General features: G+C 33.3%; 4 protein-coding genes, 2 long non-coding RNA genes and 2 other non-coding genes across 8 annotated transcripts; 4 read left to right on the top strand and 4 right to left on the bottom strand.

Annotated features, from left to right (window-relative positions):
• Window positions 1-3,178: 3,178 nt before the first annotated feature.
• Window positions 3,179-6,764, top strand: LOC140880583 (uncharacterized). The gene is made up of 3 exons (XR_012149680.1): window positions 3,179-4,429; window positions 5,888-6,066; window positions 6,496-6,764. It is a non-coding gene; the product is annotated as an uncharacterized lncRNA (long non-coding RNA).
• LOC140885663 (small nucleolar RNA SNORD96 family) lies at window positions 4,140-4,230 on the top strand. Its single transcript, XR_012151082.1, has one exon. It is a non-coding gene; the product is annotated as a small nucleolar RNA SNORD96 family (small nucleolar RNA).
• LOC140885662 (small nucleolar RNA SNORD96 family) lies at window positions 5,288-5,377 on the top strand. Its single transcript, XR_012151081.1, has one exon. It is a non-coding gene; the product is annotated as a small nucleolar RNA SNORD96 family (small nucleolar RNA).
• A 5,100-nt stretch (window positions 6,765-11,864) lies between the features above and the next one.
• Window positions 11,865-15,422, bottom strand: LOC140883471 (zinc transporter ZTP29-like). The gene is made up of 12 exons (XM_073289952.1): window positions 15,058-15,422; window positions 14,886-14,944; window positions 14,698-14,790; window positions 14,525-14,605; window positions 14,337-14,424; window positions 14,011-14,066; window positions 13,736-13,792; window positions 13,464-13,504; window positions 13,203-13,270; window positions 13,045-13,101; window positions 12,835-12,952; window positions 11,865-12,119 (listed from the first exon to the last, which is right to left on the bottom strand). The coding sequence occupies exons 1-12, from the start codon at window positions 15,128-15,130 to the stop codon at window positions 12,074-12,076; spliced, it is 837 nt and encodes a 278-aa protein (XP_073146053.1). The 5' UTR covers window positions 15,131-15,422; the 3' UTR covers window positions 11,865-12,073.
• A 3,249-nt stretch (window positions 15,423-18,671) lies between these two features.
• LOC140885484 (serine/threonine-protein kinase Nek6) lies at window positions 18,672-23,254 on the bottom strand. Its single transcript, XM_073292472.1, has 13 exons — window positions 22,717-23,254; window positions 22,534-22,600; window positions 21,084-21,149; window positions 20,944-20,990; window positions 20,812-20,857; window positions 20,656-20,736; window positions 20,525-20,567; window positions 20,401-20,450; window positions 20,171-20,252; window positions 20,042-20,091; window positions 19,887-19,960; window positions 19,746-19,797; window positions 18,672-19,656 (listed from the first exon to the last, which is right to left on the bottom strand). Exons 1-13 carry the CDS (start codon window positions 22,833-22,835, stop codon window positions 18,796-18,798), a joined length of 1,638 nt encoding a protein of 545 aa, XP_073148573.1. The 5' UTR covers window positions 22,836-23,254; the 3' UTR covers window positions 18,672-18,795.
• Window positions 23,255-43,646: 20,392 nt separating this feature from the next.
• LOC140880356 (uncharacterized) lies at window positions 43,647-49,270 on the top strand. Its single transcript, XM_073284716.1, has 7 exons — window positions 43,647-45,156; window positions 45,279-45,468; window positions 46,678-46,781; window positions 46,904-47,006; window positions 47,096-47,400; window positions 47,933-48,238; window positions 48,614-49,270. The coding sequence occupies exons 1-7, from the start codon at window positions 43,828-43,830 to the stop codon at window positions 48,956-48,958; spliced, it is 2,682 nt and encodes an 893-aa protein (XP_073140817.1). The 5' UTR covers window positions 43,647-43,827; the 3' UTR covers window positions 48,959-49,270.
• A 2,695-nt stretch (window positions 49,271-51,965) lies between these two features.
• Window positions 51,966-52,756, bottom strand: LOC140877274 (uncharacterized). The gene is made up of 3 exons (XR_012149265.1): window positions 52,684-52,756; window positions 52,585-52,608; window positions 51,966-52,040 (listed from the first exon to the last, which is right to left on the bottom strand). It is a non-coding gene; the product is annotated as an uncharacterized lncRNA (long non-coding RNA).
• A 6,539-nt stretch (window positions 52,757-59,295) lies between these two features.
• On the bottom strand, window positions 59,296-60,631 carry LOC140882919 (uncharacterized). Its single transcript, XM_073289182.1, has one exon. It carries the CDS (start codon window positions 60,506-60,508, stop codon window positions 59,396-59,398), a length of 1,113 nt encoding a protein of 370 aa, XP_073145283.1. The 5' UTR covers window positions 60,509-60,631; the 3' UTR covers window positions 59,296-59,395.
• Between the last annotated feature and the right edge of the window lie 11,458 nt (window positions 60,632-72,089).

The following is a 72,089-nucleotide window of genomic DNA, read 5'->3' as shown; positions in this document are numbered from 1 at the left end:
ACCCAACCTTATGCCATGGCAACTCCGAGCCGTGGTTACCCAGGAAGGTAAGCCGAAGTCTGAGGTGAGCCGAGATCCGAGGTAATCCGAGGTTCGAGGTGAGCCGAGATCCCAGGTCCGAGGTACACCTATATGAGTATGTGGTGTCCCCCCAACTGCACTGACTTGGATCTCATCCAAGTCGAGCTGAATCGAGGTCCGCGGTGGCCCTCCATCTGATATACTATATATCATTTAATATTTTCGGTTTCAAAATTTCATTGTTTATGATAATTTTTGTATTAAAAAATAAGTTCTTTTTAAAATGCATAAATTTTAGCTTTTTTGCTTCTGCTTCTGCTTCTGCTTCTGCTTCTATTTTAAAAAATTACTTTTTCAACATTTATCCAAACGCTAAAACCACTTATTTTTTTAAAAAATAAAAACATTTAAAAAAATGGATTTATTTAAATGTTTTTTAAGTCAATTACTTTTATATCAAAACTGACCCTTGGTAAAAACTCATCTTTTATATATATATATATATATATATATATTAGTATTTCAACGGTGCGATGTATGAGATATTATTTTATAAAATTAGAAGGATGTCACTCGTGTGATACATATATACTATAATGAAATTATTGAAAGAAGATATTAATGTCGGTAACATCATTTTAACTGAAAAACATGAACTACATTGTTGACATTCTATTCCTCAAATCCAGATTTTCTGTTTAAATATCTACAATATAAATTATTGAAACTAATTATATTCAATTGTAAAAAGGTACAACTATAATGATAATTCACTTTAAGTTAAAAGTTTCTATATCAACAATATAAATTATTTAAACTAATTATATTCAATTGTAGAAAGGTACAACTATAATGATAATTCACTTTAAGTTAAAAGTTTCTATATCAGGTAAACAAAATATTATTGATATTTAATATTAATTTATTTAAATACATTGACTAAGGTGACATTTTCATAGCTTAATGGAATATTTTCTCTTAATCATTGAAGCCAAGACATAAATTTTTATGACTCGACTACATTAATATTTACATGACTCAACCCTAGAAACTAATATATATAGAAATATACCAAATTTTACGTGAAACACTCGTGCTAAAAAAAATAAATTAATGGAAGTGATAGAACAAATTTGAATTTTCCAAATCACGTTTCCCAACTCATGTCATTATAACAAAAATATAATCGAAATTTATTATACCATAATAGAAATTTAATATACGATTTGATGATACCACAAATTTATCTCGGGTTCGGTCTGGTAGAGTGAAACTTCGAACCTTGCACAATATGGGTCGGATTGGGTCGGGTTCGGTCTGATGACCCCTCCGATGCCTAAGTCAGTGCTTGAAAGATAAAGAGCGTGATAAAACGAGAATAAAAGTGAGTGAATATGTGAACAAAAGTGAATGTGTAAAACTATAAGAAATACCTGTTATTTATAGGGGCTCAAAGGGTAAGTTATCTTGTTGAAGTAGAGTTAATGTTAGGGCAAAATTCTATCCAAATTAGGAGACTAGATTAAGTAAAACTTAGTTACCATGAAGACTAGGACTCTTGAGCCGACTTAATAGTGTGATTATAATCTCGGATTTCCTGGGATTCTCCTTATTTATTACAAGTTCTCAAACGTTTCTAATCTTCTAAACGCCTCGTATTGGGCCCGAGTCGGGCACCTACCATGCCCAAACAGGGTTCGGCCCAGTGGGCCTCCGTAGTTGGGGGTTGGACTCATACCATTGCTTCTTTCCTTGATTGCGCTATTCCAACTTGAGTTTCTCATAAAATAAGGTTTAATGGGCTTCGGGGCACCTTTCCAAGAATATGAGTAATTGGATTTGAATCGGACCAGACCCATATATTTCTGGGGGCATCACGATTATTTAAATTCCATATGTCAATTGAGAATAAAATTTGGGATAATTGAATACACTATCCCTGTGAAATACCGAGATTGATAAAAATTCTCTGTGCAAATAGAATTATTTATTAGCTCTTTCTAAATCTTAAGCACATACATCCATTTTTCAAATTTTGATCACGCAACCTCTTGTCTGTATGTGTTTTCAGAGATATGTGTGCTCAAAATTTATAACACAAGGAGTTAATTGTCACATGATTTTTGGCAATCTTTTGATTTCACGTATTGTATGCATTTTTAATGGATGCGTAAAATTAATCAAGACATGACTAAAAAAATCGTTATCATTTTACATTAATATAGGCCCAAATAAAAACATTATCTTGCACAAAAAGAGGTAAAATGATATGGCCCAAAAAATCAAATCCAAATTAAAATGAAGTGGCCCAAAAACTTAACCCTAGAATGAATCCAGTTTATAAATGGGTGTGATCCCCCTTTTCCGTTTCTTTCAAAGTGGAAGCGCTAGCCGCTCGTCTTTCTTTTATATTTCTCTGTTCGACAATCAATATCATGATTTTCAGACTGAGAAATAGCGATTTCATCTTGGATTTGGATTTTTTTTCGGATTTCCGAAACGAATCAATGTATCCTTGGATGAACACTTACTTGTTTACATATTTTTAGTTTTTTTCGGATTTTTTTTGTTTTTTTCGGTTTGTCGATACAATATCAGTGTATTAGTTTGGAACAAAGCTGTTATGTTTTTGAGTTTTTGGATTTTTTCGGTTTTCTTAAGCATTTATAAGGTTAACTGACAAAGATCTACGAAGGAAAAAACAATATTATCGTTGATTTGGATTTTTTTTTGGAATTCCGAAACCAAATCGGTGTATTTATCGATTAATCATTTTTTCTTCGAAACAAAAATCTGTGATTTTTTCTCTCTAAAGTTTTTGGACTTTTTCCTAGTACATAAACATGTATAAATCGTTTATATATGTTTTTAGTTAGATAATAAGTCTGATTGGAATATATTTACCCAATCATCAGTCCGATGATTTTCAGTTAATTGTTTTTAGCTGTTTTTTATGTATTGGTTTTTTTTTTGACAGACTATAAGTATTGTTTTTTTTTTGACAGACTAATGTATTGGTTTTTTTTTTGACAGACTTATGTATTGGTTTTCAGTTTACATAATCACATCACTTTAATATTTTTAGGCATATTTGCTGATTTCGAACCCTGAAACATTTTTTGAATGATTTGTCTATACTTCTGGGATCAAGTTTATTTTGGGTCTTCTCATGGGCAGGGTACGGAAGCTGCATTTATATTGTATATGCGTGTACTGGAAACTCGGATCCAGCTTTTTTTATTTGGAATCCGAGATAATTTGGTTGAAAATTTTCGTTTTTTGAATAAAGATCTTGATTTTGATTTTTAATGTATGTATATGTTTTTTAATCATTCAAGTTTTGATTTTTGAATATCAGTTTCCTGTTCGTGATAATCAAGGTCGTCAGAATTGGCCAAGGAATTCCGTTGTTAGCATTTATCTGTTGTCAAATTTTTGGACAATGGATTTTCGTTTTTGTCCCTTTTTCGTTTTCGGGGACTTCTTTTGTTGCTTAACTTTTCTTTCTGGTAGATTTTTACAGATTTTTCTTCGTACGTTTTTCTTTCACCTACTAAGCCTCTGATTCCAGATGTTAGTCAGGTGTCTGCCATTTTCCATGGTAGGATGCTGTTACATATCTGGAAAATCAAAGATAGAGAAGAGGGATTATGGATGAGTTTCTCATCTGTTACTCTGCATTCTCTTGGAGGTGTCCATCGTTGCCCGATAATTTGTCCTCATATTATTTGAGCTACATCTGGGCTCCATATTACTAGTAATGTCTAACAATCAGTAGCTTAAAAATTGTTCGATGTTTGTCTTTGCTCAATCATCAAATTTGTTTGATAAAAAAAATAATTCCTCTGTTTCTCTCGATGATTGTCACAAAATTGAGGCGATCTCTATTAAATGTTCGTACAACTCAAGTGACTACAAAATCATCGTAAACTAAGCCCTCTCTTTGTTGAGATCTATTTAAGTTTTCCGAAGATTGGTGGGTGTTCTCATATCCTATCGCCTTGTGTAGCAGGTTCTGCTGTTATCACTTGGGATTGGCCATGTGAAATACATTTTTTCCTTCAGTTTTTTTTTTCCAAATTTTGAAGTATGATATGAATATTTCTGATCAAAATTGGTGGTCTGTGAAGAAATTTTTGAAAAATAACACCATCTTTCGGGACTGAATGGCTTTTTGTGCCTTGCTGATATTCTGCAATTCTGAGGCCCCTTATTTCATTTTTCATGGATCAAAATTTCATGTTTGCAACTTATTGATGTTCTAGTGCTGTTTAAATTTTTGAGCAGCACTTTAACATAGGCCATATTTACTACCATGTTAGGCTAACTTTTCATTCAAGTCTCTTATTGTGCTTACTCGCGAGTAGAGAGTATCAATGTTGGCTCATATGATGGACACAAAATTGAGGTGAGCTTTATCCAATGTTCATACGACTCAAGTGATTTGAAAATCATCATATAATAAGCCACGTCTTTGTTGAGTTTTCCGAAGATTGGTGTGTGTTCTCATATTCCATTGCCATGTGTAGCAGGTTCTGCAATTATCGATTTGGCTTGCCATGAGAAATACATTTTTGTTCTTTTTTTCCTATTATTTCTAGTAATTTCTCAATCACTTGTGTTTTTCTGGGTATTGCTGTGTAATTGGTGATTGGTAGCCAGTGAAGGTTTTGAAGAATAACCCCATCTTTTGGGACTGAATTTATTTTGTTTGCGATGAAATTTTCACTGTTTACAAAAAGGCTTGAATTAGAAAATAGTGCTTATTGACGGTCTAGTGCTGTTAAACTTTTTGAGCAGCACTTAACATAATCATAAGCTATATTTACTACCTTGTTAGGGCCAACTTGTCTTTCAATTCTCTTGGTTTGGTTACTCGAACGAAGAGGCTTAACATTGTTGGTTATATGATGCATTAATGTTAAATAATCTGTCATTACTTTGATTTTTATGGAGTTTTGATTTGTTAGATTCTCCATAGGCGCGTGCCCAAGTCATTTTATTCTGTTTGCTCTTTGATTGACATAAAATTGAGGTGAGTTTCATCCGATGCTTGTATGACTTAAGTGATCAGAAAATCTACGTAAATTAAGCCCTCTCTTTTTTGTGTTTTCTTAAGATTGTGGTTGTTCGTATATCCCTATCACCAAGTGTGGCATGTTCTGCTTTTATCTACTTGGGTAGCCATTTAAATACATTTTTTTTGTCAATTATTTATGAGTTACATCTCAAACTCGTGTTTTTTTGGATATTGTTTTGTGTTTGGGGGCCTGTGATGAAATTTTTGAATAAGAACACCATCTTTCGGGACTGAATGGCTTTTGGGCCTTGCTGATATTCTGCAATTCTGAGGCCAATGATTGTTTTTTCAACTATGAAATTTACCTTTTCCCAAAAGTTTTGATCGAGGAAGTATATATTGACCGTCTAGTTCTGTTAAACTTTGATTTTATGCAATTTTTATTTAGATAGATTTAGATTTAGATTAGATTCACCAGACATAGGCAGGTGTCTACTGCTGTCCTGGTTGCATAGACCTTTGAATGTCGTGCTGTTGTTAAACTTTGATTTTTATGCAATTTTTATTTAGATAGATTTAGATTTAGATTTGATTCACCAGACATAGGCAGGTGTCTACTGCTGTCCTGGTTGCATAGACCGTTGAATGTCTGGCATAGAAATACAGTGTTCATCGTTGCTTGATAATCAAAATATCAATGATTTATTGAGCTCCATCTGAACACCACAATTCAGTTTGTCATAATCATATCATAACCGAAAGTAAATGGATAACCATTGATGTGACTGGTGGATATTTGCTTTGGTGAAATTGAAGCATTTTGTCTCTTGTTTATCGGTCTGATAGGTTGGGTTGCATTTGGTAGAACTTTTTCAAGAAAGCTTAATAGACTGGTGGATATTTGCTTTGGTCACGATCTGAGTTATAAAATCGTAACGAACGAATTACGGTTGAGGACCTCTCTGATGATGGATGAGAGTTCTATCATCCCACGGTTTTGCTGGCACTGGAATTATTTGATCATGGTAAGAATTTACCTGTTCTGTTAACATTGTTCGTTTTTTCATTGTTGAATTTACACAAAACACAACATTGATCTGTTTGTGTACCAGTCAGCTAAAACTTGCACAATATTTTGACTAAAAATTCATTGTTTTTCTCGACGATGAACACAAATTGAGGTGAGCTTAATCCAGTGTTCGCAAGACTCAAGTGATTCAAAAATCGCCGTAAAATAAGCCCCCCCTCTCTTTGTTGAGATCTCATTGAGTTTTCCAAAGATTGGTGTGCGTTCTCATATCCTATCGCCTTGAGTAGCAGATTCTGCTGTTATCTCTTGGGATTGGCCATGCGAAATACATATTTGATTTTATCTTTAGATATTTAATTAACTCGTTAATTTTGCATAGTCTCGTTTAGAATCTAATCAAAGCATAACGAATGAAACACGACAGGTCCATGTTTTTGCTGACAGAAGAAGTATTTGATCTGGGTGAAGGCTTCTATAAGCTTTGGCGTTTCAAGAAAAAGTCCTAAAATTATGTGACAAATTCTTGCATCTCCTGTCGTGCTAGCTATCGAAGACTCACTTTTACATGTTTGATTTTCTATCTATACGCTATTTGTTGTATTATTTATTTTAAACAGTCATATGCTATTATTCAATATCTAGAATTGTCTTTACTTTATCATCTCATTTCAAAATGAAAGTTAATTTTCCTTGCCTGCTATTTCTTAGATTAAATCCTTTTGCGTAATTAGGTATCCTTCAATTTGAGGGAAATGGTTATACAAAGCGACACATTATTATATTTATATGAATTTACCGTCATTGCGTTCAAATTCGTGATTTTATATCAAGTACTTATTTTTCCATCGGATTAAAAATTTTTCATAATAAGTAAACAAAAATTGAATGTCGTCGTACGTGTTGAATGCCAGGTAGAAAAAATTTTTGGTTGAAAATTTGAAATATACATTTATCTATATACATATGTGTGTTTGTGCATAGTTGTCAATTATATATTAGTGGGTTCCTAAAAAAATTAATGATAACATATAAAATGGTAAATAATGCTTAATGATAACGTAGTAATGTACCAATATACTGCTTAAAACTTTTAAATTTGATTGAATATTATCACTAATATTCAATTTCAGTTAATTTATTGTGTTATATATATCATATATGTGTATAATTTTCGTAGGTATTATATACTATATTATATTAGTTTCGGTTCAATTTTGAATCATTTAATTTTTTGTGTACATATGCGAAAATTTATTAAATGTTATATATTATAATGAACCAATTTTCGGTTCAAATTTTGAAATTGATTAGATGTTATCAGTAACTTTTAATTTCAATTAATTTTTTTTTGTCCATATGTAAAAATTTCTACAAATCATATATTTAGTATATTAATTTTGGGTTTAAATATTTAAATTTGATCTGATGATATTAATAATTTTTAATTTCTTATAATTTTGTATATTTGTAAATTTTGATAAAAACTATCTATGATACTGTATCTATTTTCGATTCAAAAATTTAAAGTTGTTCGTATATTATCGCTACATTTTTAATTTTAGTTAAATTTTTGTGTCTATATTATATATATATATGTCAAAAATTTCATAAATGCTATATATGATATTGTACCAATGTTCAAATTTGAAATTTTATAGGATATTCTCAATACTTTTTAATTTCATTTAATTTTTTTTTGTTTTGTGTATAAGTGAAAATTTCGTAAACGTTGTATTACAATGCACCAAATTTCTGTTTTAAAATTATAAAATTTTATATGATGATATCACTACTTCCTAATTTCGATTAATTTTTTGTGTTATATATATGTAAAATTTTTCATAAATGATATATATATGATAATATATCAATTTTTATCTGAAATTTGATAGGATATAACTGTTTTTCGATTTCAGTTATTTTTTTTTTTTTGATCAATGAATATGTTAATATTTGTATAAATGCTATAAATGATACTTTAAGTTTTTGCTTAACATATCTAATGTAATGGTTCGACTCACCTCAAAATATATTAATTTATGTTATGATTTTAAGTGTTGTGTTACTTTTATATATTTAGTTATCACTACTCTTTATGATATTAAATAAATATAAATCTCTGGGGTTGACCTTGTTGCTACCTCCTTCAAGTCTCTGCTTACTCGTGTACATCCCTCGATTTAACCTCGCATGAGCCAATGAGCCTCTGACTCATGTGGGATGGGATCCTTTTCGAGGTCAACTTGATTAAAAAAATATAAATGTTTTTTTTATAATATTACCGTTTCTAACATTTAAAAGAGTAACGTTTTGAATGTTTGGTATATTGACTATTCGTAAATTGATATTAAATGTATATTAATTATAAACTTGATTTAAACTTTTTAAACATATTCTAAAAAATAATTTAAAATTTTAATTTATTAAAATACGAATATATCGTGTATCGGACATATGAAATACTAGTAATATTTAATACAAGAGATTTTAATTTTAACAAAAAAACTCATACGATACAATCTGTAACACCCGAAAATTTTAATACGTAAATTCGCATGCATAATTAGGGAAAATAATTATTTAAAAATTTATATTTGGGTTAAATGACATTTATGTGTTATTATGTGAATTATATGCATGCTTTAAATTTATTTTATCATTTAACCCGCAGTTATGGTATTTTTGGATTTTTGAGAATATTTATTATTTTGATCGCGTAGACGGGACCGTGGACGGACGAGATACCAAAATTCTTAGCCAAAAATATTTTATGAGTTTATGAGCCTTAAAATCTTATTTTAAGGTATTTTGTCAAGAAAATTTTAGTATTTAATTATATATTTATTTAAGAGTTGATTTTTAGCCAAAATAAGTCATTTTAATGACTTTTATTAATTTTTAAAAATACTATAAATTAGTATTTCGGGATTTTTGATTAGTTATCAGATTAGTAGGTATTTTTAAGAGTTTAAAATCTTATATTTATGTTATATTATCTACCTAATTATTTTATACTAGTTATTATCCTAAATTATTCCTAGTTACAAAAATTTAAAACAAAAACCTACCCTACCCTAACCCCACTCAGCCGACAACTCCCATCTCCTCCCACCCCCATTCTCACGTTCAGCAGAAAGCAATCTTCATAGCCGATCCTTCATAGATTCTTGGAGTCTTTGGTTCGTTCGTCGTCCCGGAGCGCCGTACACGCGATTATTGTCTCGTTTCTCAATCTATATTCGTTTAAGGCATGTTTATTCTTTCGTTTGAACACCATATAAGCTATTAACCATTCATGTTGGGTTTTATTCAGATTTTTATCAGATATTTTCGAATTATGCAATTTCATGGATGTTTGATGCATGTTTGAGTGTCTACTTGGCATGGCTCACGTTTTTCTTCAGCATGGTATGGTCCAGGGCTGAGGGCTCGAGTCAGAGGGGTCCCAGGGTGCCTTAGGGTCGAGTTTGTTCAGAGTTTTAAGGTGTCATAGGCTGGAAACGAAGCTATTCACTTCTGATGCACACAGACGCGCAGGTTAGGGCTTTGGGAAGAGAGGGGTCGTTCTCCTTACTCAGGCCATGGATTTGTGCGTGGTTTGTTGGGTTTAAAAGATTTAGATGTTGGCTAAAATTTAGAAGTGGTTTCACGGTCTTTGGTTGTCGGAGGAAGCCGCACGAACGAAAGATTGGCGACTGCTCAGTCTGTGCGCGAGGAGGAGGAAGGCGTCTGGTGCAGAGCTTCGTTCTCACTCCTCGGGCCATGGTTTGGTCTGATTCTTGTTGTGTTAGAACCCCCTGGATGTGGGCTATCCATGGGAGGTGGTGCTCCGGCCAGGGGCGGCCGGAGCAGGGCGGCAGCAGCCATGGAATGGCTGCTGCTCGCCCAGCCGAGAAGAGAAGGAGAGGGGTGATCGGGTTTGGGGTTTGGGGGGTTGCTGGGTCGGGTTATGGGTCAGGGTTGAGTGATGGGTCGGGTCAGGTAGTCATGGGTTGGGTTAAGTAGGTCCGGGTCCGGGTTAGGTGGGCCGGGCTTGAGTATTTTAATTTTTTAAATGTTTAATGTTTTAATTGGTTTTTGGGCCAATTAATTAGAAATAAAATTATTTGGACCTCCAAATAATTTTATTTGGGCCTTAAATAATTTATTTAAGTTAGCACAATGATTTTTATGGGCTTGGGAGTCCATGAAAATTTTTGGGTCAGTCAGTGGATTTTGGGCCAGTCTAGAGTTTTATTGGGCTTAAGTTAAGTAATTGGGCTTAAATATTTTATTTAGGTCAAGTTAAGTTTAATTAAGTTATTTGGGCTAAAATATGATTATTGGATTTTATTTAAGTTTAATGGGCTTAGAGTGAGTGATCAGCAGTCTGGACCAACCCATGAAAATAAACTAAGTCCGGAATATATATTTAATTATTTTTTATGCATGAAGTCTATTTTAAGTAAAAGTATATTTATTATTAAAATTAATTAAATATATATTACGGACATATTTTAAGTGCATGCATACATGAAATATTTTATGATGTGTTTATGATTAAGAATTGAGCATGAAAAATATTTTTATGGAAATTGAAGTGATGTGACAGCATAGAAGTGGTTTTACCACTGACACAGAGGTAGTTCTACTACCGGCATAGAAGTGGTTTTACCACTGACACAGAGGTAGTTTACAACCAGCATAGAGGTGGATTTATCCACCGGCGCGTATGATGGTTCTTTAGACTGATCAGTCGGCACATTTATTAGTCACATTCATGGATATGACCATACTCAGTTTTTATGTTTATGAAATGCTCAATTATGTTATGTATGATGAAGAAAGTTATGTTATGTTTAAGATTTATGATTCAGCATTTATGTTATGAAAAATGTTTCCATGCATGCTCATGTACATGTATATGTATTAGTATCTACGTGATGCATTATTTTTAACCTTGTTATAAAGGATTAGACATGTTGAGCCCCTAGGCTCACTACGCTTATATGGTGCAGGTGAGCATGATGACATTTATGTAGCTCCTACCGGTGGTGAGGACGTATGAGCTCACGGAGCAGTGGACCCCGTGACCGTCGCAGTTATTTAGTCTATTATGATGGAATTTTGAAACATGTTTTATTTTATTATTATTCCGCATATGAGATTTTTCAGCAGCATTGTTTATCATTTTAAATTGATGCATGAAACATTTTTAAGGATTTATTTATTTAATATTTTTCAGGTTATTTAAGAAATATATGTTATTTTTATATATGTATGGGCATATATGTATAGTATTATAAAAAAAAAAAAAGTTTTTCCGTATTTATTAGTAGTAGATGTTTCACAATCTTATCAGTCAATTTTGTAAAAATGATATCAGATTCATGAAAAAATATTATTATTTTTAATCAAAAATATTATTTTACATTACATATATATATAGATCAGATCGGATGGATACAGATTCATGGCACTTTCTCACGATAGACATGAAGCTTTAATATGGTATAGATACACAACGATTACTTTGGGATATCACTTTTTAAAATTTACCCCTTAATTTATAAAGTATTGAAAATTTGATTTCCAAATGAAATGTTCATTTGATGATTTAAATTTTTGTTTCCAAAAAACAGTCATTTTTACTATATATTAAAGAAAAATAAATCAACTTGTGAATTTAATTGCATACCTCATCAAACCAATCACTCAAATTACTTTTTTAATGATCAAGTTAACATAATTAGCCACGAAGTAAAATCTGAAAAAAAAAACATTAAATGAAAAGTGATGAGACTCAACTAGTCATAAAAGAAGCAAACACGATTTGCTATTTTACAACGAAAATATTACATGCGACCTTCGAGAAAAACTAAATATATAAGATGAAAAAAAATCAACAATTTTTACAGGAAAATATAACATAGTAAATCTTGTCTTCACTCGTTTTTTTGAAATATTCGAATTCGTTTCGAATTCGAACCTATGTGATTTAAACAGACATCACGAGTCGATGATCACAAGCTCATTTGATCCGGTAAGCTTGTCTCAAGAAAGTAGAGGCTGAAAAAGACGTGAATGAGCGGAAAATTTGGTCAAAAACTTCAATAAAATAAATTATCCCATAATTTAGACCAATCCATTTATGGTCCTGATTTACTAATTTCATTTTTTTTCGATTTTTTTTTTTTTATAAATTTTCTTAAACACCAGCAATACAATATGACACCATAACAGTGTGTTTGAATGCCTAAAAAATGAAATTTGTAATTGAAATTTGAATTTGAATTGGAATTGGATTTTAAATACATAGAATTGGAATTTCATTTAATGTTTGACAGAAAGTTAAAATATATTTTGAAATTTGATAGTATATATTTTATATAAATGATATTTTTTAAATTTTTTTGTAGAAAACTTAAAATTTATAACTAACGTATATACATTTATTATTAAAAATAATTTAATTATTTTTATAAACCCAAATTTCATGAAATCCAGTTAAATCCGATCAGTTTTATAAAAATTTCACTTACTTAAATGAAATTCCATGAAATTCCATCAAATACAATCCTGTTTTGAAATCCTGTTTTGTCAAACATTAAAACGATATTTTCAATTTCAAATCCCACCAAATCTCATATAAATATGTGATTCCAAACACAATGTAAACAATTTTAATGACATGTTATTATTTCTTAGTATCACGTCCTTCTCTTCTCATATCGGTTCGATGAAAAATGATTAAAACTAAAAAAATATAATTTTTGGAAATGACCTGGCAGACATGAAAGCCATTCCAAAGAACACAGCTTTGACAGTTTTCTTTTGCCCCGCGTGATCAAACGCCGAAGGGAGCATTTCATGCAACGTTAAAGAAGCCATCACTCCACCAACTGGAAATTAATTAAATTACACAAACACACATCAATATCGGAAATCATATAATATAAATAAATTCAGTCGGATGAACAACAACGAATCGTACCAGATCCCAGAAGTCCCTCCAGAATTTCGGGACTCAACGTGACGGGGAATATGTATGCTGCAAGTTATATATCCCAAACCAAACTTTATATCTTCACATTATATATTATATCTATGGAGAGTGGAATTATTATGAATATAGCTAGCTAGTTGACATACCTACGACCAGAACGCCGAGGGGCTCGGCTAGACCGGAGAGCGTCGCCAACTTGAACGCCCGCCATTTACTAAGACACGAGGTGCACCAGATCGATATGTATGTAATTAAGAAATTCTCCAATGATCAAATTATATTTTAGTGCTTTTTTTATAACGTGGGAACCGGAAGTCATTACCTTTCCGTGCGCACCGGGTTAACTCTCGGGCCGACGCATTTTTAGTACATAAATTTTGCACCCAATTGAAGTGGAGAATTCCTACCTTTGTGTGGCGAAATAAACAGGCAGAGCAACAGCAATCCCCTGCAATATATAATATGTTTTCTTCATACTTATTATAGATCACTGAGTTTTGATATAGTGAACACCTGTCATGTGCACTTATGTGTACACTTGCTGATGTGGCGTTCACCTATTGGATGTAGAGGATGCCACGTCAGCGGTGCACACAAAAGTGCACATCATGGGTGCTCATAATATCAAATCTGATAGATCACTCTGGTTTTTGAAGATCATGAAATTAATCATACGTACCTCTGGTATATGGTGCAAAGCAATAGCCAGAGCCAAGTTGAGACCGACTCGCAAACCCTAACAATTTGAAGAAGGAACCTTATGATGAAAATCAATCCCCTGTAGTATATCGTATCAAATAGAACATATACATATATACTACACACTTCATGAGTGTCCCAAGATGTACATGTTTCCGACAAGTATAGAATATCAAAATTATATATACACAAATAAATAAAATTATGAAGCGATTCCGACATATTAAATAACTCGCAATATGTTCTTATATTAACCTTAATGGATCCAAGGAACACTGCCATTCCCTCGGGGAAATTATGCAAGCTAATCCCTGAAATTTCAACCATGTGAATGAATATTCAGTCATATTTATCTAATAAGCCCAAACTAACCGGAAGTGCATTACTAAATTAAGCATACTTCTGAAGTAACTAAGTTGATTGAAAATGAACGTCAAGCACTTGGTCCAACAATTTCGTGTCGAAAATTTGAAAACCCCCGTAATGAATTCGATCATTTTCATGCCAACTGCAGCAAAATTCTCTGTTTTCTTTCTTTCTTTTTTTTTTTTAAAAAAAAGCAATTTATAGAGAAGAATAACCTAAGGCTGTGATGATTCCACTAAACAAGACTTGGCGTCTGTGCTTTTTTACGACATCCTTGCTCTTGCTCCCTTCATCCCCATCATCCTGTAAATTAATTTCCAAGCACAAAACAATTTTAATTTGGTTCATAATATTTGCGCAAAGAATTAACAGTCATGACAAACTTGAACAAATCAAACTAGACCTTCTTTTTATCATCTGAAATGGGTGGAAGTTCTGGGATGAAACTAGCCACAAATGCAAAGAAGGTTGCCCCTGCAAAGAACTTTTAGGCCATTGTATCAATATATATATAGGGCGAACTCGAAACAGAAGCTATTTCCGCACTGAAATTTATTTGTAAGTTTATAACCTCACCCAGAGATTCCCTTTCAAGAAACCAATGGAGTCGATGGCATTATGAACCAGATAAAAGAAGGATATGCTCAACATAAGACCTGCCGCGAAACCCTGAATGAATGAAACCAAAAACCATTAAAAAAAAATTTCAAGTGGGAAAGCACATCATATTTAAACTGATCAGGTAACATATATTATATATATACCTGTAAAAGGCCGAGCATTTTAAGATTCGGGGCCTGATTGACGATGACAAAGAGCGCGCCTATATTCGAGAACACGGCCAAGAATCATTAGTCTCCTTGTGAATTCATGGCTAAAGTGTACGTACACTAGAGCAAATTAAAGACTTTTTACTTATAAGTGATGATCACTTACCAATGGAGTTGCTCAAACCACCCAAAAGTGCAAGTGCAAGAGCAACCAAAACTTGAGATTCCATGAAACTCATTTTGCCCAAAAAAAAAAACTACTCAAATTCAAAGACAAAATCTTGGTCCCTTTTTCTCCACTTAAGGAATAAAGAGTAGTAGTTCATGATATTTATACGGATCATGACTACGATGTTGTAATAAACTATCTCCCCCAGTTGTGAACTGGATTCTTAAGCACGGGCTGGCTGCGGACCAGCCATGTTTCATTAAACAAATTTTACTTTAGCAACTGGAATTAAACAGGGGTACGTAATGATATGTGTTTACAGTAAAAATTGTCAAAAAAACATATATATTTTTTTCAAAAAGATATTAATTAAATCGTGGATAATCACACGGGCTATGTGTATATAAAAATCATGCAGCAATGAATCAACAAAGAAGTGGATGATAAAATAGCAATTAAAACTCATCGATCGGGCAGTTGAGGATTCCATTATTGCATGAAAAGGGTGTTTGTATAATTTGTATCAATCTTCGAACAATAATATAATAATAGATTGGAAAGTGAGTTTTGCATGATAGTGAGAGCAAAAAAGAAATATCTCGACATGAAAATGTAACAAAATACCAACCTATTGCGTGGTCTTATGATAAACTCTTGTGTAGGAAGGACGATGGCCGACTTAATTTTCACATTTTCATATAATTAATTACATATTTTTTAGAGTTCTCTAAAAAAAAATAGAGAGAAATTTTATTTTTTTTAGAATTTTCTATTTTACTTTTGTTGATTACGTGGTAGCCTAACTTTGCTGACTCGCTACTCCACTAATTTTCAAGGGAGTATGTGTTTAACAGTACTTGGGCGTCACTTCCTACTCTTAACTTTCGGCAAATGAGGTTAAGTACGTAGTACAAAATCCATTAATATAAATCAGTAAAATTATTTTATAAAATGCGATCATATTTTAATTTAATAATTTGCTTGTCGATCATATCAAACAAAAATATCTATATATTTTTTCTTAATTTATGGCATATTTTACAATTTTAATAGATCGACAAGCATATTTTTTCTTGAATACCTAAAAAAAAGTAATTATTTTTTTGTTTGACCGTTTTTAAAGAAAAAGTTTCTAGTGAAATGATACTTCACTTATAAAAGTAAAATATTCAAAATCGTGTGTAATTTACTTGCAGTAAATTTTATTTGTAACTCTGGGAATATAAATTATATTTTATAATATTTTTTAGAAAATTCGTTAAAAAATTCTATTTTAGATAATTTTTAATAATTTTAAAAATTAGGACAATGACACGTCCCTTATTTATTCTTAGTATTTAAAACATGTTTTCCCGACCTTTGTATGATTGATAATACATATATAAATATAAATATACACTTTTGTTATTGATTTTTTTTTTTTGAGCCAGTTATTGAATTTTCTTTGTTAAAGGTATTTTCAAAAAAGAAATTATCATTAAAAAGAACTTCAAAGATTTTAATGGTAATATATATATATTGCAGGTATGAATTGTTGCATTATTTTGATGAAACTTCCCTCCCTTGACGTTAGTTTGATAAATGGCTTAATGAATAAATAAAATAATGGATTAGATAAATTAAAAGGGTAAAATACAAATTCAAATATGTCGTTAATTTCTATTTCAATTTTTACGATTTAAATTAATCGAAAAATAAAATTATCAAACAAACAAAATATGAGTTGATCTAAGCCACTGAGACAGTAATAGATATATATACTGGTTACAAGATTACTGTCTCCCCAACGTTAATATAAATTTCATTCTAACATCAACATATTAATTAGTGTTTATTTAGGTCTTTTCTATTAGATCTCAATAATTTTTAATTCGCGGTATCTTAATTATTTGCATTAACCAATTTTCTAGGTTTTTTTTTATATTTTTTTTGGAAAAAAAAAATAACAAAGAAGTTGAGCTCTGTTGAACTTGTAGCTAGCACTCAAAATAAAATAAAATAAAGATAAACTCATCAATAATAAATAGGTAAATTTATTCAATAAAATTAATATCTCCAAAAGCCACAGAAGTTGAAAACCTAACCAAAAGTTAGGCAAAAAAAAATCAAAACATAAAAATAAATACGACAATCACTCAAAGAATAAACATATATATAATAATCTCAATACACTCCCAAATCATAACATATATCGATATGTTTAATTAATGCATCAGGAGTCCAACGAACGACAGCAGCACAGAGAAGCAGATGCAAGCAGAGCTGGGACTTCCCAGAGAAAACCCAGATCCCGCGTCCGGTCCCGGAGCCGGCGCCGGCGCCGGAGAGAAACCGCTCTCTCTCGCCGCGGCGGCCATGGAAGCGAGGAAGAGCGCCACGAAGACGGAGACAAGCTGAATCTTGGAAAGACCCATGGTTGAAACTTGAAAGAAAGATTTGCGAAGAATGCGAGAAATTTGAATGAAGGGAATTGGAGGTGTGTGTGTGTGGGAGAAAAAAGGGGGGGAGAAGGGTTTGAATTTATAGCATATGGTTTGAGTGTAACCGTTGGATTGTTTATTATTATTGCTGCTGCTAATCTTTTGTTTCAACGTTCGAATTTCTTAACGTTACGTGGGTCCCATCTCTGCTTTATTTTTCAAATTTAGTAATAATAATTAATAATTTAGAAAATAAATTAGAAAATGAAATGTAGAAAATGAAATTAGACGGATATATGATATTTTAGATTAGAATGAAAAAAAAAAAAAGAAGAAGAAAAGAGAGAGGTTTTTACGCTAGCTAGTAATGTGTCCAATTAAATGTGATGTTTTGCATATCTTTATAATTTTCTTCATTCTTGTAATAATCTGTAATGAATATCTTTTTCCTTCCGAATTTCTATTTCTATTTCATTTAATTATATTTTAAAATCACAGAGTTTTATTAACTTTTACGAGCTAATGCATTTCAAATGAGATTTGACAGCCCCATTTGTTGTTTTTTTTAGCCGCAAAGATAAGAATGACCCACAAAATCTTTCCTTATAGTCTTTCTTTATGGGCTACGTGAAATCGAGTTTGGTGTGAAGTTTCGCTCCCACATTTCTTCCATTCAAAGCTGCATGATTCTCATTTTTTATTTTTACCAAGGGTTGGGGACGTAGGTTTAGAACCCTTCACCTCTCCCAAATTTGGGAAATGTGGCGTCATTAGACCAATTAGTCATTGGCAAACTGCATGACTATTAGAGGATACATTTTTGTTAATACGAAATTAAATAATTTTCGGTGTCATATCATGTTTTTCTATGAAGAGCTAGACAAGGATTTGTTGTGTTCCAGAGCATTTGTTTTGAATTTCTTTAGTTTAAAAATGATCCAGTCATTTTGTAACCTTGCTGTGAAAAAGACTAGTCGACCGACGGAGCTCATGCTAAAAACCTAACAATCAACAACCAGACTAATTCGTAAGTCGAATCAGTTTTAGGTAGTGTTTGAGATTTGCTTCTAGGAAGCACTTGAGTTTATCCTTCATAAAACTCAAAAGTGCTTCGTAGAAACATTGTCAAACACTATCTTAAACGATCCGACAATAACTGTTTTCGTGTTTTTTGGGTTTTGACTCTGGCCCTAGGTGGCTGCATAACTTTACTTGATTTATCGCAACAACATGATGGCGAAAACGAATCACGTGGGAGTTATTTCCCCTGGTGCTTCATTGTCTGAAGATAATGTGTAACAAATAGTGCTACAATTTACAACAAACCACTAGAATTTTCATGCTGATGGGCTTCCCGACCTTGTCTTTGAATGTTCATTAACCCCTTAGTTAACCAAATTGCTGTTTCTCTTGATGACACGGCCTCTTCTCCAAAAGGTTTCAACACGCCCGCGAGTTCATCAAGCCTCTCGCGCTTGAGAAGCTGTGCACAGAGCTCCAGCAACGTCTCCATTGCTTGTGCTTTTTGATCGCTCGCAGCATTCACTTCAACTTCATCGTCTTCTTCAGAAGGTACGGTTGGGTTGGGATCATTGGCTTTTGCAGAAGAAATAGTTTCAGAATATGAGACTGAGGCCTGAGTCTTCTGTTTTTGTACTTCAGCACTAGGATTTTTCATTTGATGCTGATTGTCTGGATAGGAAGTCTTGACATATGGCGCGACTTTGAAGTTGTGTTCTTTTTTATCCATGTCTTCTTGCTGATCGGTCAGTGTACTACTTAATCCAGACGACGCCCCAGAATTGATACTTTTGCTCTCGTCAGGACTACTCATGTCAACCCTCACTTCAATATTAGGTACCACATCATCCAAAGAGCTAGAATGATCCGCAGGTCTTTCCCGCGGGCCAACAAACTCGGGGGCCTTAGGTGCTGCAGGCAGACTGTTTTTTCTTGTAATTCTGATAGGCGAGCTTCCCCTTTTATCGACTTTTGGGACATCATCTGATTCTTTCGTTTGCCCTTTCTTAAGAGCCCTAGACTTGTCAGGCAACCGAGGTCTGGTGGATATGGACTTGGATTCAGATTCTGACTTTACGGGAAGAAAGACGGGACATGAGTTACTGTACTGTGCAACGTACGGTTGCAAATGTGGGTGCCTCAAAAGTTCTGCAGCCTAAGAAACAAGTTGCATGCCATAACTAAACATCAGATTGTTTCAAAATTTTCTTACATTCTTGAATGTTTCCAATTTCTGGCACTAACCGTTGGCCTGTGTTCTGGGCTTTTTCGAAGCATACTTTTGATTAGTCGCTTCCTGAAATTTAGGCCAAAAGTGAACGAAAAACTTGAAGAATCATACAACTCCAACAATGAGGAATTGACAGAAAAGTGACATGAACTCACAGTGAAGAAGAATACAAAGTTGGAAGTGGAAAAATAGTCGATCTGTTTATTTTGTTGACTAGTCCAGCCATATCCTGTTTCATTTACATCAAATCACACGGAATCATGAATACATCGTCAATATTGCAGTAATGAAGGCTCCACCTAGAACTTACAGTAGCTCTAAACGGAGGCAGATGGGCAGCGATTTCAAATGCACAACAGCCTGAGAGATTACCAATATTTATCATGGTTAGAGATCTTAAAAGGATAAATTCAAGAACCGAGTCGCTAAGCTGACATACCTAAAGACCATATGTCCGATTTGTAGCCATAAGGTATATCAGCAAGAATTTCAGGACACATGTAGTTTGGAGTCCCCACAACCTACATTCAGCACAATCAAATCATCTTACAGATTGCGTAAATAAAGCTAAATAATATATTGGCGAATGTGTTGGTGTAAGGCTAACAAATATATGAACTTTCACCGAGCCTCAAGATAAGATACAGAGGACAAAAGATAGATCATTACAGATGAGGCAAGATCGTCTTTATTGAGCAGTTTTGCGAGACCAAAATCACCTGCAAGAATCATATCAGAAACATGAATATCATAGATAACCAAACAAACCTTCATATGAGATTCTGATTCTTACCTAGTCTGATCTCATTGTCTTTGGTCAGGAATATGTTTGAGCACTGGAATATATCATCATAATCTCAGAAAGCGTTTAAGACACGACTCATGAAATGCTATATTCTTGGTAACATAGCCTAAAGGACGAACCTTTAGATCTCGATGAAGCACGCGATTAGAATGAAGGTAATCCAAAGCTAACAGCAACTGAGTCAGCCATCTGCAGATTTTCTGTTAACGCACAAAATTCAATCATCAACTGACCTCGTATTCCTCAGATTCTTATCATATTTGTTTCTTAGTTACCTCTTCAGGAAAATGAACCCCTCTGGCTTTTTTAATAATCTCTGCCCTGAAACATCACAATTGAGACATTAAAAGCAGAGCAAGAACTTTCTAACCGCATCTATGCGAATAATGATACATTGATGAACTCACATATCTCCACCTTCACAATAGCTCAAGACGATGCACACATATGATTCCTAGTTCATCAGAAAACAAGATTTCGTTTAGTTGCAGGCCGAGAGCTTAAAAAAATGGATCGAATATATGTCTTTTAATGCCAAACAATGTACCTTCTCAACCCATGCATCTTTGTACTGAATGATGTAAGGGTTATTCAGCTTTGACATCAAAACCATCTGCAAGGCATCACGTTTGAAAATTTATCAGTATTAACTAAATGACTGCAGCAAGAATACTATATCAAATTTGAATAGAAAATCCTTTTTCAAATCAAGCAAAACTCGACTCAAACTAGATTTTGAATCACCGAGTATGGCGAGCACCTGTTTCAAGATCATTACGGTTTGTGGAAAACTATTTCTAATCACGGGTGCTATGAGTCTATGACCCAAGTCCGATTATTGCCGAGCTCAAACTTTTGTTACTACTATTATTTATCTAATATTTCTGTCATTCAAAGATTGATCCGTTTTTTGTCTTCACAAGACAACATATGTGTAGTCGATTATGATTCCGATCAATTATAATCTAGTTCAAATGGCCCAAGCTCAACTAAAAATTCATAATCTTATATAGGAATCTGAAAAAAGATAAAACCGAACTCAACTTGTTCATGTACTCACTGCTTACTAGTGGTAAGAAAAAGGACAAGTAGAGGAAAGGTGTCCACCAGTCAGAAGACAAAAAAGGTAAAATTTCACCTTTGAGGATAATTGTTTGCATGTTCTTTATTAGTTCTACCTTTTCTCTTTATTTGGTTTACTACCCCAATCGGCTTCATTTAATTTTACACAGAGAGGTAGGTATTTTCTTGAATGAATGTGTGAGTAAGTTGAGTCCAGTGGAGGTAGGTGTGAATAAGTAACATGATGTTAATTCCTTCAAATTAATATCTAATAAATTCATCGATGGTCCTCGTGATAAATAAAAAAATGTTACATTTTTCACTTTTAGGGATTATTCTATGTTACACTGGAGTACTTCTCCTCCCATGATGTGGTCAAATTACAATCATTGGATCATCAACACATATGTCAATTTCCATAAAAATATAAGGGTCTCACGTGATATAATAGTATTGAAAGAGGGGAAGAAACACTCCCGGTATTGCATAGACTAACCTCACTTTTAGTGCAGTGTTATCACCGCATATTTAATCAGAATAAGAATGTGACAAATCTGCACTTAGGGTGTCTGAGTTGACCCCGAGTTGGTGGAGTCCATAAAATCTTGGCGAATGGTCAAGATTTTGATTCTACCGCCAACATTTTTTCCAACAAGTTTGTCGCTCAAGATTTGCTAAATGAGGTTTATCTGGCTAACGTAGTTTGCAAGTTTTTGCATTAGTCCGAGTTTTTCCCATGAGCGTCGAAGGTCGGCGATTGCAGGTTCCACGTCATAAAAAAAATTGAAAAATCTAACTGATACTGAAAATTGGATACCCGAATTCCGAACTAATTATTCATTTATTCTTCATGAACATATATAAGAATGAATAAAAAGTCATGAATTAGACATGATCATGATTCATGAATGCAGATGATATAGAAGAGAGGTGACCTCTTGGTGTGCAGTGTGCTTGAACTTCGCTGTTTGCTTAGCAAGGCGAATCTTCTTTAGAACATACCTAAAAATAATGCAGCAGCAGAAAGGAAATCAACAATCAGAAGATCCCAAGAATCAAGAATAAAATTAGGAAAAAAAATATCAAATCTAGAGAAATAAAATAATTAAAATCTTCACTTCTTTTTCTCAATCTTGTGATTAACAAGAAATGCAGCCCCAAAAGCTCCTCTCCCAATCTGCTCCACCACTTCATAATCTTCCGTTTTCGACTTCATTTTCGTGCTAGGGGACTCCATTTCAAGCCTAAAAAAGGTGCCTTCTTTTACAAAATCATGCAGAAAATGAAGCTGTGTATTTATACATACAAGCAATGAAGTTGAATTAATAGCCCATTCCGGAATTTGCCACAGCAAGAAATGAAATCACAGAAAAAGTCAAGAATGGAGCAGGGGAGGAGGGCGGGGGGCCATTAATTCCAGAATCATGAAACAGCCATGAACAATATCTCATCATTAAATGTCACAGTAGGGTACTATTGAAACTTGAAATAAAATCATAGCCAAGAAAAAAAAAACAAAGGGTATTTCAAGAAATCTCAAGAATAATAATGGTGGGCTCAAATCAAGAAAATCAAAAATCAAACAGGTGGATCACATTGGTAGGAAGTTTGATTCAAAAGGGAGGGAAGTCTTGTGTGTAGATAAATAAATCATAAATTTCCTTTTTTTAAAAAAACAATATTGCTTGTGATTTCAGATTCTGGGGGATATGATTGCCATTTTTGTGTGGTTGGCATGTCACTTTCACCATTTAATTTTGAATGAAAAATGTGTGTTTTTGTCACACAAACACCAAAATTTCAATCCCAAGGGTCATTATGTTGGAGGAAAACGGCCATTAGTGGATTAATTAGTTAGTTTTTCCAGCACTATCTAGTATTTAATCACCATAATTGTTGACGTTTTAACAATTCGAATTGGAAAGCTATTAAGCCTTTTGTTTGTCATTTTTGTCCATTTTTCGATTGCTTTTCAAGATTAGGAATTGATTGGCAACTAAAAACCAACACTTACGTATAGACGAATATCATATGTTAGCGGGATTGATATTTAAAAATTGTGGTTGGATTAATCAATGTTAAATGTATTTTTGTTGTTTAGAAAAGTACGAATACTTACATGTTTATATAGTATTACATGTTAACTATGATGTTTGTATTATTAATTAATATGTAAATAAGTGTGTGAATCTAAGATCTGTTTTATTATTTCATTGTAAAGAATAAATTGTATTCGACATCTAAGGATTTCGAATTCATCTAACCAAACGCAACCTAAGATAGATTGGGTTCAATTTGGTTTCAGAATAATTTGGGTCCAATCCAACTTTAAAAATTTTGAGATCTAAACCAGGGGAAAAGAGGAAAGAAAAAACCACTAAAGATGTATTAATGTCATGCGGATAGGGGGATTGAGCAATGTACACCTTAAGTCAGTAAATTTCACAATTGAATCTGCTTCAAAAGAAAACAAAAAAATCGAATTTGAACCGACGGATTATTTTTTAAAAGAATTTCAGGTAAACATTTTGTTTTTTTAATAGTTCAGACCTAACCTTGGTAAAGATTTTTTTTTCTTTTATATAAATAAATTTAGTTACAAGTTTCGAATTATAGCAAGGGGTAATTATTTTAAAATCCCTAAACCTAAACATAAATTTCTCCTAACTTCCTACATTCAAATTTTTTAGTTTGCACTCCCTAGTGGTCCCCAATTTTGATTAAACAAGTATTTAACTAATCTTTTGTACTTTGGCATTGTTTTACCTATCGAACCAGTTCATGTCGTGAAGAACTATTGGTTGCGCAAGGTTTTCAGCCTATATACTTTAGATTAGGGTCCAACATGCTTCCGTAAAGTAAATCAAATTTAAATACCTCTTTGACCATAATGTCGTCGGGTCATACCTGCCGAGTTTTACGAAGTGCTCCTCACACTCCAACCACACAGTCGCAACAGATGGTTTCTGCACAAGCTCCTTCAACGACACCCAGCACAGCCTTAATTCGTTTTCTACCTTAAGGCGTATGGTATATAAATTTAATTATAAAATATGAACATGAAAGAACAAGAGACTTTAGAAAAATTATTCAGACATAATATTATTACATAAATCAACTCCTTTGAAGAGGAGAAGACAACTTGTTTAGCTACTCATAGTAGCCTCGTTCTTGAAATACATAAACGAAAACTTATTACAATAGAAAGAGAAATATTACAACAAATTTATTCGTAAGAAAACTGAAGGGAATGATCGATGTCTTCAGCTTCCTCAAATGTCTGTATTTATAACTGTAGTTCCACTCGTTTCACCGAGAAACTTCAGGGAATCTTACAGCTGTCTTGTATTTCTTTATGCCATTATTGATGGCATCTTTTACTAGTGGAGGAATCACATGCCTGCCACTTTCTTTTGGCTTTATTCTCCTCACATGCCTGCTTTATTGTTGTCGGGGCATCTTTTGCTTTTGTAGTAGACCCATGTGAAAACGCATCTTTGGTGGTCCTTGTCCACCTTTGCTTGTCTCGAAAAAATCCTTTCGATCCGTTCGGGGTCTAAAGGTTTTTCCAAATTTTGGCTCCTTCTGATTTGGGCATTCTGGGCAGATATTCTCTGACCATCGTCCAATATGAGCCATGTTACAAAATTTTCGGCGAGTTTCTTTACTCCCCGGCAGCTTGTTGTTCCACAAAAGATTTCTCTTCTTTTCGAAGAGTTTTTTCGCAAATGTTGTCGTTTTTCCTGTCATTGTGTTCAACAGAAACGATCCGTTCACAGAATTCTGATAAAATTTGAATGAAAACTTGACTTTGTCCATCTCAGTAAGACAGACCCAAATACCCCATGCCCTTCTGGTTGAGATCTCATTTTCCCCGAAAGTGGACACCAAGGGTATTTCTTCAGTTTTAGGATCCTTGATAAATTTATGACTGTTTATATCAGGTCTCCTCAGCTTGATAAAATGAAAGGGTTTGTGTGATCCTTTCACTGTTGGTTCTAGAGCTGCACTGAAAAAATATAACTCAAGCACATCTCCTCTGGACAAATGATCATTATTTGCCCATGTTTCTTGGACTGCTTCCTGAATCCATTTTGGTAACTGTGATATCTCCAGAAAGCTTGGTGACGTTGTATAAACTGAGGCCAAAGCCCCAAATTCATACCAGAGTTTTACATCTTTAGGATTGACATTGTTTTTTAGCCAAACCCTTGGATATATTCCTGCAACATCAACCCTGCAAGTGTTCGGGTTGATTTCATTCATTGTATTCAATTTCTCCCACTTCTGTTGATAAACCTGGAATGGAGAAATAATAGATGGATTAGTATCAATCTTAGATTTGCCCTTGTCAGTGTTGGGCCTAAGATTGATCTCTTCCTCTTTTACCCCAGAGGCGGAGGGTTGACTTGATGAGTTATCCTCATCAATTGTTGCTTCATCCAGATCATCAAAGGCTGATGATAGATTAGCTCTTGTTTCTTGAGTTTTAGATTCCTCAACATCTTGTTTCACAACCGGTGGTTGTATTTCTTGTTCTTATAAAACCAATGGTTTTAATATCTTGTTTATGAGAAACCAATGGTTTCTCTATAGCCTTCACAATTGGCCCTTGAATAGCAGCCCATAGTTGTGTTTGAGCTTGCATACATCCTGTAATTCGATTAGATACTTTGATCCGATCAGCTTGTTGTAACCTGCCGGCCATTTCAGCATTAATGGCTAACTGGTTGAACTCGTTTTGAAGCAACCTAAGGTGTTCCCTGAGATGCCTCTGCATTTTCAGGATGGAATCCACGTCACTTTCTTCCATCTCTTGTTAAAAAATCTGCAAGAATATTTTCATGAGATTTAATAATAACAATATCAAAAATATAATTTTGACATAATGCTTGCCATCTTAATAACCTAGCTTTCTCAGGTTTAGATTCAATCTTATTCTTTAGGAAAGCTTTTACCTGGGTGTTATCAACCTTCAGAGTGAATTTTTTAGCAAGTAAAAATAATGGCCATTTTTCAAAAGCCCTTTTAACCGCATAAAATTCCTTCTCGTTGATATGTCATCTAATGGCCTCAGATTCTGAAAAAAGACCGCTACAGTATCTGCATGGTATTTCCCCATCTAGAGTGATTTTGGTAAGGACTGCCGCCCACCAATCGTCGCTGGCATCCGTAAATAATACCAGATCATCTTCATCTACGGGTATAGCCATTTTTTGGAGATTCTTACATATCTCTTTTAATTGGTTTACCCCTTTAGTATGGTCATCGGTCCATATAAACCTAGCATCCTTTTTTAACAAAGGACTGAACACCTTTCTGTACATTGCTAGATTGTTAATGAATATCCCTGCAAAATTAACTACTCCAAGAAAACTCTGGAGTTGTTTTACATCTTTGAGTTTATCTAGAAAAATCTTTACCTTTTCCACAATATGGGGTTATAGAATTATTCCAGTTTCATCAATCTCAATACCGAGGAATTCAATTTTTCTTGTTGTTATGACTGCTTTCTTTTCAGATAACACCAGTCCTTCTTGTTTACAAATTTTAGAGAAAATCTCTAAGTGTTTAACGTGTTCGTCTATATTTTTTGATGCTATAAGAATATCATCAATATAAACAAACATAAAGTTGAAATAATCTTTAAAAAGGTTATCCATCTTTTTTTGAAATATTTGGGGTGCATTAGCCAATCCCATAGGCATAACTTCCCAAATATAGTGTCCTTGTGGAGTAGAGAAGACTGTGAATTTCTTACTGCCTTCTTCCATTCTTATCTGGTAGAATCCAGACTTACAATCAAATTTTGAGAACACTCTCGCATTTCGTACACAGCTAATTAGATGTTCTCTACTAGGTATGAAGTACCCGTCAAACTCCAGGATTTTATTAATACCTTGGTAGTTAATAACTAACCTGAGTTTTCCTCTTTTTATTTCACCATGATTTCTGACCAGAAAACCTGGGCTACTATATGGTGAAACTCCTTCTTTGATTAGACCAAGGTCCAAATGTTCCTTGATAATCATTCTCATATCCCTTTGATCTGTTATGTTCATCGGGAAAGACTTATATATGACGAATTCATACTCTTTGCCTTCCTTTAGAGTAAGACTGGCTTTGAGTTGATTTCTATCCCACCATGCCAAAAGATGCTCATTATAACTTTCTTTGAGCCTCTTTTTGACATCTTCAAGGGATACTTTATTTTCTAACTCTATATCTCTATGATTTAGAGTTACCTTGAGAAACTCCATATCCTCTGTTTGGAGTTCTTGTTCTGTTGTTATTTTCAACATGGTTTCTCCAAACCTTATTGGATCTTTCATTTTTGGGTGAAAAAGTTGTCCCTTATCACCAATCTGGCTACGAAATATTATCGGCAATTATCGATAAAAAGAAACTTTGAGTCTTTGAACGATAATTTTATGATCACAAATTGTAGTGAACATAAGTCTTCTTGACTCATTGTCTTGTGTGTACTTCTTAAACATTTGTAAGAAGTTATTTCCTAACAAGATATCAGCTCATGTATCATGGAAATAGATTGGTGGTGTCTTTACCTTGTACCAAGGTGTCTGACCTGCTCCTCCTATAAGGATCTCTGCTTGTTTTATTCCTTTGCAAAGAATTAAAATTCTTCGAGAGAAATCTCGTCCAGCAATTTTTGGCAAATCTTCTTCACATTTTTCAGGGAAGACTCATCTTTTTGCTGTACAAATTTCTGCTCCCGAATCAATATAAGCTGCAAAGTATTCAGCCTTATATTGTTCGTACAACATCCCTATCGGAATGTATATGGAGAAAGGACTTGTTGTCATTTTTTAAAGGGATTACTAAATGGCCCTGTCATTTTTAACAGACTGTGTTGTAACTCAGTAATCCGATTAAGACTATTCACCTTTAGTCTTTCTAAGGCTTCAGAAGGTAGAGTATGGTTACTCCTTTCTACCTCTTCAATGCTATCTAGTAAATCATGTTCATGACTTACTAATTTCAATAGCTGCTTCTTTCTCTGTTTGTAAACAGAGTTCTCGAATCTGATTAAGGGATTGTCCCTTATCTAATTCTCTTGGTTTTCCATCTCGTAGAATTCTTATTGAATCCTCCAAGTCTTTTCTTCTACCATGAACTCTATTCCTTTTTCAAGGCGTTTCCATGGTTTATGGTCTTCCAGAAACTCTAGGCCAAGAATGAGCTGATCCACTTCTTTTCCTGGAATTCCACATATTTAAACTTCCAATTCTCCAATATTTATCAATCCTTGGTAAGTTCCTTTTTCATGTTGTTCCAAATAGTAAATCGAGTTACAAGGGAACTGGTTCCAATGACTTGTAATATCGAATACTATTTTCACTTCTTTCCATCCTTCTGAAGATCTAAGTTTTCCAATTATAGAAAACTATTTTTTTTCTGGTGGAATTTTTTGAATAGGAGATTTGTCCCATCTCCTACTTGTCATTCGGTTTCCTTGAAAAGATAACCTTCGAGGTTCTATTTTAAGGTCTCTGTATAGAACCGGTCTGTCTTGAATTTGAATGTCTGTTTCCTAAATTAAAGGAAACTCGATTCTTTCTGGGTATATTGCATGAGCAACTTTCCCAAAGATCTCTGGAATTTCAATGAACTCATTTCTAATAAATAATTCAGAATGATGAGTATTAGAAAGAGCATATGAAATTTGATATGTAATAGAATATGGTCTATTACCTTCCTTCATTAGTCTCTTTTCCTTGAAGTTTTGATGCAACGTCAAGGCTCGACTAAAGTCCCTGTCAGCTAAATTGTAGGCTATTCTTGGATAGATAACTCCTACAATTTTTCCTGCACAAAGATTTCCTGAGATAGTACCCAGGACAGCATCTTGAATATTCCCCATTCTTTTATCGCATACTACGATATCTATGGGTGAATCTATTCCTTCTTTAAAAGTTGCCTTGGTCATTATTTGGATTGCTCCAATATGAATCCAAGACATCGTCCTTGCTACCTCACCTTTCAACTTTTGCAATTCCTCTCTTATTTCTTCAAAAGGAATTAACTGCATCTCTATTTGATTACTTGTTAACTCCATGAGGATTGCCATTTCCCTTCTGGATACTTTGTAAATCAAATTATGTCTTCTTTGTCTAAGCCCTAGGTTGCCTAAGACTCTTTCTACTTGTCCTGCCGAAAATCCCTGGTACTTTTGTAACGTTGGATTTTCTCTCATAATCCTTTGGACCATATTATGAGATATCGTGGTTTGACTAAAGAATCCAGCCAAACTTTCATGTGTTTCATGCCGAAACATTTCTTCTTTATTCTGATTCTGATTCTGATTCTGATCCATCCTCAGAATCTTCTTGACTAAATAATATTTCTTCTTCGTATATGCTTTCATCTGAGGGGATATCTTCAAATTGATATACTTGGACTAGATCTTGAAAGAAGACCGCATCATCCATATCTGGTGTTGCTTCAAAGAGTTTAACTCCTTTTTTCTCGTTTTCTGGACAATTTGTAGATATATGTCCTTTTGCTCCACATGTCCAGCAGTTACAATCCTTGAAACTTTCACTTGCTCTTGTATGAGTTCTTCTGAAAGTTCTTCTTGATGGTGTTCTTCCCCTGCTTTGTGATGAGCTTGTTACTGGGGATGTTCTTGTGGGTCCACTTCTTCTTCCTGACCTATAAAATCTGGCCTTTTGTTTGGACCAAAATGTTCTTGGTTTCCAAGAACTTCTCATTCTTTTATTGTAGGGATTACTTCTGAATTTCTTTCTTTTAAATCCCTGTGATCTGTTTCCAATGATCGTTGGAAGATCATTATCTTTACAACATAAAGGTGTACGTTTATTTATACCCCTTATTTTCTTGTAGTTCTTCTATAATGCTTCCATATGGCACCATTCTGTCAATTTTCCTTTCAAAAAGGACGCGCGTCTTGCCAAAGTGTCAAGATGACCTGGAACGTATTCTTTAATCAGCATTCTCTCCAGGGACTTGGCATTTTTGCGAAAAATAGCTGAATAGCTACATTTTCCTCGACTCCTGAATTCCATCTGTATTTAGTGAATAACATAATGTATTCATCAACTAAACATATATCAGGTAACTCGAGGCTATACAGAGCTTGAGTATATCTTCTCTTTTTCTCTGTATCTTGATTGTTGAAATAGTCTACCCCTATGAATTGTGCTTTAAATAGGGTGGCCATTCTTTCTCCAATTTCGCTGAGGGATTCTCCTGCTAAGATTGATTCCTTCGTATCTTGCATAGTCATCTCCCAAGAAATCTTGACAGATCCCATTAGACTCATTTCTAGAAGTTTAATGAATTCTTCTTTATTGAGATCTAATGTCCCAGCTGCAATTCTCATAGCTGACGTCCAATCATCTATAAGATCTTCTCTGTTTTTGAAGTCCAAAACATCAAGGTTTAACATAACCCTGTAAGGATGTATTGGATCTAAAACAGTTTTTCCGTAAGGAGTTTGATGGAGTGGGATTTTACTCCTTCTTGATCTGGTTCCTGCTGGATGTGAATTTTCTCCAACCTGAAACTCACTATGTGGTTCTTCTGTTTTAACCGCATATCTTCGGGGATTCCCGATGGGTTGTTCACCCTCAGGAGAGTTCATTTTTAGATCTACTACTTTGAGATTCGCAAAAAAATCCGCGAGATCTTGTAGATCCTCGAGATTTAATCTCTCTAAAGTAGTCATCAGATAGTGTTTTTCTCTGATACTGCTTTTATAAGATTAATCATCCTTTCATCATCAGTTAAAGGTTTTTGAACCATTTTGGTTTTACCTTTCTGATGTAACAACGGTTCGGTACCAAACGAGAGTGGTAACCTTCCTCCTGTATTTCCTTTTCTAGAACCTGAAGTTTGTTCTAGATTTGTGATTTTAGTTTGAAGATCCTTTAGGGTTACAAGAATTTCTTCTTGTTTCTTAAGGATTCCTTCAATCTGCCGAGGTATTTCATACAGCTGATTGCTGTAATATTGTACCGTCTTTTGAATTTCTCTAAGATCTCAGGAGAGTTTAGAGGAATCTGGGGTAATTTCTAAAAATTGAGAGTTAGAAATCATCTTTCTGTCGTAAGTAATCTATTGTGAACAGATTAACTTGTTTATAGGATTTCATATAAATAAAATCCTCTTGATTCAAACCTTCGTTTGAAGTCATCTTTTGTAAAAAATCTTCTGCTCAACAAAGAAAAGTATGAGTTAACGAATAATATTAAGTCTGAATATTTAACCTAAAGCTCTGATACCATTTTTTGCACATAATTCTTTGTTCCAAAATAAGCATTAAAACATGAGATATAAGCACAGAGATCTTTAGATATAAGTATAAAACCTTCAGATCTAAGCACAAAACAACCCATATTGAGTACGAGAATTAAATATTAAAATAATCAAGTTTTGTGGTCCTTAGGGAATGCAAAGAAAGAATCTTTAAGGGAGAGAGTTGGGAGAAAGAAAGGTTTGGGTTTGGAGATTTATTCATAATTGGCTCTTATAGCAACTACAAAATTATACGTATGAAATCAAAATATCATATTTAAATTTAATTTAAATATTAAAAATATTTCTAAATTTAACATGAGGTGGAGTTTTCTATTAAAATTTATCACAATAACTGTTGATTTGACAAAATGAATTTGGCGTTTAACCAATGACCACACGGGTTTTTTTAGCTTGCCATTTTAATAAATATGAGATAAATAGTCGGTGTAGTTTTTTAATTTGTCGTGTTTGTTTGTTTGTGTTTTTTTGTCTTGTAATTTGTCAAATTTTTATTTTAATATTAACTTTGCATTTTTGTTGGTTTTTAATCTTATTTTGTTTGAACATTGACGTGTTATACCAAAAAAAACTGATTTTAAATAGGAAAATTAATGGTATGTCATGACATCAGAATTCTAGCTAAATAGACCAATTTTGAAGAGTTAGAGAATTTTAAAAAAAAACATGACAACTTATATAACTAAATTGATTATTTTTAGACAAGAAATTTTGCGAATCAACTTGTTTACTAATTTCCTTATAAAATGTTAATTTTACAATAAGATAATCCATCATTTTCCATTGAAGACTCCCAAATCCAATATAATTAGCTGACATAGACCAAATATTTTTATTAACAAAACGACAAATAGACCGAATTTTTTATTTAAAAAAATGTCTAATCGATCTGATCCGTTAAATCAGATAGACGGACCATATATATATTGTTATATTATATAAAATATTAATATAATATATAAATAATATATTTTAAACTTTAAAAAAGGTTAATTGCCAATCACTCCCTAAATCAATTTATATCTTATTAATAAATCTCTACATAAATAAAACTTACTTTCAACTCCCTGAAAAGAGAAATTTTTGTTTATAAATACTAATTATACCCTTATCTCTTAAAATTCTTAAAAAAAATGAGAGAATAGATAATAAAAACAAAACTAATCCAAATAGTATATATATAAAAATTCAAATTAAAATCAAAGAACACAAATCATATCATATACATGCTTATGTTGATACAGGAGCAAGTATGTGTTTAGGAAGCAAACATATACTTCCAAATCATTATTGGAAGAAATATGATAAATGATTAAAAGTTCGAATAGGAGATGGATCAATAATCATGCTTGATACAGTAGCAGAAAAATTAAAAATAGAAATTGATGAAACAAAATTTGTAATACCCATTATATACCAAATAGAATCAGGAATGGACATTATAATAGGAAATAACTTTTTAAGAGAATATCTTCCTTTTACACAATTTGAAAATCACATAACTTTAAACAAAGGATCATCAATGATTTATATTCCTAAAATACGAACAACATTTCGTGTAGAAAATGAAGGATTTACAAAGAATTTTCATAAACGAAATACAAATCCAATAGAACTAAAAATAGAAAATATATTAACAATTAATCATGAAAAAGAAATCATGAAGAAATTTCATGATATTTGTTCTGAAAATCCTCATGACAAAATTAAGAAAAGAAAATAATTCATTGCTTCAATAAAACTTAAAGACCCTAATATCACAATCCGTGAAGCACCAAGAAGATGCAACATGAATGATGTAAAAATATTCGAAAAAGAGGTTCAAGAATTACTAAAACTTAAGATAATCATCTCAAGCAAGAGTCCACACTCTTCACCAGCCTTTTATGTCAGTAAGAAAGACACTGATAAGAAATGAATGGTAATTGATTATCGAAAAATGAATAATGCAACAATTATGGATGGATATTACATCCCAAACAAGAATGATTTACTATCTTATATAGGAGGAATGAAATATTTCTCCAGTTTAGATTGTAAATCAGGATTCTGGCAAATTCAGCTAGAACTACAAACACAATTACTTACATCATTCAGTTGTCCAAAAGGACAGTATCAATAAACTGTATTACCTTTTGGACTTAAACAAGTACCAGATATCTTTCAAAGATATATGGATGAATATTTTAAATCATATGTAGATTTTTGTTGTGTTTATATAGATGACATATTAATTTATTCAAAAACACTAGATCAACATTATAAAGACCTCATGACAGTATTAGATATTTGTCATAAAGATGGAATTATACTTTATGAAAAGAAAGCACAATTGTTTAAAACAAAAATAAATTATTTAGGATTACAAATAGAAGATGGAAAACATTATTTACAACAGCATATACTTAAGAAAATTCACGATTTTCCTAGTGAAATCAAGGATAAAGATCAATTAAGAAGATTTTTAGGATTATTAACTTATTCTGGAAATTACATTAAGAAACTTGCAGAAATCAGAAAACCTCTTCAGGAAAAACTTAAACAAGACTATAAGTAAAAATGGTCTAAAGAAGATACTAATTATATTGACACTATTAAAAAGAAGATAATTAGTAATCTTCCCGAATTATATTTTCCTTAAAATAAAGACATAATAATAATTGAAACTGACGCCTCAGATGAATACTGGGGAGCATGTTTAAAAGCTTATACAGGAAAAAGAAATTTAGAAGAACTTACTAAAACAGCTACTAGGAATAATGAAGAATTATGTAATTATACATCAGAAACTTTTCAAGGTGCACAACTAAATTATCATTCAAATGAAAAAGAATTATTAGCTTTAATATATACAATTAGAAATTATGAGATTTATCTTATTTCTAAAACGTTTTTAGTAAGAACGGATAATATGAATTTAACATATTTCAAGACAAGAAAAATATCAAGAAATGCAGGAAGAAATGCAGCAAGGTTAATTAGATGGCAATTGAAATTGAACCATTATCAGTTTGAGATCCAGCATGTCAAAGAAACGGACAATTCATTACCCGACGCATTAACTAGAGAACTTCATCCAAATTATACTATCCGTAGTACCAGAATAACAAAAGAGATCCTAAGTGATCCAGAAAATGACTGCGAGTCATCCGAACATGCCTTAAAAAGCATGGGGAATATAAATTGATGAAATGAGATTTATATTAAAAAACATGAATTATTTTATGACTTCAAGTCATCCGAACATGCCTTAGAAAGCATGGAGAATATAAATTGATGAAATGAGATTTATATTCAGAAACATGAATTACTCTATGAGTAAAATAATCAATCTCATGAAGATTGGTTCAATTCTTGCAAAAGAATTCATAAATGCAATGATACGCATAAGAAAACTATGCGAATTACTCACGATAAAGAGTTAAATTTCTAACTATTATATATATATATATATATATATATATATATATCTGTGTGTGTGTGTGTGTGTGTGTGTTTCTTGTGCAGGATGGAGCAATTAGATCAATTAAAAGAACAATTGATTGACATAGATGAAGAAATTCAGATTCTTCAACAAAGGAAAAAAGAATATAAATGGAAAAATTCAGAGGATAAAAAAAAATATGACAACCTCGTCAGCATCATCCTCACCAAGAACACCAATCAAGTTAGCAACTCCATTTGACAAAATAATAGAGATGAATGATAAACAATCAGTGGTCACAGCCAACACTGATAACAAAGAAAAAGAAAAAGGAAAAGAAAAAGAAAAGAAGAAAGAACCGGTGGTCACAGCCAACACCAAGAAAAATGAAAAAGAAGAAAGGACGTTTAAAAGCGCCCTTGAAACAAGAGAAAGAAAGATGGTCAATCTGCGATCACAAAAACCAATTTTTGAAAAAAACAAATTTTTCAAAAAAACTCAAAATTGGATTCTTTGAAACACTAAATTATTTGAGAATAGCCAAACCATCTACAGGATCTTGGCTACAAACTTGTGACACACAGAGCATATCATGAGCAAGAACACTACAAGGTGCTCCAGCGCATAAAGTCGCAAGATTCTTTTCAAATGGATTATTAAGCGGATTAGAAGTCAGTCCCAACAATCAAGAGATATAACTATTTCCATATCAACTGAGAAATAGTATTATCCAGTTCAAGACAAGTTTTTATTTGAAGGATAAAATGAAGAGAAATCAGTAATGGATATCTCAACACTTTCTGAGATCAGAATAAAGACATTGATTGACATGATCTCAAAGACAGGAAAGATTGATGGAAACTCAAAAGTTAAAATAAATTTTGCAACCGGTAAAATTTTATTAACTACTGGGCACAAGGAGACAATCCAAAAGAAAGAACAAGCCATGTTAGCTCAATTCGAAACTCCAATCTATGAAGCAAGAGTTGACATGACCCGAGAAACCCAACAAATGCTATGTCAAAGACTAAGAACAATGATTTCCACTCACAAATATGGACATTGTCAACCCATTCAGACAGAAGAAGCATCTGTCAAAGAGGACAAACCAATAAAGAAATGGTCCGAATGTACCAGTGATTCAGAAAGTGACACAATGTGAAAACAAATGAAATCGTGGACTACACCACATGTGAAAAATATCCACTCAGATGTAAAATGAGTTGTTTTCCATTATGTAGTATGGTCCCCCTCTTCCTTTATTTTTACTACTGTATGCATTTTTCCATGCCTATAAAAAGAGATGTTTGTGTTGTAAATGATTAAGTGAAGTTTGAGTATCTCTCTCTTCTTAAGTTTCTTACAATCTGGTTCATACAAGACGTATGAAAACTGTCAGAAACTAAAAAACATAAAATCAGAAACAAAATTAAGTCTTATGGATAATAACTAAACAATCAGGCCGTAAGGAGGATAAGGTTGGAAGCCAACCATTGAAGATTCATGGTTAGAGTAAACCTGGAAATCCATAAAGCAAGTACCAGTTGATCAAGTGATCGTTAAGAGAAAGCAAGGATTTGGCCTCTGCTCAAAACCAAGACTCATTCAATCAAGGTAATCTTTCCAAATCTCCTGCAGCCATTAATTTAAAGAAATAGTCAAAATACATTAATCATGTCATCATTTTTTATAAGAAATGGAAGATTAATAATAAAAAATTGGTTTGAAATAGAAGATGATCATGAATATGATACATTTCATGAATATCGTTTGAATACTTCTGATTTAACCATATTTGAATCAATTTATCAACTAAAATTTGTAATAATAACCTATGAATGGAACCAAATTAATCGGAAAATATTTATCTGTTATAAATGAATTAGATCTGTAAAACATGAATGAGAAATTCATAGATCTGTAAAACATCATAGAACATGAATGAGAAATTCATAAGAATTCCGCAACCTATAAATGAATTAGATCTGTAAAACATGAATGAGAAATTCATAGATCTGTAAAACATCATAGAACATGAATGAGAAATTCATAAGAATTCCGCAACCTGGTATCAGAGACGGTTAAATAAAGCAGATTATTAATGTCTGGATTAACTTTAGATATTGAGATTAAAAATTTATTTGATAAAATAATCTTACTAAAAGATTTACGTCAAATAGATCAATTATGGAATAAAATAAAATATATCCAAACCTTTTATTTCAAAAATCATAAAAAAGAACATTTTTCAAGCAATTGGAAAATGATAATTCAAATTTCTAAAAACGATAAAATTGAAGACATAACAATATGTTATGAATAAGAACAAACTTTGTTATCGAAATCCGATCAACAAAAACAAAATAATAAAAGTAACAATTTTTACTAAATGAAAAATGTATGAAAATACAAAAATGAATATCTTTAATTTATATTCTCAAAATATAAATTTTGATATAGAAAATTGTGAAAACAATTTGAAACATCTTAAAAATTGTCAATCTTCAATTGATAGTTTCGAAGATTTTCAGAATTTATTAGAACAGATAGATTCAACAAAAAGGCTTTTAATAGCCTTAAGAAAATTAAGAAGTTCTATCATCTGTTAAAATGACAGAAGTAACAATTCCAAATCAAAATAGTCAGATTGATGAATCTGAAGAGAACCAAGAGTATAATTTGAATATTATATTTAATCAGAATAACTTTGCTGAGATACAGAAAACAGGGTTTTCTAATTCAAAAACAAATCTAATAGACCAACCAGGAATATTAAGCAATATTTCAAATTTTATTAATCCCAAAAAAAATTTAATTTATTATTCGATTCGTACAAAAGAACGATCTTGTAAAATAAATAACGAATCAAGGTCTAATACTCTGAAGTTATTAACAACTCAAGATATTGATACCATCATGGCAAAAGCCAGTGAAAAAGAACGATCTGAACTGAAATATGTTCACATTGGAGGAATCGAAATAATAGTATCAGCTCACTACCGAGAAGGAATAGATACACCAATTGAAATCACAGTTCGTGACAAAAGGATACGTAATTTTGAGGATTCTATCCTTGGAAAAATTGAAGAAAACTTATGTTACAAAAAGATGAAATTTTGTATTTATCCACAATACAATATATCTCTTTTTGATAAAAACATAAATGACGTTTTAAGATTAGATTATTACTTTTATAGAAATAATCTTATGTTAACAGAAAACCATCCGATCAATATAAACTATGTTGTCGGTTTAGCAATAAGTAATAATTCTCAAACAGGAATAATTTCAACAAAACCAACTATTTCTGTTGAAAGAATGTTTGAAAATATTACAAGAATTGAACACTCTCGAAAAGCATTTATTGAAGAAATAAATCCCTATAAAAGATGGAGTTCAGATGACCTCCAAATCACAAAACAGTCTGTACCAAGAAGATCATTATCATTTGCTAAAAATGATGAAGATATTCTTGAAAAGATTGGAACCATGAATCAAAATATTCTTAAAATTAAACAAGCTATTGTTAATGAATCAACCTCATCGCAATGACGTCCTTAATAAAATTAAAAAAAGATCTAGGAGATTTAGAAAATAATATCAATAAGATCAATCTATCAATACAAGAATTAAAGAAGAATTTCAAAGAATATATTGATTTAGCAACGACTAGATTAATAATTGAACAGGAAAGACATAGTAATGAAATATTAAACTATCTTAAAGAAGTTCTTCCAATAGATAAAGGAAAAAAGAAAATGGAAGAAGAAACACCATTCAAAATTGAATCATGGTATAGAAATCCCCTTAGTTATGGCAAACATAAGTATGGAGATGTTTAGTGAAACAGACTCATCTGATTTTGAACAAATAGGAGTAAATACAGAAGAATTATATCATTCACATCAGGAATCAGAACAATACAGAGATATGGATATTTCAGAATCAGAATCTGAAGATGATTCTAGACCACGATTAAATCTACGAACGAATGTAGAAGGTAGTGGTGAAAGAGATGATGAAGAATTTAAATATAACGGAGACCAATACTCTGGATCTTATAAAGATGTTAGAGATATTCTTTGAGAATAAAAAATATTAGGATTTGTGAAATAGAATATCTTTGATTTAGGTTGTTCAACAGCCAAAGAAAGAAAATCAAAGATAGATCATTGGGCAAATGAACTATCAGTACAAATTCAATTAACACCATTATTAGACAAAAGTGAGAATATTCAAATTTTAACTCATGGGATGATAAAAATGACACTGGTAGGAGCAGTAAGAACTTGGGTTGAAAACCTAGTAATTACTAATCTACCACAAGGAATGCCATGACATCGATATTTCGAACTATTTGTTGATGCCTTGTACCAAGAATTTTTAGGAGTTTCTAATAATGACGCTAATTTAGTAGCCAAAAATATAGAACAAAATAGAGCAATTTTTATTCTGGATAATATAAAATTATGTAATCTATGTTATCTAGAAGAATTTATATGTGATTATGAAACACACTATTATCAGTTAATAGATGCTGATAAAAAAGAGCATTATAAATTAAGTATTTTTAATAAAATACCTAATATATCAATAAATAGTAAATATGAATTCTTAACTAGTGCTTATACCAAAACACTAGGAGGAGCTATTAAACTTATTAAAGACGTCATAACAAAGAAATGTCATGAAGTAACATTAAATAAAAGAATATCCAAATCTTACAAACAAAACAATAAACTTTGTTGTGACAAAATGGAATTCACAGTAAAAGAATACGGTTGTAAAACAAACATGTCACACAAATATTTAAAACGACAGAAACATAATAAATTAAATAAACCTTATAAATCTTTTAATAGAAAATTTATTCCCTATAAGAAAAAGAAATTTAGAAGGAATTTCTTCAGAAAACCTTATAAAAGAAAATTTTATAAAAAATTTGATAATAAAAAACCACCTTGCCCAAAAGGTAAAGGAAAGAACTGCACATGTTGGTTGTGCAATGAAGAAGGTCATTATGCAAATGAATGTCCAAAACGAAACGAAAAAAAAAATAAAGTTAAACTTCTTGAAGAAATATATACTATTGAATTCTATCCGGTAGAAACAATTGAATTTTCATCCGACGATGAAAATATTTATTATGTTGATGAATCAAGTGAATCAGATTTTGAATCCGATTCCACATTTGATAATTCAAGAAATAATAATGATTAAAATAAAGACAAGGGCATTTTCGGAAAAACAAATATAGGGAGTAAATTGAAACTTATGTTTGATTTAGGTAGTTATCTACAAGTTGACCCTTTAAAAACCTGAAAATTGTATGCAAATTGATAAATATATATATATATATATATATTCACGGAATATTGAAAATTAAATGAATATATACATATATTCAAAATATTTGGTTATATATATACATGATTATTTGGAATTTAAACTTCGTAAAAAATATAGTTTTATGTTATTTAAAAAAAAACCACAAAAATTAAATAAAATTTTGTAAAAATTTTGTACTATATTTTTTACGAAGTTTAAATTCCAAATAATCATGTATATATATATAACCAAGTATTACATTAAAAATAAAAAAAAATTAATTTTCAAATAAAAATTAAAAATGATTCCAAAATCATTTGAACCAGTTCATAATTGATCCAACCAATTCTTGACCAAATTCGACGGGTTTGACCACGAACATGTTTTTTAAGTGTGTTTCGACCGGACTCATGATCGGTTATGTCAAATCGACCGATCCGAGATGGTATGGATCTACATTAAAGTTGTATTTAATGTAAAACATGAAATGAATGAGAGGATTTTAGTAGGATAGTGGATAGGAAGAAAAACAAGTATTATAAAATAAAATATTTTGATGTCATCGAAATTAAGTATTCTAATAGGATCGTTTTTTATTTAATGGAATAGATTATTTTTTAGACTTTTAAAAGGACTGAGAGCCATGATGTTAATCATGGTTTGTAACCAAATCAATGAGGGCCTGAGGCATAGGAAAACAGACATCTATGGTGTAACTATCAATCCCCCTTATCGAAATCAATGGAGATTAGATGGTGTACGCTGGATTCGATGTCGTGAAACAGAGGTATAGTGTTGGGGCTGTGATCCGAAATTCGCAAGGTGCTGTTCCAGGGTGCAATGGCTTGTACGGTTAGGAATCCGGGTTCGGTAAAAAAATGGAGAACTCATAGTCATCGCTATCCGAAATGGAATGGAATTTTGTTTGAGATTGGATCTTAAAGATATTCATATTTTTTCAGATTCTTCTTTGGCAGTAAGTGCCATCACCGTTGAAGTGGAAGACTTGGGGCCAACTGGAGTCATTATGCAGGATATACATTCGTTGTGGGATTCAAACTGGTTTTTATCTATTCAGCATATGAGTAGAGAGGAGAATCGGGTAACACATGATACTTTGGCGAGCCGGGTTTTTTTTATTTCCATCTTATGTTGAATGGTGTATTTCAGACTTACCTTCGTGGCTTAGTATTGTTGTAAACCTAGATATTATTCCGTAATATATTTGTTTACTTTGAAAAAAAAAAAAAATGTGTTCATGTTCAAACAACATTTTAGAATTAATTATTTATTTGCACAAATTTTAATTCCAATAATCAAAATAGAAATTCTGAATATTTAAAATGTGTACAATATAAATATTATTTTAAAAAATTATATATTTGAAATATTTAAATTTTTAAATAATTATAATCAAATTAAATTAAAAAAATAACAAGATATGTTTAAAAAACCGAATGACCTATATCAATTTTCCAACGAAAATATAAAATTCAATTGGTCAAATTAACTACAGAAATTAAATAAAATTTACATGGCTTATGATCAAATTTATATTTAAAATATCATTAATTAAAAATTAAAAAAAATTTATGATACATTAATTTTTTTAGAAAAAAGTATTCTAAGATTTTAAATAGTATAATTTAGATATATCTTGTTTATTATCATGTTAGATTAGAAAAATTTTGGAATATCAAAATTTATACATCTCATACTTTTATATATCTTGAATAAAAAAATTATCCAATATTTTATGTATCTCGGTATAATTTTTTTGTTATTTTATATTTTATTTTTATATAAAAAATATTTTATTTGTATATTATAAAAAATATGACAATTTTTTAAAATATTAAATGTTAGTGTTTTAAAATAAAAATTTAGTCGTTAATGTAGAAATGTTATATATTTATTTTTTTTGTTAGATAATCAAAATTTCATAATTTAAGGAAAGTATATATAATTTAAGAAAAATATATGTAAGGAAAAATTTGTCTAACAATTTATTGATTATATGAGGTGGAGTGTTATTAACACTTTTTGGAATGTAAATAACACTCCCCTTTATCTATTAACGGGCAAATTTTGACCTTATTCAATTTTATCATCTTTACTTGTACCATATTATAATATTTTAGCACCCTATTGTAATTACTTGAAACCATGAATAAATTTTTGATCTGCCTAAATTACCCTTTGGTGTAATGTATTTAGTTAATTAAAAAATTTTAATATTTTGATCATGTAATGCCAAACGATTTGTTGGCAAAAATATAATATTTTGGTGACATTTACTATTTAATATTAAAGATCAAAAAACTTTTAAAATATAAATATATTATGTTATGTGTTTTATATAATATTTGCGTATCACATTACATACACAACGAGTGTGTCTCAACTACTAATAATAATATCAATTCAAGACACCAAATATTGATTGTGAATCATATCAATTCTATAAATGGCTCCAGCACAAATACGAACGTACTCATCCACATGGATAAAATTTGAATGTTTGAATTAGTTTACAATGAGAAAATATTAATTTTTATAACAACTTATATCAGTCATTTTCATAGAATGACAATAAATACGAAATAATCGACATATGCATAACCAGAGACGGAGCTAAAGAGGAGGTCATTAAGTGCGAACGCCCCTCCTCAAGACCTCAACTCCTCTGAACTTCTTCAAGTTACCTTTGTTTCATACTTTCATTGAGAAATATTAACGTTTTACATGAAATTTAGCACCCCGTCCCCTTTTTTGAATTTAGTCAAAACCTTTCACAGTGCTATTATATCTCTAAAATAGTTATTTTGTTATTTTAACTAAATGGGCAAAAGCCCATTCGGTTAGACCTGGTTCGATTTATGGTAAACTAATGATGGGCCAAGGCCCAGATTTATCCTGGACCCTGGCAGAACCCAAAAGAAAATCTTTTTAATTTGCCGAAATGCAGCGAGCGCCATTCTCAATTCTCCCTGAACAGTAAACACTGAAAGCAATCGACCGCCTCTCTTACGCATAATTGGTTGCGCTTGGTGCTTCAATCCCACTGAAGTTGAAGCTTGTGAATCCATGCATGAATCTGTATTCTGTATACGAGGGTGTTGCTTAAAGATTTTTGATTTCCGGAAATTAGGTTTTCGACGATTTGTGGTGTCAAAGAATGGCTGGGAGACATGATTCTAGCAGCGAGGACGAGAAACAGGAAATTAGGGGTCGGTATGGGGAGAGCTCAGATGAAGAAAGAAGAAAGAAGAGGGAGAGAGTGGAGGATTCGGGTAGTGAAAGTTCGGGAAGAGAAGTGAGGCGTGGTGGGGAAGAGAGGAGGGTTGAAGTTGATGCTAAAAGATCAGGTGGAAGAAGGGAGGAAGGGAGGAGACATGGAAGAAGTGATTTGAATCAGGGAAGCGACTCTGAGAGAGAGAGGCGTCATAATGGGCGTGGGAGGGAGGAGCGTTTGAGTGGGAAAGGTGAAAGGCGTGGGGATAGGAGACATCGAGACCGTGGTGTTGATGGTGAGGATGATATGACAATTGGTCGACGGAGGGAAAGAGATAATGTGGATGAAGATGATGAAAATGGCCACAAAGGAAGGGAAAGGGAGAGGGATACACGAAGGGATTCAGGGGGTGAAAGGCGTGGGGATAGGAGACATCGAGACCGTGGTGTTGATGGTGAGGATGATAGGATGATTGGTCGACGGAGGGAAAGAGATAATGTGGATGAAGATGCTGAAAATGGCCACAAAGGAAGGGAAAGGGAGAGGGATACACGAAGGGATTCAGAGGTTGATGGAAGGGATAGGAGGCGGAGAAATGAAGGTGGTCGGGATGACGATGATGATGAGAAAAGACGGTATAGAGGTGGAGAGGATGGTCATGCCGGGTATGGGAGCAAAGAGGATAACAAGAGAAAAGGGGGAAGGGACCAAAGGGGAGAAAGAGAGAGGCTCCGCGCTGAGGATGTTGATTTTGACCGGGTGAGAAAAGAGAAGGATAAGGATGGGAGGAAAGAAGAGAGTAGAAGTATGAACAAAAAGGAGGGAGATGCGAGGCCAAATGATGCTGATAAATTGGAAAAGCCTAAGGAGAAAGTTGGCACGGACACGATTGCTAATTTGGGGAGGAGTGGAGGAGTTTATATACCACCATTTAAATTGGCAAGAATGATGAAGGATATCCAAGATAAAAGCAGCGTAGAATATCAGAGAATGACGTGGGATGCATTGAGGAAGAGTATTAATGGATTGGTTAATAAAGTGAATGCTACTAATCTGAAGAATATCATTCCCGAGTTGTTTGCTGAGAATCTTATAAGAGGGAGGGGTTTATTTTGTCGTTCATGTATGAAATCTCAAATGGCTTCTCCAGGCTTCACAGATGTGTTTGCAGGATTGGTTGCTGTGGTTAATACCAAGTTTCCTGAAGTTGGTGATCTTCTGTTGAGGAGGATTATTTTGCAGCTCCAGAGAGCATTTAAACGCAATGATAAGGTTCATGTTTCAATTTCTTTTATTTATCTTCCCATTAGTTCAAGTTTCGTTTTTTTCTTTTTTAAGCAATATGTTATTGGATGTTAGCTCTGAATTCTGATGATGGTGAAACTTTTTGGCAGCCCCAACTTCTTGCTGCAGTCAAATTTATTGCGCACCTGGTGAACCAACAAGTGGTTCACGAGCTTATTGCTCTTGAGTTGCTGACGTTGCTGTTAGAAAAACCTACAGATGATAGCGTTGAAGTGGCTGTTGGGTTTGTTACCGAGTGTGGCTCGATGCTGCAGGACCTTTCTCCTCGAGGTTTGCATGGTGAGTACTGGCAAGCCCAGTTTTATGCAATGTGCCATTTCTTCTTTTTTCATGATCTAATGGTAACTTCTACTTTCTGTATGATTTTTTTACATGCTGATGACTACTTATTATTACCCTTTTTGTCAATGGTATCTATCTTGTGTTAGAATAAAATTTGATAGTTGGCCGGAGAATCACATACAGGGCAAACTCATCTCTAAGACTTTAAAGGGTGAATGGTGTTGACTAAGTTGTTGTCTTTCATTTTTATTCTGTTTGTATTATCCAAAAATCTAAAATGCTTGTAGGTCCTATGAAAATCTGAGTATCCATGCTTCATGTTGTGTTTGAAATGAGTGTATTTATTAAGAGACTGGGCTTTTGTTTACTGTTGATATTATTAGGGAGTCGGTCTTTTCTTTTTGTCATTCGCGGATCTCTTGTCCGCCTTTTGTAATTATATCTTTCACATATATAATATATTATCGTGTCTTATAAAAAAAAAGAAAAGAAATGAGTTTTCCTTAAGAATTGTTAAAGCAGGATTTTCCATTGAGACGAAGGTACCGTTTGATCTGGTCTAAAGTATGAGTGATAGTCACCTTGGGGATTATGACCACATGTATGTGTAGTTGGTATGAAATTTTGATTTTCATCAGCTTGACTAGGATGATCGTGTTTCGAAGCTTTGGTCATTTCTTCCGACAATTTTTTTTCTTCATGTTGTCGTGCATTATAGGGTCAGATTAGTGCTGGAGTCGGTGACTTATGGTAATTTCTAGTTTGCCGATTAATCGACCAAAATTAATCTTGTTTTAACGGTCATCTAAGGATATAAAACTCTGTTAGGGATTACAGAATTTAATTTGACAAATATTTACTGGTTAACATATATCTCATGGAAGTTCATTTTATGGTTTCTTTGGCTCTTTCATGGATTTTTATTTTTAAAAAATATTATGTTTTTAATTTTAATCTGGAATCTGAATCTGCATCACTCCTGAATTTAATTTCTCCTGAATTTAATTTTAGCTTATGCAAGTCCACGACCAACCATTGATTAGTTTAGATTGTCTGATATTTGACAAGTATAGCTTCTGCACAATGTGTTGTTGGATGGTAAAAAGTATTGTATACAATAGCATCTTCATTTTTTATTGATATGTCGTGCTGTTTCAAATGCCGTTACACATCTTTTGTAATGTATTTTGGATCTTCACTCAACAGGTATATTTGAGCGATTACGTGGTATTCTTCATGAAGGAGAAATTGATAAACGGGTTCAATTTATTATTGAAGGCCTCTTTGCCTTGCGAAAGGCGAAGTTTCAGGTAACTTTATTTAAAATTGTAATACCTTGAGATAGAATACATTAATCCTTGTTTACTTCTTTTAAATTTCAAATTCGTTGGAGTCAGAACTCTTTCATTATATACCTATACACCTTATTCAGGGATACCCGGCTATTCGACCAGAATTGGATTTGGTGGAGAATGAAGATCAATTGACACACGAGATCTCGCTACTGGATGAAATCGATCCCGAGATTGCTTTGGGTATATATGGATGATAATCCACTTTTCATCTGTTACTCTTTCAATTTCATTTATAGCGAACCTGAGTTCTTTTTATATTTTAATTGTAGATATCTTCAAGCCGGATCCCCAATTCCCGGAGAATGAGAAGCGATACGAAGACTTAAAGAAGCAGATACTTGGTGAAGAATCTGAGGATGAAGATAATTCTAATGCAGCTGACTCAGATGACGATGACAATGACGATGATGAAGAATCTGAGGAAGAGGACGAAGAGCAGATGAAAATAAATGATGAAACAGAGACAAATTTGATCAATCTTCGAAGAACTATCTACTTGACGATTATGTCTAGTGTTGATTTTGAAGAAGCTGGACATAAGCTACTCAAAATCAGACTAGAGCCTGGGCAAGAGGTAAGCTATTTGATCTTTATATATTATCTCGTGTTTTTGATGAAAAAAATAACTTGTACTAACCCTCATAATGGTCCACCTTATAATGTCCAATTTGAAGAGAGAAAATATGGCAATATACAAGTGTTGTTCAATATCTTAAATGGATGAATTTATGCTTTTTGTTTGGCAGCATTATGGAAGTCGAGGGGTTTCTGAATTAGATGACCTGGTTTTGTTTGTCATGAGTCATGACATACCCTAAATCGATGTTCCTGCTGTCGGGAGGCTATAATTTCATGCTTCAACAAATTTTCATGTGGCAAGGATAGCAATCTGTATGTTTTGACTGGTCAAGGTTTGGTTGTGGCTTACTAGATCTTAGACAAGTGCTGTTTTGGGTTTCCTAGGGTATATCTTAAAACCTGGGGAAGAGAAGTGGACCATTACTGTCTTGAGATGCTATCTGTTATGCACTGCTTATTAAATTTTACATGTATTGAATGTTGACAGCTTTCCTTTTTTTCTTCGTCGTTGGTTTTTTATTGTGCAGATGGAGTTGTGCATTATGTTGTTGGAGTGTTGCAGTCAGGAAAGAACATACCTCCGTTATTATGGACTTCTTGGGCAGCGGTTTTGTATGATAAACAAGGTTCATCAAGAAAACTTTGAAACTTGTTTTGTTCAACAGTATTCCATGATTCATCGACTGGAGACCAATAAATTGCGGAATGTGGCGAAGTTTTTTGCTCATCTACTAGGCACATATGCGCTTCCTTGGCATGTTCTGTCCTACATCCGGTTGACCGAGGAGGACACTTCTTCTTCTTCCCGTATTTTCATTAAAATTCTCTTCCAGGTGCGGTTACATTAATATCTCTCGAATTGCTATCACCCTATTTATTTATTTATTTATTTTATGCTGTTTGATTGTTGTGCATTCCTAATTTTTGCTTCTTTGTAATGGTGCTTTGGACACAATATTTCTGTCATGATTGAAAGATTATAGACCAATGAAGGTAGCTTTTGTAGTTGTATTTTCTTAATTGAAAACCCAAAGGTGCAAATTCTTGTAATCTCTCGTTCAGATGGTTTATATATGGTAAGAAACAGAAGTGAAGAACCTGAACAACCTGCTTGGTGGATTATATATTTGTTTGCCTGTGTTTGCAACTTATTTTGAGCTTTTGAACAAATGCTGCAAAATTTTACTTATCAACACTTCTGACTGCAGGAATTATCTGAGCACCTTGGCATCCGCTTGCTTAATGAACGTCTTAGTGATCCCACGATGCAAGATTCTTTTGAGTCTATCTTTCCGCGGGATACTCCCAAAAACACTAGATTCGCGATCAACTTTTTCACTTCCATTGGGCTTGGTGGAATCACTGAAAACTTGCGAGAGTATCTCAAGAACATGCCACGACTCATCATGCAACAACAGAAAGCTGTACCAGAATCAGAAGATGAATCTGGAAGTTCTAGTACAGAGTCAGAATCATCTGGCTCGAGTGAGAGTGAGAGTGAGACTGATAGTGATGATAGGCGGAGAAGGAAGAAAAGTAGGAAAAATAAATGATTATTCACAGCTGCTGCCAGGTAAGATATTGGATAAGGTAATCTTGAAGTGTCACTTGTGTGTTCTCCACTCTGGACAATATATTCGATTTGTTTTGCAGTTGATCTTCATTGCACAAGTTACTGTATTTTTTGTAACTTTTTAGAGAAATGCTGCTCTTCTTTTTTTCTTAATGTGTACAACGTTTCAAATTCTTTAAATGTTTGCAGTTTTGTCAAAGGTTCTAGTGGTGTAGTGTTCTTTTAAGTTGTAAAACACAAGTGTCAGTGTTTTGGTCCCTCCCTCACCAAGACTGATTGAAATTCTGCATCACACATGGTATGTCTCATTTTGGTGTTAAAAAAGTTTACATGCATTTCTGAATTACGTGTTTTGAATATTTTCCCTTGCAAACAGCTCGGTTTACGAACACAGAAGATCCATTGTGTTTATATATATATATATATATATATAAACACAATGGATCTTCTGTGTTCGTAAACCGAGCTGTTTGCAAGGGAAAATATTCAAAACACGTAATTCAGTATATATATATATATATGTGTGTGTGTGTGTGTGTGTGTGTGTGTGTGTGTGCGTGCGTGCGTATACACTAGTGTGTCATGCCACGTGATACGTGTGGCCTTGAGAAAAGAGAAGCATGGAAGTGAGTGGTTAACAAGAAGCATATTAGAAACTGATGCACTAGTATTGATCACACACTGGCTAAATCTTTCCACTTTCGTGATTCTCGTTTTGGATGTGGATGCTTTCGTAAGCCTGAAAATTATATGAATAGTGCACTTTTTGTCAACAAAAGCATTGCATGGAATGGAGGATTTAGAGATCCATAAGCAAGTTATAAATCTTTATAAATGAATGAAATCCTTGCGATTCGAGAGAAGGGGACACAACAGCATAATAACTAGCTTATTGCTATATTTCTTCACCGGCCAAAACTCTTCTCGCCTCTTGGATGATATTAATATGGTGTTTGGGAGAGCTTTTAGAAAACATTTTTCATTTTTTGCAAAATTAAATTTTGTTAAGAAAAAACTAAGAATTACTTTTTAGAAGCTCTTTCAAACAATACCTTAATAAGCAAGTCGGAGGAGTCCAAATAGTTCTATATCCGAGATTCGTGCATATAGGTGCTATCGTAGTAATTGTGACTGTTGCGAATTACGAGTCCACGTTAATTGCTCGAGAGGTTACGAGTCCACGTTAATTGCTCGAGAGGTCACATAGTAATAATTTTTTTTTTTGAAGTGATGACGTGGAGTCGAACATATTAACGATATATTGTGTTTATTTCAGTAATGATCGGTGTTAAATCCTTTGAACGTCACGACACAAAAAACTAAAATTTTAAAAGATAATTTCATTAAAACTATAAAAAAAAAAAAAAATATGACAAATTAGGAGGCCGAAATCACGATAGGATAATCTATGAAACCGATGTTGCAGTTTCCTCTTATAATCATGGTAAGAGATTAATAGGGTCCCTTGTGACTTGTGAGTTGTGTCGGTACTTATATATATGCATGCATTTATATTAAAATAAAATTTTGCTACGAAGATCTCTTTCACAGCCTAATTGGCTAATAATACTTCTCGATTATTAATTTATTATTTCGATCTTGTACCGCTTACCAGAGAACCACATTCAAGTGTTTTGTTAGTGGAGCCAGGGATAAGATGATGATAATAATAATAATAATAATAATAATAATAATAATAATAATAATAATAATAATAATAATAATAATAATAATAATAATAATTTCCACATAAACTATGTATTTTTATCTTTATTATTTTTTTAAAAAAAATAATTACCAGATGAACTATATTTTTTATCTTTACATTTCACAAAATATTCATGTGACCATCTCAAAAGTGTTCAAGTGAATAAAAAAAAAAAAGGGGGAAAAATCACACGAATGGAGAAGTTCACACCGTCCTTGTATATATAGACTATAGTTTTGTGTTTTTTTTTATATAAAATAAAATAAAATAACATATATCGTCCAATTTGTTGTCTCCTTTAAAAAAAAACCCCCAAAAAAATATTCATCTTAACACTTTTGAGATGGTAACATGTATATTTTGTGAAATATCACGTTCGTGTTTTATCATTATCTAATGATGCAAGATGTTCTCATGAATACTTAATTTTTTTTAACAAAATAAAAATAAAAGCAGCTGACGGGCTGACGCCCAAGTTACCACACATGAGTGTGTAGGATAACAAAATATCTCATGTGTAGGATAACAAAATATTATATATGTATATATATATATAATATTAAAAAAATATGTGCGCGCTTCATTTATTCTTTTTTTTTTTAGTACGCTTCATTTATTCTTCAATCCCAATTGTGAGAGATTGATGCCACACTGCCACTAGGCTAACAAGCCATGGGCAGCATTTAATAGGGGTGCAAACGAATCGAATCGAACCGAACCGAATAATGATAAAATTTTAAAGCTCGAATTCGGCTCGATAAGAGTATATTCGAGTTCGAGCTCTGTGAGACCCCGTTTTCTAATCATCTAATCAAGATTAATCCTATCGAATCATAGAAAAGTCCAAGAGATAAAGCAATAAATTTTTTTTTTTTTGAATAATGCCCCGCTAGATCGGTAAGATCTTACCGATCTAGCGGGCAAGGAATTCGAATATCACTGCCCGAAGAAAACCATCGCCGCTCGATCGGTAAGATTCAACCGATCGAGCGGGCAAGAATTTTCAAGAACAGAAGCTTAACAAAAAGCTCTCCGCTCGATCGGTAAGATCTTACCGATCGAGCGGTGACAGTCCTGGAGTAAAACACAGCAGAAAACTTGATCAAACTCATTCTAAAACATGCATACCTCAATACAACATTCATTCAACATCATAAAAGCTTCAATACGAGATAGCCTAAGGTTATACAATACAAAGCATAACAAGTGTGGAACCAATCTAAGTTCGATGATAGGGTTCGTTCGACTAATAAAAAATAATACAAATCTAAAAGGTTCGTACAACACACTGTATCTCACTTCTATCATCTTACCCCGAGCTAACCCAAACGACTCGGTCCAGCTCCTGATCCTCCTGTTACCAAGTACACATACAAACAAAGACAATAGCCGGATAAACCGGTTAGAAATATAATTTCTAAGTAAAAGAGACAGACATGCAATAACAGATAAACATCTCAGATTGAAATGCAATAATCAATAACAAATCAAAATGAGAATGAATGTGTGCATGACTTCAAAACTCGGGATTATCAAATCAGATAATCGGAATATCAATCGGTATTTGGTTGGGATCCCGGGGCCAAGTCTTCACAACAACTCACCGACACACCCATTCGGGATGGATGTCGTTCAACTCAACCCCTAGACTTCAGAGCAACTATAAGAAGTATTCTGACACTTGAAAAAACTCGAAATCCAAGGCCACTTCAATATAGCTCCCTAAATCGTCTAATTTCAAAACGAATCGAGAAATCGGTTCAATATGGATGCAAGTGTAAATAAAATGATCAGTCAAATTCACACAAGCAAATAAACATGCAGTATGTGATTTTCGGGGCTCGAGAATCAATCGAACTCGAGTATTCAACCCCATTCGAATCAATGTCATCTTTTACCTTTACTCGAGGCTTCAATCAATCCTGTTAATCAAAAGAAGAATTTTATTCAATAACTATTCGGATTCGAATCTCAAAGTCGATAAACAAATACTATACCGTCTTCAACTTCAATCGGTTTAAAAGCCTCAAAGCTTGGTTCCAACTCGAATCTCTTCAATCAAACTCTGAAAACATCGAATACGGATTCAATATCAAACTCATAACTCGAACTAACTCGAGAACCAAACCAAAACAACAAAACCGATAATCCAAACTCAATTTCGACGGCATAACGGCTATAAACGGTCCAACCAAAATATCCAACAACAACAACCAAACCCAATCAACCTCTCAATCAACAAAACAAACAAAAATCCAACAAAGTCTCAAACCCCATTCTCAAAATAATGCCTCAAAAATCATATAAAATCCAAACTTCGTTCTTTTTCCAAACCGACTTCGAATACACGATCTATGCTAACTCAAGCACAACATACTCCAAGATTATCAAATTCTGACAACCCAACACAATCAAAGTTCGAGTATCGTAGCAAAACTTACGTCAAAACGAAGTCCTCGTAGCGGTGATCGTGAATCTCGACTCGGAATCAAAATCTAACGGCCGGATCGTGCGAATCAAACGGATGAAAAGCTTGAGGAATCGCCTTTCATGGCTTCCAACAGTACGTACGAAAAGGAGAGGAAGAGAGGAGAGGGAATGATGTGATTTGATGGCCAACTTGCATGATAATAAAAATAAAATCCCATCTTTGCATTTCAGTCCTTTAATTCTACAAAGTTTGCTAAATGACCCCTGCGAAATAACAAAACGGCCCTCAACCACTGAAAACCCTGATTAACTAAATTAAATTCAATTATAATAAAATCGGGGCATTACAAGCTCGATTCGAAGTTCGATAATTTCAAATATTTGGGCTCGAGCTCGGCTCGAAATAAAGTTCGAGTTCGAGTTCGAGTTCGGTTCGAAATATTCGAACCTATTCGTGAACTATTCGAATATTATGGAGCGGGCTCGTAAAGCTCACGAACATGTTCGGTTCGTTTGCACCCATAGGCAGCATTGGCCATTATTGAGATAACCCTTTTGGTTGAACTTCCAAGTACTATCCATTTAAATTACAAGCCAAAATGGCAAATTTCAATACAACTTTACAAATAATAATTATGAAGCCACTCCAAATTAAAAGGAAAAGAGAGCGTAACCGTTGAGCACATGGATACAAAAAAATCTTCATTTACCGTCCTGATTATATAAATCACATTTTTTTTTGTTTCAAATATATAGACATACATCATATTTACTAATAATTTTTTTACATTTTTTATCAATATATCTCTATTAACTACATCTTGAAAATTGTGCAACTATTTTTTGAATGCATTAAATAGGGATAAGATAATAAGTGTATGCATAATTTATTTTTCAATGATTTTTTCTTAATTTGGGTGGGAAAAAAAGTAAGACTATATAATCGAGACAGATTGTGTATTAGAGCGAGTGTCCTAGTTTTACGTGTCAATTTTATGGCATGAGTTTTTAACTGCTTGAATTGTGAAAAAATATTATTTTTATCGCAAACATAAATCGGGTCTACATATCTCTGACTCTCACGGATATAGATGGTCGCACAAATATATATATATATATATATAATTATTAAAAAACAAAAAAAATTATAATTTAATTTTGGGAGTATTATTTATACTCCAAAAAGTGTTAATAAATAATAACATTCCACTTTATCAATATAATTATTTTATAGAAAAAATTACCCCCTGATTAATTACTTTCCTTGTACAATAAAATTTCTATTTGCCTTTTATAAAAACCAAATTCAATCCTTTTCTGTTTGTTACAACTAAAGTTTTATTAGTCACGATTTTTCTTCATATGCAATAAATTATAAAACAACAAAAAATATTTTCTCAGTTTTAAAAGTTAATGTTATTCATATTATATCTCAATATTTTGTACAATATACAAAATTTTGTTAGATAAATTTTTTATATAAAATACATAAACCTAATGGGTTAAAAAAATTTGATTTACCAATATTAAGTTAAAGTTTTTGGGATGATATTAAATTTTATATTTAAAATTAAGATAAAAAATAAAAAGATATTATATTATTTTTTAGAATATTTATTTCAAATCATATAAATTATAATACATATTCTAGTGAAAAGCATAATTTCAATCACATAATTCATTGCATATAAATTTACACTTTTATTTTTTGGTTACAAAAATATTTCTTATACAAATATATTAACTTCAATTTGAAAATGTATATTTTGTTTAAAATAACATTTTTATTGGTAGTCATGCATCTGTCGTCATTGGATATTGTGATTAATAAAAGTTTGATTTTTAAAGTTAAAATAAAAATTAGCATAAATTATGAAATAAAAAATAAGAATGAAATATTATTTTTTTCTTTTTTTCAAAAAATTGAAATAGAACGGTTATTTTTATCAATAATTTTTTTAAAATTTGTTTGTATTTTATATTTAAAAAATTGACAAATATAACTATACTACTTTGAGTTATTAAAGTTTAGAAAACTTGTTTTAGGAATTTATGAGAGTATATCGAAGAATTTACTAAAATTAACTAAAGGATAATATAGACAACTTACGCACCGTTTGGTATCTCAGATTAGATAGGATAGTGGGTTATAAATGACGCTAATTTCGCGTTTGGTAGTTTTTTTTGTTAAACCTACCTAATAAAGCCTACAAGGGATTGAGCTGTATAAAGAAAGGTTAACTAAACCTTTTGCAACACCCATGTATTAAGAATCCCTTTTTCAATCGTATTCTCACTTTTCATGAATACCCTCAACCTAGCCGCCTCTATATTGCATACAAAGATGTTCATTGATTAGCTGATTTTCTCTCCGGGATGAACTCATCGGAACGCAGGTAAATCAGTTGGAAAACGTTTGCTCACGATAAGATCCAAGCATACAGTTAAATTTTTGAAGTTTTATTTTACGATCTCATTTTAGAAAAATCCAAAAATGGGAAGAAGCTCGGTGTGTTGGTAAATGTCTTGTTTTTCTTTGTTCACGACTTTATTTTGAATTTTTTCTTGAGAAAATTGAATTTCATAATTGTTTCTGGGCTAGAAATCAGTTGCAAAATGTCTTGCTTCATTATTCGTTTCAATCTCATTTTTTCACCACAATCATCATCACTTCAAAGTAGACATTCCCAAGGAGGAGACAAGCGTGGGAATCGAACTTATTACCTGAAGATCGTTCACGAAACTGTGCAAATTTCAGACGGCTCAACGTCGAAGAAGAGAAGAGGGATCAAGATCTGAGACGCATTCCACCACAAAATCTGCAAAAAATGCATAAGATGAGGAAATGAGTCTCAATCCGTTGCCGATGAAATTGGGGCCTTTATTTCAAGTTTCATAAAAGGAGGATAAAATATTTATAAGACCATTTTGGGTAATACAATATTATAAATATATATCTCTCTCACTCTATCAAATAAAACAAACATCATACACACTAACTTGTGTTAATAATCATTCACACCAAATACATCAAGGTACAAATATTATTTAAATTATCAATTCCCCAATTATCCTATCTCACCAACTAAACGCACCTTTGTGTTATACATAAATAATAAATTCAAAAGATGACCCGCATTCTAAAACTTAATTGGGGTGGCAACAGAACTAGAGCTGGAAAATTTTATCAAAAACCCGACCCTTCCTGAATTTCATCCCATTCCCGTCACGAAAAAATCCCGACCCAAAGTTTTTTCGACCTGAATTATCGGGAATTTTTCCCATCCCGACTAATATTGGGTGAGAGATCGGGAATAAATCCTCTTTTCGACGGGATTTCCGACCCGACCCGAAGTAATTTTTTAAATAATTTTTTTTAATAATTTAATTAACATATTGGGTATAAAGTTTATTCATCTCATACAAAGATTGATTATTGACTTATTTCACATAATTATGTATCGATGAAATGATTGAATATTAGAATCTCGAAATAACATTTTATTTTATTTTTTATATTTTTTTAAAAAAATATTAATATTTTGATTAATTCATATTTAATTATAACAAATATAAAATAAGATATGCAAATTGTCCTTCATTTATTTAATAAAATTAAATAGTTAACCCGTATTTTGAATGTGATTTGTTACCGAACATTTTATCAATAATAATTATTTGGGGTACAATATTTTGAGTTTTATATCATCAAATTTAATAGTAAACATATATAATGATCTTGGTATGCACTAATATGTTTCTAGTTAAAAGTATGGTTCTTATAAGTTTTTAGAGAGTTTTTTTTAAAAAAAATTTTAAAAAAATAGTAACAATTTTTTTTAGTTTTCAGAAAAAATCTTAAACTATTATCTTTAATATTTTAATATTATATTTAAACATTTATTTTCTCTTTAGACAAATAAAATTCTAAATAATATTTTTTTAAAAAAAGAATAAAAATTTTTTGAAAATGAAAAAATTATCGGGATATTCTCACCCTACCCGATAGGATCCCGAGCGTTCGGGATCCCGAATATTCGGGTTCCTACAAATATCGAGTACAAAATTGGGAGAAAAAATAGTTTCCCGAATTTTATCGAGACGAAAATTAGATAGAGGATTACGGGACGATTCCCTATCCGATTCTACCCCAAACAGAACTTCCATAATTTATGATAGAGTAAGTATTACCCAATTTATTATTATTTTTTTTTTAAAAAAAGTAGTATGCAATTACTTAATTCAATGACCCTTTAATAACCAATCTATGACGATAGCGAAGGACTGAAAATCCACGTGACAGTTGTTTATTCCAATCATTCTTTACGAAAGCCAAGTGTTATAAATGTTATTGTTATCCCATCATCACCATATTTAATTATGCGACAATTATTTGGAAATAAATTTCCTTATTTAAAAATTTTAATGCGATATAATAATTGGGGCCCTTCTATTGTAATTTATATGCTTACATGCATGCATGTAACATTGACAATAAATTCCCTATGAATATCTCCTTTCACAACCTAAATTCATAACTCTCAATTATCATTTCAATCGTTACCACAGAACCACGTGCATTGTTTTTTTTAGTGGAGCCGGAAACCACAAAAATAATAATAATAATAATAATAATAATAATAATAATAATAATAATAATAATAATAATAATAATAATAATAATAATAATAAGAACTAGGTTAAATTATATTGTTATCTTACTTTTCGTACACAAAAATTGCTACATCTTCGTGTGGTTCATGTGGGATTGATTTAAACACATCTAGGGGAACTGAAGTAAAAAAAATATTATCTGAAATCAAAACATGGGATTAATATTCGAACAATTAGTTTAAATAGCCAATTTTGTGGGTTTTTATGTACATCACAAAGTAAAGTGTCACTCTCACTCTGATATACAAATCAGTAGTTGCTGTATAAGTGTATTTGGTTTCATGGATTTTATGGAATTTTGTATGATTTCAAATTAGAAAATCTCATATCATGAAATTTTAAAACGAAATTGACATTTGGTGGAGTTTGATATAACTAAATGAAATCCTAGCAAAAAAAAAATTTCATGAGATTTCATTGGACATAATTTTTTTATATATTTTTTGAAAACTTATAAAATATAATTTCTCAAAAATCAATACATTTAATTCTTCCTTACGCCTATAAATTATTTTTATTGTGCATCACATAAAACCAATTGTATGAGTATTAAACAATAAATAAAATATTTTAAAAATAATAGATAAAACTAAGCTTTTTTTTAATATCAAATAATATTAGTTTTAAACATAAAACCATATTTTAAAATAACATTAGTGAAACACCATATTGAAATTCTAAAACCATAAATTCCAATTTCAATTTGAAATCTAATTCTAATGCCAATTGGTTTATGCTCCACAAGTCCTATTCCCATCCATTTAAATTACAAGAGACAACATCACATTTAATCCAAAACTTTACGTCAGGTAAAATTAAATTAGCATGACATAACCTTAACATAAAGTTGACTAAATGCTCGACTTTGGCCCAATTCAATCCGCTTCAAAATGAACCTTATCCAACTATTGAATGTCATAATTCCAAAAAATAAAAATAAAAAATTAATTATTGATATAACGATGGAGTCCCATATAGGCTCTACTGATTTTAACCAATCAAAATTCGTCACTCCACCCACAGGGCATCTAATTTAACCTTTCATCGACTTCTTACATTCAGCCGTAGAAACATTTGCTGCATATACAGGATTTCGAATTCAAAACATCGGACCATAAAAACAAATAATTAAAGTTCATGCTTTCAAAAGATGTCCAAGTTGGTGGAATATATAAACTTTTGATCAAAGGTCAAAAGTTCGATTTCTTTTGCCAATATATTTTTGGACCAGCATGTCACACATGACTTGCTTAGTGTGGTTTATCTGAATGCGTAATTTGCAGGCTATTGCATTAGTCCGAAAAATTAGCAAAAACACAACGAAAAATAGCGACTATGGGTTCGCAAGTCATAAAAACAATAATTAAAGTTCAACCCCGACTGACTTATATCACGTAAAGAAAATCTCTTTAATTTCAGCGGTCAAAATAACCACTATCACATGTTTTTTTAAGAAAGTAATGTCACTGCACCGATGAACGACTTCTTGTTGGGACGAAATCTTAATTTATGAAAACAAATATGTGTTAATTTAAGGGACAAAACAAGATTTAATTTATTTGATATAATTAAATACAGAGAAGGAGATTTAAAATTAATGCCTTATTACGGCTTACACCTCAGTTTGAGTGGCTTCCCGCACAGACAATCGTTGTTGATGAAAGAAGAAGCTTCGAGGCGATCGAACGGACCGCCCGGCGGAATCGGGCCGCAGAGGTGGTTGTAGCTCACGTCGAGGTGTCCCACGTACCCCGCCGATAATATGGACGACGGAATGCCGCACCGGAGCAAGTTGTGCGATAGATCCAGTAGCGTAAAGTACGAGCTCTGCACGAACGAGTTTGGAATGCAGCCTTCCAGGTAATTTCTGCTCAGATTCAATGAACTGATGTCGGAGCTGATCAGAGATGGTGGGATCGTGCCGGAGATTAGGTTTCCGTCCAGATTCAGTGTCGCGAGAACCGGCATTCTGCCAAGGGAAGGCGGGATCGGGCCGGAGAGACGGTTCAGCGAGAGATCTAGATCCGAGAGACGGTAGATGGTAGAGATGGAGTTGGGGATCAAGCCGTTTAGCCTGTTTCTACTGAGTAATGCTCGGCTCAACATGCGTAGATTCCCGATGTCCCTGGGGATTGTGCCGGAAATTCTGTTGTTCCTCAGATCCAGATGCATTAACGAGGAAAGATTCGTTAATGACTGAGGAATCGTGCCGGAGATCAGGTTATCCGCTACGTTCAGAACCGTGAGCCGACTCAGCCGGCCGATGTCGCTCGGAATTTCGCCGGTGAGCCGATTCCCTATCAAGTCGAGGATTCGGAGGTAGGGCAAATTGGCAATGCACGACGGTATGATCCCCGTGATGTTCTTCCAATCGGCGATCGTGAGGCTCGACAGCCTGGTGAGACGGCATATCTCCGGTGATATTGTACCGCTCATGAACCCGGTCCGGTTAGCTTTCTCGTAAATCGGATCCTCCGACTCCCCACGGAGGTTGATGTCGGCGACGCTGTGGGTCTCCGGGTCGCAGCTGATGCCGTACCAGTTCCGGCAACAGTTGATTCCCTTCCACGAGTCGAGAATGCCCAAATAAGGCTCTCGGAGGTTACGCTTGATGGCCAAGAGAGCTGCCCGGTCCGACGGCGGGCAGGCGTTACATACACGTGCTATACATAAAATCGACAACACAAACAAGAAGGTATAGGTACCCATCTGGGCCATGGAATTCGAATATCTCTCCCTCACGAAATCACACAGTTTAATTCTGGAGCTTGAAATCACTCCTCAGAACACACTTTCTCACACAGTTTCTGCGTGTTTTCCTCTCTTAATTATCTCTCTGCAATGCAGGCTTGAGTGCTTGAGTGTGGTGAGTGAGTAAGAGCTATATAATAATATCACTGCAGCAGCTTCATGCATGTTGGATCGGAGGTATGGATGGAGGGTAATCCCGGTTTTGCCCCTCACGTGTGGTGTGTGGCTGTTGGTGTACCATGTAACATGGTAGGGGTAAGATTGACATGGACTCAAGATTCAGAGATGGAACATTATTGGGAATCGAGGTCAGTAATCTTGTTCCACTGTTTTAATACGTGCCCACATGCAGCTATTTAATATATTGCAAAATCTTGCATTTTTCAAACATTTTCATTTATTTATTTATGTAAATTTTGGGCCTATAGTATAGAGGCTTCTTCAGTAGATTCTGGGTGAAAATTTGAATTTTCCCGAAGAATTATAATATAATTTCAAGATTTTGTGGCCCGAGATCAGGAAACATAATGCTGCTACAGATCTATATGATGTTAAAATTGGTTCGATTTATTCTAGGTTAGATGTCGTATATACTATTTGCACAAGAAGTAGTTCTAATTTTGTTTAATGTATAATGAATTGTTTAATGATATGGGAAGGGAAGATGAAAACATAGAAGAGATGATAAAGTAGCAAATATTTGCCACGTTGTGTTAATTAAATGTTGGATCTCAAATAATTCACTGACAATTCCCTAAATTTAAGGCCCCCTTACTAGATAAATAATATTCCGGTATCAATGTGGCCAAAATTCGGAAACCGTAATTGAATTGATGAGCCTAAATTCGTCCAAACATGACAAACGACGCAGAAATGGGCAGAGACTTATCAGTAGACTGTTCACATTTGGTCCACACCTTTAAATGCTGCAGCCTCGCCGGGATTTTCTATCCTCTCCAATGCAAGATACTGAATATTATTCATATCCAAAGAAGACCCGTTTGTTTTCTTGGCCGACTTCAAAATGTACATCACAAAATAAGACCTTGGTTGGAAAACTAACACTCAACAAACTTTTGTGAGATCGTCTGGTTCACTTTGTAAGATAAATTTTTAACTCAACTCGATTTATGAGAATGTGTTATTTTTATGTTAAAAATATTAATTTTTATTTTAGGTACCAGATCGATCCATATCACGAGAGAGTTACTCAAAGTCTCATACAAACAAGATGTTGACTGTTGGTTAACTCTGTTACCACGTCAAGAACAGAGTGTACGTGAAACGAATTGAGAAATTACAAGTTTTTTTTAAATAAAAATTGGTATCGATCGGGTTAATTCACTGTATTAACATGTTAACGTTTAATTTTCAATTTTAATATTTTTATCAAAGTGCTAATGTGAGATTGACATCGAGAAATTTGATGTAGTGTTGAATATTATTGATGTGTTTGATGTTATGTTAGATGAAAAATGACTATTTTCTAAAAAAAAATAATAATAAACAAAAAATCGTGAATTGATTGATAATAGGATAAAACATGAAAAACATACAAATTATTGAACCAATGACATAATTTCCGCTTTGAAGGACAATGCTGAATCACGAACAAGTAAGTAGTAGTAATTTACTGACAAATATATTATCGATTATTTTTCTCAGTAAAAAATTATAATCGTTAATTTACGGTATATTACAATTTTCTCGGCCAAGTATACGAGTCTTCTGGAGGAGTTGGTGCACAATCTTTATAAAGCATATACTACAAAATAGATAATGAAGCATTGGACTTATTTTCAGTCATAAAATAAAATGTATTCCTTTTAACTTCTATAATAATTTATAAATTAATATCCTTTGGAGTTAAGTAAATTTTTTTGGGTCCTAATTTAATTTCAAGTTAACCAAAAGATACCCTGATTAAAATCTGAGCCTATTTCCCATGTCTTAATTAGTTGATAGTGCTTGCAACTTGTAAAAATAAATGATTGTGAATTTTTTTTTACAAATTTCTTAGAAGAAGAAAATTATTGAGCATTCGAAAAAACATCAAGTTATACATTAAAAGCACATATTTTAGTTGACAAAGTTCATAGAGAATAATTTAAAGATTTTTAATATACATACACACTATATTCAAGGTGGAATTTTATTCATAGTTGTCACCATTTAAAGTCTTAAATTGTGAAGGGTCCACGTAAAATAAAAATTAAATTCATGTTATGTTATCTGCGACATATTGGTGATGGTTTTTTGGAATATACAAGGTACGCATTATATATATATGTATATATATATATATGTATTCCATTTCGTTTGCAATAATTTAAACGTTTTAACATTTTTACCGTGAAAGAACTATGATCGGATTTGCAAATGCTGTTTCGAGTTTCTGCATCGAGTTAACATTAAATTTAAATTTTTGCGATAATAAGCAATGATGCAAAAAAATATTCAACGACAGATTTATAAAAATGTTACGCGTCATTTTTTAAAAAAAACTGTAGAATTATTTTTATGAAATAATATTAAATTTAAATTGTTAAACAATATAATCCCTTTCTATATGATATATTCAACAGCATATTTAAAAAAATATTAACTACAAAATATATAACAACGAAAGAAATAACAGAATCTTTTCACAAGATAACGTTAAATTTAAATTTTTTAACGGTATAATCCATTTTTAGATGATATATTCAACGACAAATTTAAAATAATATTACGCAATAAGACAAAAACATATATAACAATATATTTAAAAAACAAAAGAATCTATTTACAAAAAAAAAAAATTTACTCGTGTGGAACATATTTCCTACTGAAATATTGTGGGTGTATGCCCTGGGGGTTTGTCATGTCGCTTCTTCCTTCAGGTCCCTGCCGCTCGTGCACATCCCTCGATTTAACCTCCGCATGAGTCAATGAGTCTCTGATTCATGTGGAATGGGATCCCATTCGGGGTCAATCCTTTTACAAGATAATGTTAAATTTACAATATTTAAACAACATAATCTTTTTTTAGATGATTTTACGAGATAATGTTAATCTAAACCTTTTTATTTTAAAAAAGAAAACAAGCAGCAACAAAAAAAAAATTAGAATAGATTCTCTTTTCCATTTCACGATTACTAAACCAGTCGAGATTTTGAAGAACGACACCCATGTTCATTGCAATCTGTGAGGTTTCACCGTCCATGAATTTTTGTGCTATGAAGCTCTGTTTGGTTCATCGGTATGAACCTAAGTCCAAGAAAAATGAAATTTCAGCATATAATGTGTGTTTTACGATTGAGATGTAAAGTTGCTAAGTTTTTGTTTTCTTACCAAAACAATATAATATTTATCTAAACTTTTTATATTATTGTCTTATTCTCTAGATTTCATGCGACGATCACGAATACGATTTTGGACAATTTTAAATCAATTCTCAAAGATCGATATTTGTTTGATGTGAAAGACGTTATAGTTGTTAAAAATAATGTGTGAGGCCCACACCATCAAGTCCAAGTACCACCCCGGCCCAACACTCTACTAGGTATTTAAAACTCATTTCTTCCAGCATTGTGATGGGGGGAGACGTGGAAAAATATAATCAGCTGAAAACTTCTCTCTCGTTCTCTCTCTCCCAAAAGGAACGTACAAACATTCTCTACGAAGTACGTGATCGTGAAGTGTCATCGGGAAGGATTTCAGTCAGCTCTTTTGCAGTCAACTTAACTTCGTCACCTAGTAGAAAATAGTAAGTGGACCATGTATTCTCTTGATATCTTGACGATGTTTATTTTGATGGTATATCCTTTTAATCTATGTACTACTGGTGGAAAGTTTTCAAGAAATACTTTGTTGTGTTGATTTTTCTCTATCACCATGTCTAGTAGGGTTAAACTAGATGACTATGAACCAATCTGGGGAGTTAAGCCAGATATCTATGATCCAATCTGGAGAGTCAAGCCAGATATTTATGATCCATTTTGGGGAGTTAAGCTAGACATTATGATCCAATCTGGGGAGTTAAGCCAGATAATGTGTTTGGAATTTTAAACTCGTAAATACTTTTGATATTTTAAGGAGTATAAAAATGTTGTCATATTTTTAAATCTGAAAATATGTCCCCCTCCGCATTACGGAGTGACAACCATATCATTCACCCCTACATCCCTTTTTGATGAAGATACAATTGAGGATCAAGAGTTGGGGTAGTGTAAGGTATTATTCAAGGGTAAGGGAATAAAAATTCTAAGCGTAAAAATGAAAAAGAAAATACCTGCATGAAGGCCAAAGCTAGAGACTCCTCAACCTCTTTGTCCGGGACCGCCCGGACTATATCCAGGTCCTCGGTAGAGAGCATATACTGCAAAATATTCAGACTCCCAGGCTGGTCTGGCCGGGCAAAGAAGGAGACTCCCGGGCTGTAGGGATGATCAGGATCACCTCGCTCCATATGCTCGGGAAGGGACCCGAGGTCAATGAAAACATTTTATTTCCCCTTTCCAGAAGCGGCGATGTTGACTTGGAAAATGGGTTCTTGCTTGCTCGGGGCTTCATCCCCCCGAATTTTCTTAGAAGTTATCTTCGATTGCTGTTCGGGAATATGTTGTTCGGATTCGGTAGCAGACTCCGCGGAGGCCTCGGGCTTCTTTCGTTTCAACCTCTTGGCTACAACTCGGAAATTGGCAGTCATTTTAGCCTCGATTATTCTTTCGTCTGTAAATAAAGAAAAAGAAAAAATTAATACGAGTGCACGGAAAGATAAAAAAAAATAAGTGAAAGGAAAGTTAAGTGTTCCTACCTATATCACCCTTGACCTTTATCCCTTTCCTACAAAAGTCGTACTTGCAAAGCAGGTCTTCCTTGATTAGGGTCTCGATATTAAAAGTTTTTTCAGATAGGGTGGCAAGAAAGTTGGTAAAATTATGGCTGGGTTGAGCAGGAAAATCATGGGAAGTAAAATTCATTGCTCAGTTGGATCGACACCTCCAAGGCTGCTAGGGCTCAGGACGAACAAAGAAAAATCTATTGTTCCAACCCTTGTGAGAGCTTGGTTTTCCATTTAAAAATTTGTACTCGGGTCGGATAGAAATATAAAATCGATCCGTGGCTGTCTTCTTGATTTGAAGGAATTTGGTAAAATTCCCCACATCTAAAGGAACCCGAAAAAAAACAAAACAAGACTCCTAAGGATAGGATAGAGCTAAAAGAGTTAGGGTCAGCTGGCTCGGGCATATACAGAAATATTGACACAAGGATAAGATCATCTCGGGGATGGGAAACCTAAGACCCATCTTGACCTGGTCTAAACTAAAACTTAAAAAACCCTTGGGGGGTTTGTGAGCTCGGTCTCGTCGACCGGGAAGTATGAGGTCATAAGTGTCGGGCATCCCCGACTTGTCCCTGATGATCGGGCCCATGTCTGGACCTAAATGGGAGGCTAAAACCTCAAACCAGTGTTTGCCCTCATCCCGAAATTGAGTTTCATCAGATCTAAGGGCATAGAGCCTCCGCATCTTTGCCTCCCGAGTCTTAGATGGGCTCGGGTCGGCATATGACCCTGAAGAGTCATTATGCTCGGGCATCTCAGGAGGAGGGAAACCCTCTATAAAGGCTACCATTTCCCGGACTACGTTTTCGTCCGGGAAGACATTTTTCTCTTCTTATGGAAAGGATAAAACTTAAAAAGAAGGAAAGTAGATAATAGGGTTCGAAGGGAACCAATGCGGGCCGATCGTCTCAGCACGGGTTGGGTTAGCTCTCAAAATTTTGACAGAGTAACGCGATCGCTGTGAAAGGTGAAAAATGAATTTTTTTACTGCCCTATTTATAGTAGGAGTGAATCAATATTGACCGTTAGATGATAGCTTTGATCAGTGGTGCGGGGCGGGCCACGTCGCTCAGGGAATCTCTCGGGAATCGTACCGTCGCGAGATCTTTGTCGTCCAGAGATAGCACATGACGAGGATCGAGATCCGGATCCAGAGAAAGAACATAATGAGGATCGAGATCCAGCTCGATCATGGGAAGCACATTGTGATATATTACGTTACAAGCACAATACATGGGGCTCGGGGTCAGGTCAGACGACTATATGGTCTAAATTTCATACTTCTTTTAGACCAGCAGGGGGAGGTACTATTGATGTCCCTAAAAATTATACGGATCTAACCCGACCCGAGCCCAATAATCCATATTTTTGGGAATATACTTTGAGGCCCATCTAGTCTTATTTTATGAGAAGCTCAGTCTGGGATGACCTTGTTAGGGAACGGGATCATGATTATACATTCATGGGCTTGAGCCCTAACTGGTATGGTCGGAGCCCGACCTGGGCCCAGGACGGGCTCAGTATCTAGAACCTTCCATTATTCTCGAATATATGAAGATCTGTAAAAGATAAGAACAGTGTTCAACAAATCCAAGATTTGATATGATTTATGGGTTGATGTTAGTGTCCTGCTTGGTCAAAGCTCCTACCTGAGTCGAGTCCTGTTCTAACACATATTCTACCTCATCAAGGTAACTTACCCTCCAACCCCTATAAATACAGGTATGGTTTATGTTTTACTCATTCATATCTTCTATTCTCTTTTTGTTCACACACTCACGCACGCATATTCTCTTGTTCTTATTTTTTGTCAAGATCTTTCACTTTTAAGCACTGACTTAGGCATCGCAGAGGTCACGCCGAAATACCTTCGGCGCCCCCAAATTTAGCTTCTGTCTGTGCAGAACATCGTCGTGCCCGACCCGACCCGATTTATTGAATATTTGGAGATCCGCTCTACCAGACCGAACCTGGAGGAAAATTTCGACATCATAAATATTGGTTTATGGTGTACGATCTAGCATATTAACAAAATTATTATTGTATGTTGCAATTCGCAAAGTTTGCTCTTAAAATTTGTAAATGAAATTATTTGATAATCAATCACGAAAGATAGTTGATGTCTGATGGAGTTATAAATAGAAAAATTGTATTCAATGATTTAGTTTAACCTCTTTGGATCTCTCAACCTAAAAATAATCAAATTGTTGTGTGAAAAGAGTTTGGGATGAATTCATATATGAAAATCAACCATTTATTTATAAGTTATCTTTTCAAAAAAAATAATAAAATTAAAAAAATTACTTTACACACGCAACACGTATGCGTCAGTAGCTAGAAATTTTAGCTATATATATATATATATATATATATATATATATATATATATATATATATAGAATTTTGCTATCCTGCCCACCCACCGTGCCCACATAATGTGCCCATCGTGAGGTGACACTCAACTATTGGACGCACAATTCATCACATCCAATAGTTGAGTGCCACCTCATGGTGGGCACATTAGGTGGGCACGGTAAGTGGGCAGGATAGAAAAATTATATATATATATATATATATAATTACATCCAATAGAATAGTGCCACATCATTGGTGGGCATGATGATGGGCATAGTAGGTGGGCACTTGAAAGAAACTCTATATATATAGAGTTTCTTTCAAGTGCCCACCTACTATGCCCACTGATAAGTGCATTTTGTATGCATTAGTTTGTTTTATTTTTATGTCTATTTTGTATGCATTCATATTTTTTTTATAAGTTTTATTCATGATTTATTTCATGTGTGTGCATTTCACTCTCCGGGTTAATTTTTGTAGAAATATTGAAGAAATCATGATTTTTGAAAAAAGAGAAGAACCATAAGCATGAATTACGGAGCAGCTATGGTCAAAAATATATTTTTAATGCTAGAGAGATTAAATCCGATCTTCACCGTTCAAAATCAAGTTCAAAATGTTTTGAAGCTGCTGTCCAAATTTCAGCTCGATCCGACGGCTAAAACTGAAGATATGAATTTTTCAAGAAAATTGCGCGCAGGCAAGGATGTATGCACGGACCCCCCCCCCCCCCCCTGTGCATGGGTCCGGATAAGGGTCCGTGCAACCTCGTAAAAAAAAATCGGCGTTTTCAGTTTAATGCACGGACCTAGACACGGACCCTTATCCAGGGTCCGTGCATATCGCAGAATCAGAAAAAATAGAATTTTCGGGAATTAAAACTTTCAACTTTTCGGTATTTATTTCTTGGGCTTTCAAAGACATATAAATAGGAGATTGTCAGACGTTATTAGGGGTTGGAATCGCATCAGAGAGGCGGCGGCTAGGAGGCTTAGAGATTGAAGAACGCTCCATTCAAGTTTTTCTTCTCTTTTTCTTTTGATTATTAAACTTTTGTTTGAACTATACTTTTCGTTTATTGATTAGTTTTTCTTCAACCAAGACGGCGAGATTGAGCCGAATAATTTTATGTTGAATATGTGGATTTTGATTTGAGATTTTTAGATCTTTCTTCAATTTATTGATTATTGAATTTAAATTCTATCTTGTGAATAACCTGATCAATTATTTACTTGTTTGTTAATTAATTCCGAGTCGAAAGGTTAGGAATTGATTTTGATCACTCCAATAATTGACATATGGTTAAACCGACTAGAAATAGTATTCGGTTTCAGTATGTGGCTTTAGGTGAAAACTGAATTTTCACAATTCCAAATGCATTTGAATTTGATTTGAATTATGAAAGATTGATCCGTCAATATTTGAATAGGTTTAACTGTTCTAGAAATAGACTGTTAAATAAATTAGGAGAATTCGCCGTGATTTAAGATTAAATCTGGATCCTGGATTTGCCACTTGTTTGCATGATTTTTTTGGTACCTTCGTGTGTCTTGGTTGTCTCTATTTAATTGAATTTATTCTTTTTCTAGTTTAATTCTTATTTTATTTTAGTAATTAAATTTTAGTTAATTCTTAGCACTTGCTTTATTATTTTGTCTAGATTAAGTAAAATAATTAATTCTTGAGAATTGACAACAGTCCCTGTGGGATCGATACTTAGACTCTCTGTCCGCTTTACTATTACTTGATCTAGTGCACTTGCTAGTTGATACCGAATTAAGCGGTCAAGTTTTTGGCGCCGTTGCCGGGGACTGTTCAGTTAATATTAGGACAGATTATTTGTTTGACACTAGACATTTTTTTTCTTGCATTTTTTTTATTTTTAATTATTAATATTAATTTTTCTTACTTGTGAGGTACTTGGAGATGGATAATCGACGGGTATTCACAAGTTTTGGACAGCAATACTCGGAGCCATTCTATGTTGTTTGGAGGAGATTCAATTATTTGGCAGACAGATTTTGATACCATGATTTTTCGAACTACACTCTAATTCAGATTTTCTATGGTGGTTTGGATGAGCCAACAAGAAGTTGGGTGGATTTTGGAGCTTTGTCAACTGGCAGTCACCTATTTCAGAGAGATTACGACAGTGTGATGCACTTGTTAAATGATATGGCAGATTTCGACTACCATTGGCATTGGGATTCTTCACTGCAGGGTCGGAGTCACCAATATCCTCCAACACCCCACTACCCAAAATTTTCAAATCAACCACGTGAGCATAACGTGGAGAATGGAGAGTATTCTGAAGAATTTCTGAATCAGTTGCAGGACATTGTTAATAGACAGTCAGAGATCAACCAAAAATTTTCAGAAACTCACATCAATTCTTTGAGTTTCTTGGATGAACAAATAAAGCTTCTGATGCAGTCAGTTCCTGATATCAATCAAGAGAATGAAGCGATTTTTGTTGATCAATTTGCATGGGAGTATGATCCTGCGACCGTAATTGAGCCAGATCAAGAAGAAATTTTGTTTGAGAAATTTGAATGTGACAAAGAACCAAAAGTTACAGTGGAGGAGGAAGAAATATACAAGGCGAAAGATTTGTCCTCGTCAATGGTCTTTTCATGCACACCATTAGAAGATCCGTTCTTGCCATTGACGCCACCTCTAGCATATTCCATCATCTATGAGCTTCAGCCTAGATTTGGAATCTCTTTCCAAAAGAAAAATTTCAGACCAAGTGTTGTTGGACCGACGAGCTTACAAAGTATATATCACGCCAAGCTTGAGGGCGAAGGAAATCAAGACCCATACGTAGAGTCGTATGATTCTTACTATGGGCGGCAACCGCTCTTTGATGGTTGCTTCTTCATAGTCGGGTTGTAGACTATAAACTTAGCGCTGACTGGGAGGCAACCCAGTGTTCTCTTTTCATTATTATTATTTTTTTTGTTTTTGTTTTTGTTTTCTTTTTATTATCTTTTGCTAATCCTATGCCTTACCTGTCGCCTTTATATGTGCAGTATATTGCCCCGCCACCAGAAGTTGATGTTGGACTTTTACAAAGGAAGATGAAAAGGACGAATATGAAATCAGGGGAGTGTTATTTTTGTTTTCATTATGTGTTTGTTTCGCATTCTGTTCATGGTTCTGAAGCATTGAGGACAATGCTTTGGATAAGTATGGGGGGGTCGACTAGTTTATTTTTTTGTTTGTTGTGTTTGTGTTGCATTAGTAATATTTTGTGTTTGTTTGCATCTCGTTCATTTTTGTTGCTTTTTTTTGTGTTTGTGTTGTGTGAATGAGTAGGATGAGTCATAATAGCCGATGATGATATAGTTGAAATTTTTTTTAAAAGAAATGTTGCTTTTGATTGAACATGAGAAACTGTTGGTTGAATCGTGAATCTTATTAAGCACGCATGTTCGACTAGTGTAGTGTAGCGATGTAATTGATGAAGTTCGTGTTTGCTTGACCATTGCACGGCAATAGGTGTTTGTTGATCATGATAGTGTCTTTGGATTCCCGATGATTGTTAGACATTGGATGTACCACCTATAAAATTTTTTGAAAAAATTTTGTGGATAAAAAAAAAAAAGTTAATTCCATCCGGGCTTGGAAAATGATTGAAATCCTAATCATTCTTCCATAGCTAAGTTTGCGGGCTAAATGGGATTGTAGCTCCATCCGGGCTATAGACGAGGGGATTGAAATTCGAATCCTATCTTAGTTATAGCTAAGTTTGCAGATAATTATTGGGGCTTGAGAAAAACCGGATGCAAAATCCGGCGGTGCGTAATTAATCTCAAGAAAGTGCATGTTTTTGTTTGGGATTGTTGGGATGAAAGAGTGCTGGATTGTGATACTTGCATTGAATTTTCATAGGTCTCTAAGCATTCTTAGGACAGATTCTTTTGAAGTTGCATGAAACTGGAATGACATGACACACACACGTTTACGTTAAACTGACAGTGTATTGTGAACAATCAGAAGTTTTTGGTTTTTAGTTTTTGAAGTTGAAACTTATCAGAGGCTATGTTGTTCATGAATCGTCCTTAATTATGTTTTTGTGTGCATATTGTGTTTTTGCATGTCTTGCTCGAGGGCGAGCAAGAGTTAAGTATGGGGGTGTTGATAAGTGCATTTTGTATGCATTAGTTTGTTTTATTTTTATGTCTATTTTGTGTGCATTCATATTGTTTTATAAGTTTTATTCATGATTTATTGCATGTGTGTGCATTTCACTCTCCGGGTTGATTTTTGTAGAAATATTGAAGAAATCATGATTTTTGAAGAAAGAGAAGAGCCATAAGCATGAATTACGGAGCAGCTATGGTCAAAAATATATTTTTAATG

This window comes from Henckelia pumila, chromosome 2 (assembly GCF_033568475.1).
Source record: "Henckelia pumila isolate YLH828 chromosome 2, ASM3356847v2, whole genome shotgun sequence".
NCBI lineage: Eukaryota > Viridiplantae > Streptophyta > Magnoliopsida > Lamiales > Gesneriaceae > Henckelia > Henckelia pumila.
This window is presented reverse-complemented; position numbering and strand designations above follow the sequence as displayed.

Bases quoted from the DNA above. Each gene is read 5' to 3' on its own strand.
- LOC140882919 (XM_073289182.1), bottom strand. From the start codon at position 60,508: ATGGCCCAGATGGGTACCTATACCTTCTTGTTTGTGTTGTCGATTTTA.
- LOC140880356 (XM_073284716.1), top strand. From the start codon at position 43,828: ATGGCTGGGAGACATGATTCTAGCAGCGAGGACGAGAAACAGGAAATT. The intron at 47,401-47,932 runs GTAAGCTATTTG...TTTATTGTGCAG, and splicing joins GACTAGAGCCTGGGCAAGAG to ATGGAGTTGTGCATTATGTT. The intron at 48,239-48,613 runs GTGCGGTTACAT...TTCTGACTGCAG, and splicing joins TCATTAAAATTCTCTTCCAG to GAATTATCTGAGCACCTTGG.
- LOC140885484 (XM_073292472.1), bottom strand. From the start codon at position 22,835: ATGGAGTCCCCTAGCACGAAAATGAAGTCGAAAACGGAAGATTATGAA. The intron at 20,737-20,811 runs GTAACTAAGAAA...GTGCGTTAACAG, and splicing joins GGGTTCATTTTCCTGAAGAG to AAAATCTGCAGATGGCTGAC. The intron at 19,798-19,886 runs GTGAGTTCATGT...CCTAAATTTCAG, and splicing joins ACTTTGTATTCTTCTTCACT to GAAGCGACTAATCAAAAGTA.
- LOC140883471 (XM_073289952.1), bottom strand. From the start codon at position 15,130: ATGAGTTTCATGGAATCTCAAGTTTTGGTTGCTCTTGCACTTGCACTT. The intron at 13,271-13,463 runs GTAGGAATTCTC...CTCGTGTCTTAG, and splicing joins GTTTATTTCGCCACACAAAG to TAAATGGCGGGCGTTCAAGT. The intron at 12,120-12,834 runs GTCATTTCCAAA...CGTCTTTTTCAG, and splicing joins ATGGCTTTCATGTCTGCCAG to CCTCTACTTTCTTGAGACAA.